This window comes from Gopherus flavomarginatus, chromosome 12, assembly GCF_025201925.1.
Source record: "Gopherus flavomarginatus isolate rGopFla2 chromosome 12, rGopFla2.mat.asm, whole genome shotgun sequence".
Lineage (NCBI taxonomy): Eukaryota > Metazoa > Chordata > Testudines > Testudinidae > Gopherus > Gopherus flavomarginatus.
The window spans coordinates 51,533,216-51,594,163 of NC_066628.1; the positions used below are offsets into that span (position 1 = coordinate 51,533,216).

At 59.9% G+C, this 60,948-nt stretch overlaps 4 protein-coding genes across 41 annotated transcripts in view; 2 read left to right on the top strand and 2 right to left on the bottom strand.

Annotated features, from left to right (window-relative positions):
- The window catches only part of RBFOX3 (RNA binding fox-1 homolog 3), a 433,745-nt gene extending 427,148 nt beyond the window's left edge, over nt 1-6,597 (top strand). For 25 of the 26 annotated variants that reach the window (XM_050920014.1, XM_050920020.1, XM_050920021.1 and 22 more), the window contains 4 exons: nt 770-828; nt 1,642-1,720; nt 2,988-3,578; nt 4,877-6,597. In XM_050920014.1, the coding sequence (XP_050775971.1) occupies nt 770-828; nt 1,642-1,720; nt 2,988-3,032 (183 nt within the window). In that variant the 3' untranslated portion in view covers nt 3,033-3,578; nt 4,877-6,597. The remainder of the gene's footprint in view (nt 1-769; nt 829-1,641; nt 1,721-2,987; nt 3,579-4,876) is intronic. The other variant, XM_050920008.1, reaches the window with a different exon arrangement.
- A 5,642-nt stretch (nt 6,598-12,239) lies between these two features.
- On the bottom strand, nt 12,240-23,716 carry ENGASE (endo-beta-N-acetylglucosaminidase). Of its 3 annotated transcripts, XM_050919952.1 has the most exons (14): nt 23,590-23,716; nt 21,120-21,196; nt 20,759-20,960; nt 18,239-18,387; nt 17,792-17,949; nt 17,514-17,662; nt 16,946-17,111; nt 16,496-16,599; nt 15,935-16,043; nt 15,586-15,776; nt 15,010-15,161; nt 14,725-14,830; nt 14,522-14,636; nt 12,240-14,228 (listed from the first exon to the last, which is right to left on the bottom strand). In XM_050919952.1, the coding sequence occupies exons 1-14, from the start codon at nt 23,667-23,669 to the stop codon at nt 13,836-13,838; spliced, it is 2,151 nt and encodes a 716-aa protein (XP_050775909.1). In that variant the 5' UTR covers nt 23,670-23,716; the 3' UTR covers nt 12,240-13,835. The 3 variants fall into 3 exon arrangements, with proteins under 3 accessions (XP_050775909.1, XP_050775910.1, XP_050775912.1); XM_050919953.1 differs by lacking the exon at nt 21,120-21,196; XM_050919955.1 differs by lacking the exon at nt 15,586-15,776 and having other exon boundaries at nt 15,010-15,145.
- A 7,427-nt stretch (nt 23,717-31,143) lies between these two features.
- C1QTNF1 (C1q and TNF related 1) lies at nt 31,144-42,500 on the bottom strand. 9 transcript variants are annotated; one of them, XM_050920050.1, is made up of 5 exons: nt 41,195-41,374; nt 36,696-36,835; nt 34,865-35,005; nt 34,263-34,411; nt 31,144-32,964 (listed from the first exon to the last, which is right to left on the bottom strand). In XM_050920050.1, exons 3-5 carry the CDS (start codon nt 34,999-35,001, stop codon nt 32,414-32,416), a joined length of 837 nt encoding a protein of 278 aa, XP_050776007.1. In that variant the 5' UTR covers nt 35,002-35,005; nt 36,696-36,835; nt 41,195-41,374; the 3' UTR covers nt 31,144-32,413. The 9 variants fall into 9 exon arrangements, with proteins under 9 accessions (XP_050776007.1, XP_050776005.1, XP_050776002.1 ...); XM_050920048.1 differs by having other exon boundaries at nt 34,865-35,002; nt 41,126-41,374; XM_050920045.1 differs by having other exon boundaries at nt 41,126-41,374.
- A 1,883-nt stretch (nt 42,501-44,383) lies between these two features.
- On the top strand, nt 44,384-60,644 carry CANT1 (calcium activated nucleotidase 1). Of its 3 annotated transcripts, none has more exons than XM_050919985.1 (4): nt 44,384-44,398; nt 56,088-56,748; nt 57,060-57,263; nt 57,907-60,644. In XM_050919985.1, exons 2-4 carry the CDS (start codon nt 56,115-56,117, stop codon nt 58,275-58,277), a joined length of 1,209 nt encoding a protein of 402 aa, XP_050775942.1. In that variant the 5' UTR covers nt 44,384-44,398; nt 56,088-56,114; the 3' UTR covers nt 58,278-60,644. The 3 variants fall into 3 exon arrangements, with proteins under 3 accessions (XP_050775942.1, XP_050775941.1, XP_050775943.1); XM_050919984.1 differs by lacking the exon at nt 44,384-44,398 and adding an exon at nt 48,394-49,272; XM_050919986.1 differs by lacking the exon at nt 44,384-44,398 and adding an exon at nt 49,907-49,914.
- The last annotated feature ends 304 nt before the right edge of the window (nt 60,645-60,948 follow it).

Sequence of the window (60,948 nt, forward strand, 5' to 3'; positions counted from 1 at the left end):
GGGCAGGGACTGCAGTAGGAGCAGTGCAGGGGGCAGGGGATGCAGTGTGCATGGGGCAGGGGCTGCAGGGGGCAGGAGCAGTGCAGGGGGCGGGGGCTGCAGTAGGAGCAGTGCAGGGGCAGGGGCTGCAGTAGGAGCAGTGCAGGGGGCAGGGGATGCAGTGTGCAGGGGATGCAGTGTGCATGGGGCAGGGGCTGCAGGGGGCAGGAGCAGTGCATAGGGCGGGGGCTGCAGTAGGAGCAGTGCAGGGGACGGGGGCTGTAGTGGGGCAGTGCAGGCGAAGAGGGCACAGTGCTGACTGCTGTGCCCTGAGCAAGGGCCCTCGCCAGGTAAGCGCTGTGCTGGATTCATGCTCTCAGACAGCATCAGCGCAGTGCATCACACCAGCATTTAACCTCTATATTTAAAAGCCTTGGCCCTGGCTTAGGCTGCAGCTGAAGGATTTCTCTAACGTGACACCTCATTGAAGCGATCAGGGAAGTGACGTTGAATTGTTTCCGGTTAACGTGTTTGCAAGCCCCCTGGGAACACTAATGGGCCTGGCATTTGCCTCATGGTGCAGACACCCGGCTCCTAGCAGGGTCACACAGCTCCCACCACTCACCAGCTGCTGGGCACAGCTGAGACGAGCTCTTTGTAGGGTGCCCAGCTGTGCAGGCTCCCTCCTCAGGGGTCTGCGGGGAGGCTGGGCTCCTTTCCAAGGGAGCTGCTCCACCTGACCTGCCCGGAGACTCCCTGCCTGATGACAGGTCTCTTCTTGCTGGCACAGGGGGGTTACGCAGCCTACAGATACGCCCAGCCAGCGGCGGCGGCAGCATACAGCGACAGGTAAGGCACTCCTCTGCCAGCCTTGCCCCAGTCAGAGGCACCTGTGGCCTGGCTCCCCACCAGCCCATTGAGCTCATGTCAGCAGCTTTCATGCCTGCCTGGAGAGAGAGCCCTGGGGACTCGTCACCTCTGTTCCCAGAGAGGGCACACGGCGAGGAAGGGGCATGTTCAGAACTGATCTCATTGCAGCCAGCACCCCCTCCACATCCAGCCAGTGGCTCCTGCTCACCCATTTTCCTGCTCCTGTTACCCACCTCCAGTGCCCGCGGCCCCCTCAGCTAGGAGCTGGGCATCCCCCAGGTGCCTGTGGCGGCCCCGAGACAGCACTCCAGCTGGTCCCCCCTCACTGCCCACGGCGTTTCCCCAGGAGGGTGCAGAGCTGGTCTAGGAACGGGCCACAGCCCCCTTCTGCCCCGCGTGCCGCCAGGGCCCAGGGCATTCTCCAACTGGGTCTCCATGTGCACGACACCAACCACCATACTAGGGACGGCTGGTGAAACGCCATGGGGCGGGGAGTGACGCACCGACAGACCTCTGATCAGCCCTAGAGGCCGCCCCCTGCAGCGTGGAGCACCTGCCTCCTGCTCCTGCATGGCTGGCAGAAGCATCAGAAAAATGCAGCACTCCTGCAGCCAAATCCCTGGGCCCAGAGAACCCCCTCCCCATGGGATAGGCCCCTCAGATGGCCCAGAGAAGGGCCAGCCTCCCCCAGCCCCCTGGGCAAAGCCTCCAGATGAGGTTCAGCAGGGCAGGTACCTGAATGGGTGGGAGGGGGGATCTCTGGTTTCTAACGCCTGCTGTGTTTGCTCCCAGCTACGGCAGAGTGTACGCAGCCGCAGACCCGTACCACCACACCATCGGCCCTGCTGCCACGTACAGCATTGGCACCATGGTAAGAGCCACCCCGACACTGGCTGCAGCTGGGGGAGGGGGCACCACACCCTGTGGGATGGCTTGACTGGAATGAGTTTGCATGGGGCAGGGGGCAGCAGGCAGCAGGACGTCCCTGCCATGGTCTGTCAGGAAGCAGCAGGGGAGCATTTCACTGCTGGGAAAGCCCAGGAGAAACTTGACTCCTGACCCCCCACAGCCTGCCCCCTCCAAGGGAGCCCCCAACACACACAGACCCATTACACACACACCCTCCCCGCAAGCCTGCGGGAGCCCCTGACCCACCTTACACTGGTACAGAGATCAGTAACTCCTTTCTACCTACGCTGTATGGGGGGGTGAAGCCCCCCCTCTAGCCCTGGTGCCCACTGCACATTCACATCCAGCATGCAGAGAGCCGACCTGCCACGGAGCCTGTGCACACGTGTGTCTGTGCAGCCTGGCACCTGCTGCGGCTCCCTGGCGCGACACACCGTCCCACACAGCGCAGTTCAGCGTGGTTTAGCTAGCTTTGCAACCAGCATCAAAGATGAAAAGACCCGTTTGTGGGCAGGATCTCCAAGCCAACCAGGCGTTTTCTTCCTTTTTTTAATCCTCCGTAATGCTCTGGCCAAGGCCTGAGCTGCCACGTGTCAGGGAGGGTCCTGCCAGTGCCCCTCTGCACACCCAAAGCATGGGGCTCGGCTGGGCAGGAGTGTGGAGCTCAGGCAGCCTCTGGGTCGAGAGCTGGGCATGCAGCCGCACTGTGGGCAGAGTGGGAGCAGCACTGCCGCAGTCCTGGGCAGGGAGCTAGGAGGAGAACAGAGGGGCCCTGGTAGGGCTGCAGGAAGTGTCCCCCAGCTCCGTGGAGCAGAGGGGAGGGAAGCCAGGCAGCACTTAGAGCAGGGGCCTGACGCCAGCCCCTTGGACGAACCAGGCAGCAGTGGGCACAGGAGGGATTGGCGGCCCTGGGGCTGCCTGCCCTGCTCCAGGAGTATGGGATGCTGCCAGGTTGAGAGGAAACCTCTCTCCCACTCAGGCCTTCTGACCCCAGCCAGGAGCCCTGCATGCTGGTACCCAAAGAGCGCATTGTCCCACACAGAGCTGATGGGAACGGCCAGAGCCCAGGCAGTGCTGGGAGCAGCGTGCGCAGCTCCTGGGACCCCTCAGCGCCTCCACCCCACCTGTCCTGGGACAGGACGATGTTATGTCATTAAAAAAGGGAAGAAAATGGGCCTTGCCTCTCTCTCAAATACTGATTGGCTTTTCTTTCATCTTTGATGTTGCAGGCTAGTCTATACCGAGGAGGGTACAGCCGCTTCACTCCCTACTAGCAAGACACCCAGCCCCTCCCAACACTAACACTGACTGCTCACTAGAAACCAAACAAACCAAACTAAGCCAAGGCAGAGCCTCCCGGAAGAACACAGTGCCCCTGCCAGGGGCCAGGGCTCCGCCCGGCTCAGCACGGCACCTAGAACCATAGGTCTTTACCTCAAGCTGCTCTCATCCCACGGCTCTTTGTTCACCCACCTGTCTGTCTGTGACCTGCCCTGGCTGAACTGACTGTGTTGCAAAGCAAGCAGCCTGGCCACTGCCCTGCTGCAGGGCTGGGGCGCGTCCTGCTCTCCCTAGACGTACAACCAGCAGCGAACCACGGGAGAGCGCCCAGGCTAAGCCCCCTTCTCTGCCCCCGCTGCCAGGAACACGTGAAGTCCAAAGGCCAGGGCGTTCCAAGAGAGCTGCCTTCCTGCACAGAGCCGCGCCTGGCTTGGCACAGTCCTCCATTCCTTGGTCCTCTTCACTGCCCCAGCTCCCTCCAGCATCTCTGTGGCAGGCAAGCCTGCTCCTGCTAGGCTGGGCTTGTTCTTCTCGTGCAGGTGCCTGATCACAGCCAGGGCCCCTGGGTGGGGCACTGCTCACACAAGGGAAAGGAGCGGAGGGTTTGTCCCTTAGGATAATGGGCTGCCTGGCAAAATGGGCTGGGAACCCATCTCAGGAGCTGTGGGCAAGGCGGAGGGTGCAGGGTATAGCACTAGCAGGGACAGCTGAGACAGGGGGGCAATGAGCATGGCCCCACCCCTAGACTACACTGGGGAGTAGCACCCACCATCCCTCTGCACAGCCTCTGGCCAAGTCTTGGAACCCCCCATGTGTGCCTGGCTCTGGGGTGCAGCAGCCCCTCTAGCTCAGGTGCACATCATCATAACATCCGGGAGGAGGGGTGGCCTGTGTTTCAGGCCAGGGGATGCCCTAGTGCCAGAGGCCAGCTGGGGTTAGCTTTTCATCCCAGGCCCAGCCACACCCACTCCTTTCAGTCACTACAGGGGAGAGAGAGACTGGAGTCAAGGGCCAGACTGCTCTGTGGGCCCGGTTTGGGAGAGAGGAGCCTTTGGGGTGCAGGCCCAACCGGGGGGGGGGGCCTTTCCATCTGCCTGGGCATTTCTGGGGGGACAACAGGACCCGCTACACAATCCTGGAGCTGCTTTGGAAGGAACCCCACTCCACCTCCCCCTGGTGTTTGCTGAGCTGGGCCCGGCGCTGGCAGTCCATGCACAGGAGACAGGGGACGCTGCGTGGCTGAGCTGGGCCCGGCGCTGGCAGTCCATGCTCAGGGGACAGGGGACGCTGCGTGGCTGAGCTGGGCCCGGCGCTGGCAGTCCATGCGCAGGGGACAGGGGACGCTGCGTGGCTGAGCTGGGCCCGGCGCTGGCAGTCCATGAGCAGGGGACCGGGGACGCTGCGTGGCTGAGCTGGGCCCGGCGCTGGCAGTCCATGCACAGGGGACAGGGGACGCTGCGTGGCTGAGCTGGGCCCGGTGCTGGCAGTCCATGAGCAGGGGACAGGGGACGCTGCGTGGCTGAGCTAGGCCTGGCGCTGGCAGTCCATGCACAGGGGACAGGGGACGCTGCGTGGCTGAGCTGGGCCCGGCGCTGGCAGTCCATGCACAGGGGACAGGGGACGCTGCGTGGCTGAACTGGGCCCGGCGCTGGCAGTCCATGCACAGGGGACAGGACGCTGCGTGGCTGAGTTGCCCCTGGCGCTGGCAGGGGATGGGATGCTGCGTGGCTGAGCTGGGCCAGTGTCCCTGCCTGCCTGCACCCCATGGGCACTGCTCTCTGCTCCTGGGTGGCTGCAGGTGGCTCCAGTGAAAGTTCTGCCTCTGTTTCTGTTGTAGTGACACCACAGCTGTTTCCTTCTGGGACCAGGAAGGGCAAAACAAATTAAAAACAAAGCAACAAAACACAAAACAAAGAGGCAACCAACCAACCGAGTCCCATACTGTCCACACACATGCACCAAGCAAGCAGGAGGCGCTGCACCCGCCTGACTCACGGAGAGTACACACCGAGCGACCGACCGGACAGCGCCACGGCCAGCTGGGCAGAGAGCCGCCCCTCTCCAGCTCCACCCCTGCCCTGGCCAGCAGCCATGTTGGGAGACTTGGGGCCCCCTCCCCTCCCCTGCCTGCTGGTGCTTCCAGCCCAGGGCAGGGAGGGTGAGAGTGAGCAGTGCGGAGTGCTGGGACAGCCTCGGAGCGAGGACTCTGCCAGCCCAAGGCACCCGGCCTGGGCACCGCGTCTTCCTTTCTGCCCTCCCACGCCTGTGCTGTGGGTGCCAGGGCCCTGGGCAGAGCACCGCAGCAGCCCGCATCCTCCCGCAGCTTTGGGGGACTTGGCCTCAGGGTAGGATTCTTGCTTTTTGTTTTCAGAGCTCCAATGCTTTTGCACTTGCTGGCCACTGGTGTGTTGAGTGTGTGAGGCCTCAGCTCTCTGAGCAGAGGTGGGATGGTTGATGCAGCAGCACCTTTGCCGGGGCTGCTGAGTGTTGCAGGGGAAGAGCGGCTGTGTTTAAGAGGGATATTAGCTACGTGGAGGTTGTAGCTCCCTTGCATTTTCATCGCCCCGGTGCCCTGAGCTCCTGGCTTCCCCCAGCCCCATGGGGCTAAAGCCAAACGGGAGCTGCTTCCTGCTCCACACCCACCCGGGGCAGATGGAGTCGAGAAGAGGCTGCATCTGTAGGCCACAACATGCCGCACCAGGGATCATAGCAGCCCCTGCCCCCCAGCATGGAGCCTGAGGAGGCCATGTGATCCTACAGTGGCTTTCTCAGCCACCCCATCACCACTGGGGGGCAGGGAGCCAAGCTACGTGTACCCCAGCCATCCCTGGGGCACACACACCTCTTAGTGGTGGCTGCAGGGTCCCTGCTCAGAGCCAGGCCTGCCCCAAGCCCCAGTCCCATGCCAGCTAGGCGCTGGAGAGGCCCACCAGGGTGAGGGTCACTATGGGCAGGGCATGGGAAGCAGTGGGCAGGATTGGGCAGTGAGGGGAGGACAGTGCTGGCTCTGAACCAGACAGGTGGGGGCAGCTGGGCTCTAAGGCTGGGTGCGCTGCTAGCCAGGGCACCAGATGCCCCAGGGCCTTGCCAGCTTCTTTCAGCTGCTCACCCACAGCTGGCACAGTCCAGTTGTGCCAAAGACCAGAGGCACTTCCCCCCCAGCAGCCTCGCGGGATTAGGGTGGGCCACGGAGCTGTTTGTGAGGCTGTTTGGGAAGGCAGGTGGCTGGCTGAGCCGGATGAATCCAGTAGGTCTCCCAACATGGCTCTGTCATCTCATGAAACTTCACTTTATATTCAGCATACGCTCCTGAGGCTCCAGCCATGAGCTCCTCCTTTTCTATTCCCGTTGTACATAGCCCCTTCCCAGCCAGCCCCCACTCCACTGTACAAAGCCCCTTCCATTTGCTGTGCGGCCACCGCCCTGGCAGTCCCCCGGCCCAGAGCGCAGGCTGGCACCCGCCCATTCTGTATGCTTCAAAGCTGTGATCATTCTACTAAACAGTATTATTGAGGATTATTATTATTAAGATTATTAATAAAGATTTCTTTCTTCAACCAGGACAACTCTGGTTTTGAATGGGGGCATAGATGGGGCACGGCTCAGAGTGAAGGCTGCTAGAAGTGGGAGGCAGGGCCCAACCATCTGTCCATCTCAGCAAGGGGAGCCCAGGTCTGCTCTGCAGATGTGTTGCTGCCTGGCATTGGCCTGGAGCTGGAGTACAGGACGAGCCTTGCAGGAAGGGGCGGAGTGGACAAACTATGCTCCTGCTGACGGGCACCCTGGCAGCCTGCTGGTATTTGCCCACAGCAGGCACTCGCTGCCAGCTCTACCCTGCATCTCCTCTTGGACTCTGGCATGGTGCTGTGCCCCAGACAGCACCCACACCTCATTCGCCCACCCTCTTGTCAGGAATTTCCCCAGCAGGCTTTTCGGGGGGCTGCCCCTTTAAATTTGCCAGAGCTAGGCACCTGCCCTCAATTTGTAGCTAGCTATCCTGGCATTCCTCCAGCCTTGCTCAGCCGGGCGTTGTTCTGAAGGAGCGTGGGTTTATACTGGACTTGCCTTGAACCAGAACCCCCTAGCCAACCAGCCCTGCTGCCACAGCCCCAGCAGTGCCCCCTCCCCAACCAGCATTTGTGTGACCCCTGCTTGGGGTATTAGGAAGGCTGCCCTCTCCGCTCAGGGCCAGGCTGACCTGTGACTGGCAAATGGGTGTTCCTGGAACGTCTAGCCCACAGCCTAAAGGCGCAGTGTGCTGGTGGCCAAGGGGATAGCTCTACCTGTGCCACACCATCCCAGCGACTCTGCACATGGGCACCTCCGTGCACCAGGCTCGAGATCCTGCAGCTGGGTAAGCACCATGGTCTGCTTCGTATCCCTGCCTGCTGGTGGGGCTGGGCTGGACTGTGATGCCCCCACCAGACAGGGCATCAAGCCATTGCCTCTCCCGGCCTCTTCCTAGCCACAGGGCTTCCTGCTTCAGCAAGAACGCGCTCAGGGCAGGCCTGTGGCGCGCAGGGCTCAGGCAGCAGGGGTGGGAGGCCCCTCAGCACAGCCCAGGCTGCACAGGTGGGTAACGCTGAGCTAAGCGCCATAAAGAACTAAAAGCGTCCCAGGCTAACAGCCGGCGAATTGCTCCCTTCCACTGAAACCCCCAGCATGGCAGGTGCGCGTCCCGCCACACCAAGCCCTGCGTTGTTCAACCCCTCAGCTGGTTTAGTTCAGGGCAATTCCACTGGGTGCAGCAGCAGCTTCAATGCTGCCATATTAATGTTCCTGGCGAGGCGTTGTTCTTGGACGTAAGCTGGGGGACACAGGGCTGCCAAGGCATCGCTCCTGGCCGTGAGCTGGGGGACACAGGGAGCTGGGGCTGGCGTTGGTCCTGGACGTAAGCTGGGGGACATGGGGCTGCCGAGGCATTGCTCCTGGCCGTAACCTGGGGCCGCAGACACAGGGAGCTGGGGCTGGTGAGGCGTCGCTCCTGGCCGTCAGCTGCGGGGCACAGGGAGCTGGGGCTGACGTCGCTCCTGGCCGTAAGCTGCGGGACACAGGGAGCTGGGGCTGGCGTTGGTCCTGGCCGTAAGCTGCGGGACACAGGGAGCTGGGGCTGACGTTGGTCCTGGCCGTAAGCTGCGGGACACAGGGAGCTGGGGCTGCAGCACTGTGATGGAGTAGGGGGTGTCTGTGTGGGGGATGGGAGAGCAGGGGAGGACTTTAGGGGATGGACCACACCGGAGCCTGTGACCTGAGCTAGGTAAGGGGGGTGGGAGGTCAACACTTTATCCCGGGAAGCTGGACAAAGGAAGGGGCTGGCAGGAGGGGGTTAGTTTCAGTTTGGTTTTGGGGCTGTGTGGGTGGAATTCAGGGTATCCTAAGCTGGGATCCAAGCACCCTGAACCCCCAGAAGGACTGGATTGAGGGGTCCTGGTTGTGCCTACAAGCTCTGCTGTAACCTGCATTCCTGTTGTCTAATAAACCTTCTGTTTTACTGGCTGGCTGAGAGTCTCTGCGGGTCCCAGGAAGAGGGGTGCAGGACCGGACTCCCCCACACTCCATGACAAGCACCACTACCCCCTTGCCTGCTAATTGCTTGATTCACCAGCCTGTGAGGGCATAGTCACCACTATAAATTTTTCTCCTCGAAGCATCTAGGGAGCCAGCATTGGAGAACTGCTGCCAGGCAATAAGCAGGGCCAGGCAGCCCTCGCTGCTGCAGCCACCTCTGCGCTCAGCTGTTCCACTGCGCTTGCACATGGACTGGACAGCCCAGGGCCACGGCTGGCTGACTCTGGGCTAGACTGCAGCAGGGGATGGGCGCTGGCTGGCTCCCCGCCCCGGCCCCAGCATGGGGTGTACAGTGGCTCAGGACCAGGTGCAGCCCTGCACTGCCCCCCCTTTCCCCCAGTGCTGCCCATGCAGCTGGCAGCCACAGCTCTCCCTGGCAGCAGGGCTGGCCTTACCCTGAGGCGAACGGAGGCAGCTGCCTTGGGTGCCAGACTGGGGGGGTGGGGGCCGCCAGTAGGACCCAGAGGGTAGAACATTGTGACTGCTGCTGGTGCATATGTATCCTCTCTGCTCGAGATGCACAGGGATGGTGGAGGGCTGTGCTGGAGGAAGGAGGGCACAAGAGTCACAACAGGCAGACAGGAGAAGAGGTGAGAGGGACTAACAGAAAGCAGCAGGAGCTGCAGGGAGCGAGAGGAAGAGGAGCCTCTTAGGTACCTCTCGAGCACCCATGGAGCCTGGACTGATTCACACCAGCTTCTCAGGGAGCTTCCTGGTTCCTGCTGCTTCCCTGAACCCACTTGAGAACAGGGAGTCAACTGAAGTAGTAGGAGCCAGTTAGGCCCTTAAGATGCTTAATCTTCCCTCACTCAGGCCTGCTACCAGCCTGCTTATTTGTCCCCTTCAACTGAGCGTTGAGAGCCATTATAGCTGGCACAGAACAGCAGTCATGAGTGAAAGAAGAAAACGCCCCTTGGGGCAGCATTCAGAAAAAACAAGCAGGCAAAGGAAGCTTTTCTAGCTAAGCAGGAAGGAGCTCTCCTGAGATACAGAGACACAAATGTTCACGCTGAGCCTTCCGGCCCCAGCGAGGATGCGAGTGGTGAGGAGATGCCTGATCTATGCCTGATCTTCCAGTTAGTCAAAGTGCAGGTGACCTGGCAGCTACTGCAGCATCCATATCTCCATCTCAAATGGATGGAACCATGCACATTCCTGAAGAAAAGTGTAGATCAGAGAAGAGTGCGGTGGAGGCACAAGAAACAGCTGCTGCCGAGTTTAGTTCCTTAAGTCTGGATGATCCAGGACTGTGGACTCACTTGAGCAGTAGCCTGAGGGACTTCCTTGTACTGCCTGGGCTGCACCAAGTGAAAAACTTCATGTTCCCCAAAGACAATGAAAATAGAAGTTTCCATCCAACACATTACTGGCGTGAAATCCCCAATGGTGACAAAGTGGAGAGGCCATGGCTTAGGTACTCAAAAACCCAGAATGCTGCATACTGTTTTTGTTGCAAACTCTTCCAGTCTAATGTTCCAGCCACATTGGGTTCTACAGGAACAAAGGACTGGGAAAATCTGGCCAGAAATCTGGCATGCCATGAGAAGGCAGCAAATCACCAGAGAGCATTCCACAGGTGGAAAGAGCTTGAGATGAGACTAAGGGTTAAAGGCCACCACAGATGATCAGCATCAAGAGACGATTGCATCAGAGTTTCTTTACTGGCAAAATGTTCTGAAAAGGCTCATTGCCATTGTGAGAATGCTTGCTATCCAAAATCGAGCACTGCGTGACACTTCAGATCAGCTGTATGTGCCAAACAATGGAAACTTTCTTGAAACCATGGAGTTGGTGGCTGAGTTTGATGCTGTACTCCAGTAGCATCTAAGAAGAGTTACCACCCAAAAAATGTACACACACCACTACCTTGGAAAAACAATTCAGAATAAGATCAAACAGTCACTGGCAACAAAAGTCAAACAGAAGACTGTGGCAGATCTGAAGTCAGCAAGATATTACTCTGTTATTCTGGAGTGCACATCTGACATCATCCATATGGAACAAATTACATTAATGGTGCATTTTGTAATAACAACAGAACCTAGTGAAAATGTCCTTGCAATGGCGACTGTCAGAGAGCATTTTCTAGAATTTATTGACATTGATGATACTACAGGAGCTGGTGTGACAAACGTGCTTCTTAAAAAGCTGGAAGATATGGGAACTGTGTTAGCTGACATGAGAGGTCAGGGCTACGATAATGGTGCCAACATGAGAGGAAAGAACAGAGGAGTGCAGACATGGATCCGAGAGTTAAACTCTCGAGCTCTTTTTGTCCCATGCAGTTCTCATCCATTGAACTTGGTGGTCAGTGATGCAGCATCAGCTTCTAGTGAGGCTGCTGAATTTTTAAAAGTAATTCAAAGCATCTATGTATTTTTCTCTGCATCAACTCATTGATGGCAAATTTTGAAGCAACATCTGAGACCATCCTGTCTGACACTGAAACCACTGAGTGCCACACGATGGGAAAGTCGAGTGGCAGCGATAAAGCCGATCAAACACCAAATTGGGGAGATAGATGATGCCACAGTTGGCATTATGGAGGATAATGCTATGACAGGAACTGTTAATGGGAGAACAGTGTGTGATGAACTGGGAATGTTTTTAATGTTTGCTCTGAATACTGTGTTGGTGCCTCAGTGTCCCCTATGCAGTTCTTAATATCTAGGTGGTGGAATAAGGGTGTGTGATTGCTGCAGAGGAAGGGGCCAGTGCACCTAAATGCCGGACGCTCTGTCTCCTAGCAACTGATGGCCTGGGCCTCTCGTCTGCAAAGGTGCCAGCTGAAGGTGTTGGAGATCAGGTGACCTCCTGGCCCGGGAAAGGGGCTGAGCAGAGAGGAGGGGCTGGAGGGGGTTGTTAGTCTGGAGCTGGCTGTGGACAAGGAGTGAGGGCAGACGTGGGGGTCTGGCTCACTGCCCCCCAGAATGGACCCGGCCGAGGGGTCCTGTTCGCTGTATCTACAAGCTCTGTTTTAGACCCTGTTCCTGTCATCGAATAAACCTCTGTTTTACTGGCTGGGTGAGAGTCACGTCTGACTGCAAAGTGGGGGTGCAGGACCCTGTGGCTTCCCCAGGACCCCGCCGCGGCGGGCTCGCTGTGGGAAGTGCACGGAGGGGCAGAGGATGCTGAATGCTCCAAGGAGAGACCCAGGAGGTGAAGATGTGTGAGCTTCTTGCCCTGAACAAGTCTGCTCCAAGGGAGAGGAGGCTCCCCAAAGTCCTGACTGGCTTGGTGGGGAGCAGTTCCAGAGCATCACCCTGTAACTCCGTGACACAGTGGCAGAGGGAAATGGAATCACCAGAAACATACATAATTTCAAATTTCTGTCTGGCTTAGTGTTGTGGCATGACACACTGTTTGAAATAAATGTTGTACGCAAGAGATTCCAAGGTGTTGACGTTGATATATCTGAAGCAATGGAACAACTGGACAAAGCAAAGTCATACCTACAGTCTTACCAGTCAGATGAGGGATTTCAAAACGTTCTGAAGAGTGCACAGAAGTTGGCAGAGGAACTTCACACTGAAGCTATTTTCCCACCCATTCAAGGATACAAGAGTCACCGAAAAAGACGACATTTTGGTTATGAGGCATGGAATAATCCCATGAGAGACCCCAAACAACAATTCAAAGTTGAATTCTTTAACCAGGTGCTAGAGTGTACAATACAGTCAGTTGAAGAACGTTTCATGCGGCTCAAGGAACACAGCAGTATATTTGAGATGTTGTATGATATTCCAAAACTCCTCTCTGTACCTGAAGAAGACCTACACCAGCAATGCAGGGCACTAGAGACAGTGTTGACACATGATGACATGCACGATATTGATGCGAGTGATTTACGTGGTGAACTGAAAGCCCTTTCAAGATACATTTCAGCAGGATCAACTCCAAAGGCTGTTCTGGAATATATGTGCACAAATAAGATGACCACCCTCTTTCCAAATGCTTTTGTTGCTCTGCACATACTTCTAACACTTCCTGGAACAGTTGCCAGTGGAGAACGCAGCTTCTCCAAGCTGAAGTTAATAAAAACACATCTACGCTCCACAATGACACGGGAGAAGCTGGTCGGCCTTGCAACCGTCTCAATACAGCATGAGCTGGCCCAGACTGTGGACCTTCAGTAGGAAGCAGTTCACATCTTTGCACCCAAGAAGGCATGGAAAGCAGCACTCTGATTACTCAAACAGATACAAATGCCAGTGTTTACTATGCAGACAAGAAAAGTTACATTTGCTGTTCAGGCGTTTGAAAGTTAAGTGTTACTTCAAATTTTGGAACAAGGCATTTTAAGTTGTGAGTTCTCCTTTATTGGGGTAGGTAGCAGAGCAGTACCATGAGAGGGGTAGAACAGGAAGAAGGCAGAATTGAGATCTTTCAAAGTTTTGGCCCAAGTGAGGGGGCATGAGCTCCCCACCTCAAGTGCCAAAATGTTGTGGGCGGGCCCTGCCCGGCAGGCTCGGCCCTGGCCTTCTTGGAGTCCAGCCGCCAGCAGCGCAGAGAACTGAAGAGTGGGGCTGCCTGGGCCTTTGGGGGCTGAGGGACCCAGAGCCACTTCTGGCTCTGAGCTCTTCCAGGACTCGCTGGACACGCACCAGGCCCGGGGGTGCAAAGGAGCAGGAAGGTGGGGCAGCAGCCCTGGCTGCTATGTGTTTTCTACATGCAGAGCCGTGCCCTAGTAGCCACCTGAGCAGCCGAGGGGCAGTCTCCCTCCTCCTCCCCCACACGGGACGAGCACCCGCTCTCCGCTGTGCAGCGAGAGCCCCAGGCCTGGTGTGAAAGGCTGCAGCACAGGGCCAGGCCACAGAGGGGTCTCTACAGTTGAGCAGCAGGTGCCAGGAGCAGTCAGTGTTAATGGAGCAGGAGGGGAGTGCAGCTGTGCAGGACAGTGCCCCGCCCAGCGCCCCACCCCGCTGCACAGCAGCTCGTTCCCTGGGCTCCCCAGCGGCTAGCGTGGGACTCTGCTGCCACCCCAGGCTATGCGGGGCAGAAGATGCCAGCAACTGGCCAGGAGCCATTCCAATGGGACAAGATTGGAGAGAAGCCAGGGTCCTGGCATGGTCGGGGCTACCCATGATCTCTGCTATTCCTGTCCAGAGCACTCCCCAGCTCTGCCGCTGCCCTTCCATCCTGCCCGCAGCCCCCCAGGCCAGCCCTGCACTCCCCCAAGAATGCCCAGCTAGACGGTGAAATCCCTGGCACTGTGCCAAAGGTCACATTTAATAGGTGCTGGTGCTGGCTGGGTCGGAATAGACCAGAACCAGCCGCCCCCACCTGGACCGATCCACGGCAACCCCTTCGTTCAGAACCGGCTCCACGAAGAACTCCACATGGCAGGACTCCTTGGGGGGTGGCTCTGGCACTGCCAAGCCCACCACCCGGTAGAGGGTGGCGTGTGCCACCCCGAGGAGCTGCAGCTGCGCTGACTGGGGCAGCTCCCGGCCCTGGCAGTGGATCCGGAAGCAGCGGGCTTGGCTGTGGGGGTAGGACCAGTGCAAGGTGAAGCTGAGGGAGAGCTGGTCTGTGCCAGGGCCCTTGTGCCACAGCACCTGGGAGGCCTGGAGGCTGGGCACTGGGGGCAGCGAAGAGTGCAGGCTGTCAGCATCCAGCACCTGCAGGGGAGACAGGTGCTTAGACACAGCCCAGGGCTCACCCGGGCAGAGACAGGTCCTCCAGGGCAGCACCCAGAAGGAGGGATCCATGCGGGGAGGGCACCTCATCTCAGTGCTGCCTCCACCCCCAGCCAGACCCCCCCAGGAGGGCAGCAGCTGCAACCATCTGCAGGGGGCAGGGCTCCCCAGAGACAATCCCCTCCCCCCCACCCCCACGCTCCATAGGCAGACGTTGCTACAAGGGATGGCAGATGGGCAGTGCCAGGGCACTGTGCCAAGTGTGGCCCTCTCACCTGGATCTCCCCAAGGCGGCAGGAGAAGCGCCTTTCTTGCAGGCCTGGCTGGTGGCGTGACAGGATCAGCGACAGCTCGTGCAGGGCGCAGTCCCGCAGCTCCAGTTTGTAGCACCTGAGCGAGGGCAGAGAGAGGAGAACTGGCAGGGCTGCGGGAGAGACCAGGCCTGAGGCAGGACGGCTCCCTGGCTGGGGACACTCACCGCCTCATCCAACCTGCCGTGCTCTGCCGTCCACAGCCGCTGAGCAGCCCAGAGAGGTGAGGGGGCAGGGTGTGGAGGGGCTGAGGCTGATGTCGGGTGACCAGCCCTGTGGGAGGGAACGGAGCAGTTAGGGCAGGGGAAGGGGGCACAGGACACATGGGGCTGGGGAGGAGCAGACGTGTCCCAGGCATCCCACCCTCCCCGTTCCCTTGCCAGCCGTGTGACGGACCGATTCCCAACCTGCCCGGCAGTGTGAGATCCCCAGGGAGGGGCCTGGCTCCTCACCCGGCAAGGCAGTGACATTGCCAACATGGCAGGAGCCAGAGTCCCGTGTGGTGAGTTCCAGCGCAACTGCCACCTCAGGCAGCTTCTCCTCCAGTTTGTACAGCAAAGACAGGAAGAGCTTGGGGGGCGCTGGCAGCTGGAAAGAGAAAAGGCTGGTGACCCCCAATCCACCCAGGGAGACAAGGGAGGGAGAGAGAGGGGGGGAGGGAGTTACATGGGGTACAAGGCAGGTCACAAACACACAGCATGTGGCATGCAGCTGGCATGCTGAGCACGCAGCATGCACGCCCCAGGCTGCAGGCAGCACCAGCCCGGCCCGTAGGCTGCATGCACACACCGTGAGTGCACACGCAGCACACACACAACATGCTGTGCGCAAGAACCACAAACTAGGTCTGTGGCTGCACACTCCTGGCCCCGTGCACAGCGGACGGTGCGCATGCCACACGCTCAGCTGCGCCCCTTCCCCCCCGTTCCCTTGGTGCAGCTCCCTGCCCTGGCTCCCCGGGAGGAAATGAGTCTTTGCCACACCCGCCGCCCAAGCGCCCCCAGCCTGGCGCCCCAGCCCGCACTCACCGAACAGCCACGTGGCCTGCCTCAGGGGGGATGATCCCCTCGATCAGCAGGCAGCTGCCCCCGTTCCAGGCATCCTGCAGGGAGCAGCGTGTGCGCAGCCAGCTGCCTGCCCCTCCCGGCGCTTGCTGGTCTGTGAAGAGGGGCTGGATCTCCTGGGCACTCAGATTGTACCAGGGCCTGGCTACTTCCTCCTGCAGGAGAGAGCAGCCCCGCTGAGCCAGGCCATGGGGCAGGCGCCTGCTGCAGGCGAGGGATGGGCGCTGCCGAGTCACTCTGGGGGTTGCTAATGCTCAGGCCCAGCTGAGCCCTTTTCCCCACACCAGGACCTCCCGTCCCGCCCTGCACTCACCTGCCCAGCCCAGAATCTCCCCGTCCCCATGCCCAGGCAGAAGCAGGTGCTGAAGGGCAGAGTGCTGATGCTGTGAGTGGGCAGCAGCTCCGCCAGCAAACCCCAGAACCTGCATGGAGAGGAGAGGAGAGGAGAGGCTGGTTACAGCAGTGCCCCCCACCCCCTGGGCACAGCTCAGCACGGGCACCAAGGACCTCACCCAGTCAGCAGCCCCTGGCACAGGGGACATGAAGCACAGCCCAAGATGCAGCCAACCAGGGGGCAGCATCCTCCCCCCAGAGCTCTCAACAAATCTGCACCCCACTGGGGTCCCTATGGCTCAGCCCTTTCAGGAGTCTGGCACCAGTGTTCCAGCACCATAGGGTAGCCACGATCCACGGCCTTCTCAGTGCTCCCACCCCCTTCGCCGCACCTCAGCATGGACACCCCCATCCCCCCAGCCCGGGCACCCCCGCTGCCCCGCACCCCCATCTCTCCCAGCATGGACACCCCCCTTCCCCGCACCCCCAGCCTGGGCACCCCACCCCCCCTTCCCCACATCCCCAGCCCGGTCACGCTCACCTGTTCTCATTGTGCAGGAAGTTCTCCTTGCCCAGGTGCTCATAGACCCAGCCGGGGGCGAAGATGGCAGCTGAAAAGCCGTGCTTGCGGATCAGGTGCAGAGCCTACGGAAATGCGGGGGTGAGATGCTCCCTCCCGCCCGCCCCGCTCAGAGCCCAGATGGGCTGAGCCATAAGCACCGGGGCTGCCAGCACCCCAGCCAGCCAGCCTAGGGGGTGCTCTCCCTGCCCCAGGGCACCGGGCAGCTCACAGGCACCGCGCTATCCCTGGGAGACAGGGATGGACCCCGGGGGGAGGGGGGAAGCCCCTGTTCCCCAGAGAAGAACTCAGGGTCCAGGCCTCACTCAGCCTCTGGCCACACTCCAGGGACACCTGCCCCAGAGCCCACCGGAGGATCCCGCCCGGGGCAAGGCCCTGCCCCCGAAACGCCCTTAGGCCAGACTCAGGCACCTTGTCTGTCTCAAAGCCACCGCCTACGACCTCCCCGCGGGCAAAGACGTCGATGCCCACGTAGACGTCAGCCAGGCGCTCCCCGGCCTGCGCCCCCATGCGCTCCAGGTGCTCCTCCTTCCAGTTGTAGTTCGTGAATAAGCCATCGCAGGCGTCAAAAAACACCCTAGGAAAGGGAGAGCCCCAGTGATGCCCACCCCCTTCTCCCTGAGAACAGGCCCTCAGGGGAGGGATCCCTCCCCACAAGATGGGTCCCCAGCTGCAGTCCCCAAGCCCAGCTCTGCCGGGGGCACTTGGGCGGGACAGGGTGAACATCAGAGCTGTCCGGGGTGGGACTGGGAGCCGTGCCCCTGCCAGGGAGCCAGAAGGGAAGGGTGCCTTGCTACAGCCCACGGGCCAGGCCAGGCCAGGCCAGGGGCACCCCCCACGGGGCAGTGATCCCAGGCTGCACAGCCGGTAGATTGCACTGTCTTTGCTGGCTGCGAAGGAGAAGGGGCGGGGGCTGGGCTGCCAGCTGCATGCCCGGGGCTGCTCCTCTGTCCAGCGGACGGGGGCACCTCCCCCTCACCTGTTCTTCTCATTCAGCTCGTTCTGCCACTGCAGCTCCCCGCTCTGCAAGACACTGTCGTACCAGAGCACCAGCCCGTCGGGCACGTCCCGACGCAGCTGCTCCCGCAGGTCACGCAGGAAGAGGGGCAGGTTCCGTGCGGCTGCCTCCTGCATGGGGGAGGGAGAGAGCCGGCATCACCCGGGGACACCATGTCAGGGATCCCTGCACCCCAGGGGCTGGGCGAGGCAGGACAAGCTGTGGGCGGAGGGGAGGGGCAGCAGGGCGGCTCTGCTCACGCTCAGGGTGTTCTCGATGTTGACCAGCCAGCCGTCAAAGCGGTAGAAATGGGCGATGCGGCCCAGTTGCACAGCCACAGCGTGGTACGCAGCTGCCTCCCCAACCAGGAACGCCTCACACAGCTGGCCCCCACTCGTCCACTCCGTGATGAACGTCCCTAGAGCCGGAGCACAGATGGCAGCATGAACCTCACCGCTGCACGCGCCAGGGCACTGGCAGGTCTCTGTACGGGGTCCCCAGAATACCTGCACGTATGTGGGCAAGAGGCGTGGGCCCTCGCCAACCCCAGCCTGTCCCAGCACACGCTGCCGGGGTGGAGGGCTGGCCGCAGCCCGCGTCCAGGTACTGCAGGCCCAGCGGGAGGTGCCAGCTGCAGAGGAGCTCCCAGCCTCTCTCTGCAGCAGCACTAAACCACGAGTGCTCCTGCCTGCCCCCCATCCCCTCACCCAGCACAGAGACGCCGTTCCTGTGGGCGGCGTTGGCCCAGGTGACGGGGGGGATGGTCACAAGGTGGTGGCTGAAGTACACGAAGATGTCGATGTGCTGCCAGTGGTAGAACACGTAGGGGTCCCGCGAAGCCGAGCCCTGGATGAACCTGCAGGCAGAGGACGGGGCAGCGGCTCAGGCTGGAACAGTGGCACTGCAGGAATGGTGCCCTGAACTGGGCTGGCCTGGCCCAGTGCTCCAGCCCCAACAGGCAGTGACGGAGCACTTGTGGAGCGATGCCCGCAGGGTGCACAGCCCCCACAAGCTATTCCCCAGGTGCCAGGCTGCTGCTCTTCCCCCAGGAGACTCTCCTAGGGCAGGGAGAGAGTTGGCTGGTGCTGTAGCAGAGAATCGTTCATCCTCCTCTTGCAGTGGAGGAGTTTGCCCTCCCCTCTGAGCTGGGGCGGGCAGCTCCAGGGATGAGCTGGAAATGGCCTTTCTTGGGGAGTTTTCAAGTGGGACATTATCAGTTATCTGGATTGCAGCGGTGCCAGGGCTCTGATCAGGGTCTGCCCTGGGCACGGCCCAGCCAGCCCCTGCCCCAAAGAGCTTCCCGGCCAAGCCGGAGGGTTTCTCCCCATCTCAGGCGCCACTCAGCAGCCTCACCCACCAAACCTGCAGGGGTGAAAATGTGCCTGGGGAAGCCTGCAAGATGGACACCAGGCTCCTATGCCCATGGCCAATCTCCAAGGGTCCCGGTTATACGGTGCTGGGTCACTCAGATACAGCAATCCAAATGGGGTGTACGGGGAGACTTTGGCAAACCAGTAAAGTGCCTGAAACCACTATGGCTTATTGCTAAAAGCAACCTAGTCAGCAGGCTGTAAAGTGGCCATGCAGCTTGACCAAGGCAGGAGGGGAGGGAGTTTTGGGTGCCACAGAAGGGGCAGCTTGACCCCCGTCCTTCCTGATAAGAATTGTGTTGAAGTTGCTGATATGCCCCAGGAATGTCTATTGGGGTCTCAAGGCTGCAGACTCTGGAAAACCCCACACCTGGTTAATCAGTAATCAGAAGGAGCCTCTTGCTTGCCCATTGGAACTGTTTGCTTGACAAGTTTTCTTTAAGGGACGTGTCACTGTATTACTAACGTATAAATAAAGGGAAAAAGCTTGAGGTGGGGGGACTCCTCAGGACTGGACTCTCCCTCTGGATGCATCTTGTGTCCCCCAGCGGCAGACGGGCTGCCGCTGTGCCACTCGAGAGCCACACTCCGCTCGGTAATTATCGGGGTTGGAGGTGTGTTACTAACTTGTTGCAGATGTGTGTAAGTGCTTGAGACTAAGTAAAGTTTAGCTTTAAGTGAAAGCACTCTCGTGTTGTCCTGTTTGTGCAGTCATCTATCGGTCGGACAGCCGTGTCTGCCCTGATTTATTTCCTGACACCGCCTCACGTAGCGTAAAAGTTACCGAGAGCTTTGGGTTGAAAGAGCCCTGGGTAACAAAGGGAGCACAAATGGTTTTCCAGTAGGCTGCCCCGTGGGTCTCTGGATGCGATGAGTTTACCCAGAGACACACCCCACTCTCCGGCTGATGGGAGGAACTGGCCAACTGCAGATTAACAGGGAGCAAACAAGCTCCCACCTGATCGGGAGACAGCCCTTCCTTCCTGGGGGCGAGGAGCATTCGGTCTCCCTGTGACTTGCTCCTGGGATTCCTCCTCCGCTTGGCTCTAGACAAATGTATTCCACTACCCCAGCACACTGAGAACGTCTCCTCAGTGCTGAGCTGTCTCCAGACAGGCAGCCTGGGGGAGGCTAAAGCTAGCCCCTAGCACGGCTCTGCCCTGATCCCACAGGCAGCTTGGATGGTCCCACACACCACCCGGGTGTGGTGTTGTCCCATCTCGCGGCACTGGGATGAGAGAAGGAGAAGGGTCTGTCGGCGTTACAGAAGCAGAGGACAGAAAGCAAACCCAAGATTCCCCTTGGCAGCTATAACCCATGTCACGCTGGCCTCCGTGCTCAGCTGAGTGCATCGCTACATGCTGCCCACCCAGCCAGCGGAATAGCCAGAGACCAGTGGCTGGAGGTCATTAACCCAGCCCAAGAGCCAAGCCAGTAAAAAGCCCCATCTCTGCAGCAGCAAACAGATGAACGCTTCTACCCGCCGCTTTAAAGGCAACAGGGTCTGGACGAACAAATGTGGGACAGCGAGCCAGGCCTCCTGGGTCCTCTTCTGGCTCTGCCGCATCTGGGGCAAGTCCTTTCCTCGCTCTGTGCTGTGGACAAGGGGAAGGATGTTCCTGATCCCCGCCCAGGGCCGCTGGAAGGATGGATTAAAGTTTGCACGGAGTTCTGGAAGCATGAAGCGCTGCGTAAATGCTGAGTCCCATCAGCAGAGGCCCACGCACCCAGCATGCAGCGCTCCATTCTGAGAGCCGTGAAGAGGAGGGGCAGCTGTGGACAAGTGCAGAGCCCTGTGGCCACCCCAGCCTTGCTCCTGCACTAGCATTGCTGGGGTCCCTCAGGCCCAGCCCCTACCTGTCCTCTAGGTACCCATTCTTCATGTCGTGGCACACCAGCGTGCGGGGTCTTTTGCTGTGGAGCGGAGGTTCCCGGTTAGCCAGTGGCATCGTGGCAACGTTGAAGTCATCATCGCTGGTGGGTTTCCATGCCAGCAGCTCCTCCAGGCTGGACAGGTAGAAGCTGACCGGCTCCGTGGTGTTCCGATCAAACTGCCTTGCTGGGAGGAGAGAAGCCAGAAGATTGCAGGTTGTTAACACTCAGCCGGGGGAGCAGAGCGCTCACTCGCAGCACCATGGCACCGCGACTGCCCCAATATCTGTGGCAGATGAGGCTGGGCCACACTCAGAGGACCTTGCACCTCTGGCTGGGCTCTTACCTGGCAGGGGGTGGGGGGCATAGCTGACTGTCTCGTGGAGGATGGTGGTTCCTTGGCTCTCCATGGCAGGCAGAAAACTGAAGAAGAGAATCAAGTAACCCCACAGAGACTAGGGGGCCTGGGGCAAGAAGCCTGGCAGGACCGGCGCTAGTGTTTTTAGCGCCTTAGGCACAGGGCCATTTCGCCGCCCCGTGCGCTGATCCCGTGGTTCTGGTGGACCTGCCGCAGGCATTCCTGCGGAGGGTCCACTGGTCCGTGGCTCCGGTAGAGCGGCCGCAGTCGTGCCTGCGGAGGGTCCACTGGTCTGCGGCTCTGGTGGAGCTGCCGCAGTCGTGCCTGCAGAGGGTCCGCTGGTCCGCGGCTCTGGTGGAGCTGCTGCAGGCGTGCCTGCGGCAGGTCCAATGGAGCCGCGGGACCAGGGGACCCTCTGCAGGCACGCCTGCGGCAGGTCCACCGGAGCCGCCTGCCGCGCCCCCCCCCCCGGCAAAATGCTGCCCCCCAATAATCCTGGCGCCCTAGGCGATTGCTGAGGACCACCACCAGCAGAAGCCCGTTACAGTGTGAGCTGGCCCTTTAGGAGGGAGTCGAGGCCCAGATTCAGCTCAGAAACAAAGCATTCTGGGACTGCTAGTTCCAGCAGGACCCTGGGAAATGCAGGCAAAGCAAAGCATGCAGGGAAGGTTACCAGGATGGTCATTCATACCTAACCTTCCCTCAGAACACACCGGCTCCCAGGGAGCCTACCTGGACGAGGTCTCTATGCAGAGGGACAGGCTGGTCTGGGGAGTGGGTTAGTGGGAGGGATGAGGTACCCTACTCGGGCAAGGGAAACTGAGGCAGTGGCTGCCCATGCAGCTGTGTTGCCCCTCGGGCAGCCTGGGCTGAGAGCAGACTGGGCAGAAGCCATTTCTGAGCAGGGAGGAGCCCTACCTGGTGCCCCGTGTTTGTTCCGGGCAGTGGAAAGTTCTTGCCTCAGCTGATGCACAGTCCTGCTGGGCTCTGCATCTAACATCACCTGCTCAGCTGGAAACAGGAGTGAGCACGCAGGGCTGCTACCTCCTCTGATCTCGCCAGCCAAGCAGCGTCAGGGCGAGGCAACTTGTGGATGGCTGGGAGACTGCAAAGGACCTCCCAGCGCCACAGGAGCTAGGGGTGGAGTCCTGCCCACCACATCCACACACAACCAGCCTCTCAACTAATGCCCCTTGCTCACAGGCCTGTCTGGACACGCGCTGTGAGCACGGGTACCTGTTCCCCTCTGCTGCGGAGTTTGCACCAGAGGCTCTCTGCTGCGGCAGGGTAGGAGTGACGAGAATGCAGTGGGAACACTAGGATGGGTAAGACGTGAGAGGAGGCTGCACACTGGGTGAGAGCTGGCACCAGCCAAACTCCTGCTTCCCAATTCAAACTGGGCACTAGCAGCGGGACCCAGCAGGAGAAGGGAGAGAAAGCTGCAGCAAATTCCTTGCACAGGAGTCCTGTGCCTGGAGATGTGCTCTGACTGGCCTGGCTGGATTATTTTATGGATTTGCCACGGAAATAATTTAATCTGCTGGGGGGAGGGGGTGTTATGTGGGACTAAAGATTTGCACTTTTTTCACAATACACTGGGCTAGCGAATGGTAAAAGATTCTGGATCCAGCTACAGATGCTGCAGAGTTCCCACTTCCGCAGCTCAAGCAATAACAGATCAAACTGTTAAAAACCCAACAGCTGCCCACTCACCACAGCGCGGGCGGGTTCGAGTCGCCCGGGCGGGTTCGAGTCGCCCAGACAGGTGATATTCGCAGTGTCTGACAGTTGCCAGGTGGGGGTGGAGCTGCCTTGTGGTTGGGGCTGTGGTGGGTTTGCCCTGTGGGGGAAGGGGACAGTCGCCCCAGCACTGAGCCAGGTAAAGGAAGGGGTGCTCTGGACAGCAGGCCCTGCAGTGAGGCTGCTGATGGGTCAGGGGCCCAGGGAGGTAGTTCAGGCTGGGGGGCAGTGGGGGACAAAAGCCAAACCAAGATGCCACTTAGCAGGCAGGAAATGGGGGGATAGCTCAGTGGTTTGAGCATTGGCCTGCTAAACCCAGGATTGTGAATTCAATCCTTGAGGGGACCATTTGGGGATATGGGGTAAAAATCTGTGTGGAGATTGGAACGGCTTTGAGCAGGGGGTTGGACTAGATACCTCCTGAGGTCCCTTCCAAGCCTGAGATTCCCTGATTCTAAGACAAAGAGAAAGTGAAACAAAGGTGAAAAGCAGCAGCAGGGTGCAGAGAAATGGGGGGGGACACAGTGCCAGAGAGCCCCTGGCACACGCATGCACCCCGCCGGGCACGCACCCCCCTTGCACCCCGCCGGGCACGCACCCCCCTTGCACCCCGCCATGCACACACACCGCCCGGACACGCTCCCCCGCCACAGATCCCGCCCCCCCCGCCGTGCCATGCGGCACATCAGCGCCACCGACCCCGGCCCGGCCCGCTCACCTCCTCTTCGCCGCCGCCGGCTCCAGCTCCGACCCCCTCTTCTCCCCGCTCCCGGCTCCATCCCGCCGCCCTCCGTCCATCTCCCGCGTCCTCCCGCCCCGTCACATGGGGCCAATCCCGGGCCGGGCCGCGCCGCGCGCTCACGCTCCGGGGGGGGCTCACGGGAGGGTCGCGAGGCGCTGAGCGGGGCGGGCCCAGCAGTCGCTGGTGCCGCCCGACGGGGGGGGGACAGACGAGGGGGCGGTGCCCGGGGACCGGGCGTGTCCAGCCGGGGGGGCGGGGACCGGGCGTGGCCAGCCGGGGAGGGGGGGGAGCGGTGCCCGGGCGCCGGGCGTGTCCAGCCGGGGGGGCGGGGACCGGGCGTGGCCAGCCGGGGAGGGGGGGGAGCGGTGCCCGGGCGCAGGGCGTGTCCAGCCGGGGGGGCGGTCCCGGGTCCCGGGCGTGGCCAGCCGGGGGGGCGGTCCCGGGTCCCGGGTCCCGGGGCGGCTGGCGCCCAGCGCGGGGTGCGCTCCTGGCACAGGCTGGCAGGAAGGGCCCAGCTCCCGTGTGCGGTGTGGGGAAGGGGACCCGGCGGGGCACAGAGCCCCGGGCCAGGGCAATGACCTTTGGCCATGAGCGCGCCAGGCGCCTCGCGGACAGAGGAGGGATGTGGCCCCGGAGGGCCCCCTTCTCCCCCTCCCATGGCGAGCAGGCTCATGGTCACGGCTTTGTTCTCCGGATAATCTTCTTTGAGGTCCCTGACAGGAGCCCTGCCCAAGCAGGGTGGGTGACTGCCCACGGCCGCCCTCGGCTGCAGGGAAGGAGGTTGGCCACGCGCCGTATTGGCGGGGCAAGGCCGGGGAAAGGCAGCCTTCCCTCTGAGCGCCCGGCCCTGCCATCAAGCCTGGGCACTGGCCAGCCCTGGCACGAGGGAAACTGCCAGCGCTGTGCCACAAACAGACTCCTGGCTCAGGACAGTGCCCCCTTTCCGCACCAGGGTCCCCACAGACAGTGAACCAGGAGCAGCCATTTCTCAGGGGTTGGCGAGTCTGTTTCTCAACCTTGCCCCTCCTGCCCTCTCTGGCTGCAGGCTTAGCAGAGTGGCCAGGGTCAGTATGACCCCTGCGGGAGCTAGCCAGCCTTCTGGGGTAGACAGTGCATGAGATTTTTAAAAAATCCCGCTGTCTTCTTGGGTAATTATCTCTCCCTCCCCCCCGCATCACCATTGAGTCTGGGCGCTTTGCAGTATTTAACATTCCCCTCCCCCCGTGCAGTAGGGCAGGGCTGTGATTTCTGGGGTCCAGGTGGCAACTGAGGACTTGTCCAGGATCACTCGGGGTGTCTGGAAGAGCAGGGTCTGGAGCTCGAGAGGCTCTCTCAGCTCGGCCAGTGGGCACCCCTGAAGTCAGCATTGCTTTCAAGTCCTCTGTGCAGCCAGCCTGGCTCATATGCTGCCAGGAAACGTGTTTGCTTTAAAACAAGTCTTCTTGGGGCTATTTTAGGTAACACTGGGGAGACATCTTGGTTTGGCAAAGCCAGTGTTTGCAGCCTGCAGCCTGGCTTTCACTGGCGATGGCCCTTTGAAGACAAAGCTTTGCCCACAGAAGTCATGTTCATTTCTTTTTTAACGTTCCTGGGAATGGGTCTGTGACGCCTGGCCAAAAAGGGTTAAACATCCTGCAAAATAAATAACCCTCAAAAGGCATGAGGAGATAACATTTGTGTTTTTGTGTATTTACATATGTATGAGTAGGGTCATATATATAATCAATGTACAATGTAAACCATACAATGTACGAATCATACAGTGTAATCAACAGTCACTGTCTGTGCTGTATTCCGATAGTTCAGAGATCAAAAGAACATCCTAGCATTTAAATGAATTGTAAACACAGGATATCGCAGTATTCATCTCTCTTTGAAATGTAGTGCGAATGGTGGAGCAACAAGCACATGGCTTTATGTTAATTGTATACCTAAGTACCTTATCTTGTGGGTAAGGGAGAAGCGGTGGATGTGGTATACCTAGACTTTAGTAAGGCATTTGATACGGTCTCGCATGATATCCTTATCGATAAACTAGGCAAATACAATTTAGATGGGACTACTATAAGATGGGTGCATAACTGGCTGGATAACCGTACTCAGAGAGTAGTTGTTAATGGCTCCCAATCCTGCTGGAAAGGTATAACAAGTGGGGTTCCGCAGGGGTCTGTTTTGGGACCGGCTCTGTTCAATATCTTCATCAACTATTTAGATGTTGGCATACAAAGTACGCTTATTAAGTTTGCAGACGATACCAAACTGGGAGGGATTGCAACTGCTTTGGAGGACAGGGTCAAAATTCAAGATGATCTGGACAAATTGGAGAAATAGTCTGAGGTAAACAGGATGAAGTTCAATAAAGATAAATGCAAAGTACTCCACCTAGGAAGGAACAATCAGTTTCACACATACACAATGGGAAGAGACTGTCTAGGAAGGAGTATGGCAGAAAGAGATCTAGGGGTCATAGTGGACCACAAGTTAAATATGAGTCAACAGTGTGATACTGTTGCAAAAAAAGCAAACGTGATTCTGGGATGCATTAACAGGTGTGTTGTAAACAAGACAAGAGAAGTCATTCTTCCGCTCTACTCTGCGCTGGTTAGGCCTCAACTGGAGTATTGTGTCCAGTTCTGGGCACCGCATTTCAAGAAAGATGTGGAGAAATTGGAGAGGGTCCAGAGAAGAGCAACAAGAATGATTAAAGGTCTTGAGAACATGACCTATGAAGGAAGGCTGAAAGAATTGGGTTTATTTAGTTTGGAAAAGAGAAGACTGAGAGGGGACATGATAGCAGTTTTCAGGTATCTAAAAGGGTATCATCAGGAGGAGGGAGAAAACTTGTTCACCTTAGCCTCTAATGATAGAACAAGAAGCAATGGGCTTAAACTGCAGCAAGGGAGATTTAGGTTGGACATTAGGAAAAAGTTCCTAACTGTCAGGGTAGTTAAACACTGGAATAGATTGCCTAGGGAGGTTGTGGAATCTCCATCTCTGGAGATATTTAAGAGTAGGTTAGATAAATGTCTATCAGGGATGGTCTAGACAGTATTTGGTCCTGCCATGTGGGCAGGGGACTGGACTCGATGACCTCTCGAGGTCCCTTCCAGTCCTAGAGTCTATGAATCTATATGAATAAACCAGTGATGGACCTCCTTCAAAGTCATCCTAATGACCTTTTGTTCCCTGAGGAACTCCAACTTGTCAAAAGACATGAGATTGTCTAAAAGATCCTTGGGTCCTGATTCTGTCAGCTCAGATCTGCTTAGGCTTCATCAGGGGAAGGTTGAGTCGCAAGACTGAGGTCCCAGTTAGGCTGGGGCGCCCTGATTATGAGATTTGGATGTTGGACTTTAACCTATAAACTATTTCTGAAAGAACTCTTTGCAGCTACAAAGCTCAGCATCTCTGCTGTGAATCTGCACCTCAGTGAACTCATGTCTGTATGTATATTGATCTTTTAATCATACTCTCTATTAAGAAACAAAATTTAGTTTAGTTAATAAGAATTGACTGTAGTGTGTATTTGGGTGAGAGCTGGAACATTCAGTAACCTGGGAGGTGATGTGTCCGATCCGTTGGGATTGGTAGAACCTTTTCTTTTATATGATGAACTAAGATTTACAGAAATTTTCATATTTGACATGGGTACCTGGATGGAGGCCTGGGCAGGGGCGGCCAACCTGTGGCTCTGGAGCCACGTGCGGCTCGTCAGAAGTTAATATGTGCTGGGGGCTCACTGCTTACCCCCTGGCTCTGCTACAGGCCCTGCCCCCTTCCCAGCCCTTCCCCTGAGCCTGCTCTGCCCTCGCTCCTCCCCTTCCCCAGCCTCCTGCACACCACAAAACAGCTGATCAGGAGGGAGGGGGAGGCACTGGGAGCGGGGGGGGGTGAGGGAGGGGGTGCTATATTACTGTGGCTCTTTGGCAATGTACATTGGTAAATTCTGGCTCCTTTACAGGCTCTGGTTGGCCAGCCCTGCTTTAAGGGAACTGTGTTGTTTGGACTTCTGAGTAACCAGTGAGGTAATCAAAGCTGTTTTATGCTGCTTGGTAAATCTAAATATTGGACTATCCACCAGCTTTTGGGGATTGTCTGCCCCGTTCTTTGCAGTTCATCCTAATTGACTGACCACAGCCAGTTCCCCAACAGGACCCTGGTCACGGTGGCGTAGTCGTGCTTGGAAACCCACTACCGCAGGTTAATTGGGTTTTTGGATCAGAACCACATGCTTATCAAATTTAATTTTGATATTGGAGAGTTTAAGGGTTAAAAATCAGTTACAGTGAGTGGCCCATGATCAAGATCCTGACAGAAAAAGCCTGGAAGAATTGTGCTCACAGGGGGGGGTGTTTTTTAAGAAAAAGGCCACAGAGCAGGAACTGAAAAATGTGTTAATTGCTAGTGATAAGGAAGCAGACCCACTGAAAATGCTTGCAGTGAGAAACCAGCAGCTAGAACTTGAACAAAAGCAAAAAATAGCTGATACGGAAGGAGAAGCTGCTTCAAGAGAACACCTGTGTTTTGAACATGAACGAAGAATGGCATATCTTCGACTGCAGGATGCAGAAGCTAAGGCAAAAGTGGACAGACTTAAGCTCCAACTCAAGAGAATAAAGGAACAACAGGAACTGTATCATCCTGAAAAGCCAGCTCCTCTCAACAGCAAAGATGGAGATTGAATCTATCCAGTTTGTAACAATGTTGGTAGGTTGTTTGACTCTAAGCAGTTGTCTGTTTGTAACCAAATTTACCCCAACACTGACACCTTTTCTGTAATGCTTCTCTTGTGAACTGAGGTGAAGGTAACCCCATAACTTGTGCAGAGAGTGTAAAAGTCAATGGTAAAAGCTGTTTAGGGCAAATTACAGCTGCTAACATCATTCTTGTTAAAGCAGATCTGGTCAAAAAGGAAGCAGCAAAGAATCCTGTGGCACCTTATAGACTAACAGACTTTTTGGAGCATGAGATTTTGTGGGTGAATACGAAGTGGGTATTCACCCGCGAAAGCTCATGCTCCAAAACGTGTTAGTCCATAAGGTGCCACAAGATTCTTTGCTGCTTTTACAGATCCAGGCTAACACGGCTAACCCTCTGATACTTGTCAAAAAGGAAGTTTATTTACCAAATCGGAGTGTGAATATTGTAATCCACTATGAATTTACTGTCCGTGTGCCTTTAGCCAGAATCCACCGTGAATGAAATGGTGCTAAGCATGAAGCTGTAACTGGTGCAAGGAAGTTCTTACCTAAGAATCTTTTGATTGGGGATTATATTAAAGCTTTGTTCAGTCAGGCTGATGTAAATCAGTCACAGGAAAGAAATAATCTTGAACCTGTGTCTACTTGGGGCAAGGATTTGCCTATGGAGGGTTTCTCCAAATCCTTGTCTGAGAAAGATAGCTGTTTATCTGTGCAAAAAGGCAATGCGTATGTGGAAGAAATTGCTGAGTATCTGTCTGGTATCTCAGAAGTGAATCTGGCATTCGATAGGGCTCAGGGAAATGTTTCTCTAGAGCAAATTAAAGTTGGTGATCAGGTTAAAGCCCTGACTGAGGAAGGAAGGGGGACAGTCTTGGTGAGTGATGAATTGTTAGCTAGTAAAGTTTGTGAAAGTAAGCCTGAAAAAGGTAGGAATGATTTGTTTAAAGCAGCTCAGTGTAGCTTGCAAACATGACACCATCACATTAGACCTGAATAAAGACTGGGAGTGGCTGGGTCACTATAAAAATAACTTTCCCTCTGTTGATACTCACACCTTGTCAACTGTTGGGAATAGGCCACATCCTAATTCAATTGGCCTCGTTAGCATTGACTCCCCAACTCAGCCAGGCAACTCCCATCTTTTCATACGCTGTGTATGTATACCTGCCTTTGTATTTTCCACTCTATGCATCTGATGAAGTGGGTTTTAGCCCACAAAAGCTTATGCCCAAATGAATTTATTAGTCTCTAAGGTGCCACAAGGAGTCCTCATTGTTTTTGCTGATACAGACTAACATGGCTACCACTCTGAAATCAGTGTAGTGAGGCACTCTTCGTGGAAAGCAAGAGTTTATCTGTTGAAGGAAAAACTGTTTCCAATTGTTTGTCTGTTGCAAATAGCAGTGTGCCTAATGAAGGAGAATGTACCTTCAGCCTTTTGTCTGTGGAGCAGACAGAAAGTGCTTTTCAGTTTATGCTACTTAAGAATTTATCCGTTGACCCAGAGTTGGTTCTGGGTACTACTAAGGCCCAAGAAGGGAATGTTCCTAAGTTTGTGTCTGCTGGGGAGAATGATATTGTGACCACACATGACTCCAGAGGCTTCTCCTGGAATGTTTCTCCTGGCCCCATGAGGCAGACTCTGGCATGGGTGACCTCATCCCTGCTCTGCTCCAGAACGCCTCTCCCAATATTATTCTTGGAAGGCCACCCCCGGCCAGTTGGCTGGCCCATCCCCCAGCTTCCAAGGACTCGCCCAGCCCAGGACAGCAGGGCTGGCCCCTGCACTCTGCTCAGCTGCCAAGGCCAAGCTTTGGCAGCTTTGAGTCCTGTGCTCAGCCCAGACACAGGCACCAGGACCTGGCTCTCAGATCGGCAAAGGAGCTCCACAAAGTGACTGCAGGACTTAGCCTGTCTGGGGTCCAGGCTGGGCACCCAGGGCTTAGCTGACACTCTTGATATTGTGGCTACAAACTTTCAACGCCAATGCACGCCCCCTCCCTCACTCTGTCCAGTGGGTGTGCTGTGTCCCTTGCCCTGCCACTGTGTGTGCCTGTCCCCCATCTCCTTGGCATCATCCTGTCCCTCCATGTGTCCAGGCCTCCCCCAGCACCATGTATCCTTACTCCCACGTGTATCTGGAGTGGCCCTGTGCCATTGCAGGGTTCACCTCCCTGGCCATCTGTCGCCCTGTGGGACTGCTGCTGGCTGAGCCCAGATCCTACCTGCTCCCTCATGCTGCCCTCTCCTCTGAGGACCAGCCATGCTCCCAAGCTGCCCTCTGCCACCCTGCACTTCCTCCCCCTGGCAGTCAGTGCATGGGGCAAAGCCTGCTGGTACCTGGCTTAGGTGTTACTGCGGGAGGGCTGCAAGCCTAGAGCCCCTTGGAGGGGGGGCCTTTATCCCTGTCTCCAGCCAGGTGGGAGGGAAGAGCATGTGCTTTGAGTCCCTGTCAGGTGATGCCCAGCTCTGAGCACTGGGTCCCTGCCCCCACACGGGATGCCAAGGGACATGCACCTAGGGTGGGAGGTGCACAAATCTAAGCAAAGGTGTGTAGTGGGAAGGCACAAGGGTGTGTGCTGCCCCCAGAGGAGAGAGGGTCCTGCGCTCCCAGCAGGGCTGTGGGGCCAGAGTCCTGCTGCTGCTTGCTGTGGCCAGTGAGAGCTCCAGAGAGCAATGGGCCCAGTTCAGGCAGTTTGCAGGGTTCCCATGGAGGAAAGGGCATCGTGGGGGGAGTCCCAGCTCAGCCAGCCAGGCCCAAGGGTCCCCTCACAGGGCCTCTGAGTGTCAGTGAAGTGGAGGAAGTAGCCCGAAGCCAAGGCCCAGCTAGCAATCCAGCCCTTTCAGCGTTTAATGTGATTACAGAGCAGTGCAGAGAGCGTGGGGGCGCAGCAGGTTGCCCCGGCCCCGCTCTGTGTTGTACCGACAGAGATAAAAAGTCTGACCAGCAGAACTAACCAAGGAAGGAGGGATGAAGCCCAAGCCCATTGCAACCAGTGCCACCAGCTGGAACCAGCTCCCCGGCTGCAGGGGAGCAGCTAGGGTGGTGACCATCAGCCATTGAGGAGTGCGGGGCTGGGGTGAGGGCTATTCAGCACTATGCCCTGAATGGGGGCAGGGTCTGGGGTCTCATGGCCTTGTTGGACTCCAATGCAGAGCACAGCTGGCAGGACACCCTGGCGTGGATCCCGAGAGCCTGCACAGAGGCATGCCCTGACCGGACCCCGTGAGGGTGGGTGCGGAGCAGAGCAGAGCAGGAAGGGGAAGCTGCAGCAGGTCAATCTGCCAGCTCCACGTTGAAGGAGGGTTTATTGGGAGCTGTGTGACGCTGCTCCCAGGCCCCACTCGCAGCCAGCAAGGCCAGTCCCTACAGCACCTGCTGCTGCTAGATGGCATCTCTGCACCCTGTAAATCCCAGGGTCCCTGTGGATGAAGCGGATGCCTCCAGGGAGCTGCCATTTCCCTGTCTCTTCCCAGCAGGGAGCCCTGCACCTGCTTGGTGCTGAGCAACTCCTGCTTCTGCCGTGAGGTCACCTCTGCACCCACGTAACTGTACCAGAACGGGACACCTTCAGCTGGTGCAAAAGTGTGTGCCAGGACTCGGATTTGTTAGCCACTAGGCAAACGTGTCCAAAGCACACACCTGTGGGAGGCTCCTTGCCACAGCACTGGCTTCTGCGGTGGCCATGCAGAGACCCCACCCATCCCAATGAATACCAGCCCGTGCCATCTGCTGCCCGAGGAAGGCCTGTTTCCCTCACTGGAATAGCTCTTCCTATCACAAATCACACCAGCAGGGAGGCTGGGGAAGTCCCCCCGCTCTCAATACATCTCATCCCAGTTATCTGAGCAAGGAATGGGGGGGAGAGGCATGTCCATATGTAAACAGCCACAGACGGCATGAGAGCACCGTTGTGCAATGACAGAGGACGACCCTGGAGAGGGTCATGCCCCAGCTGAGGAAGGGAAGCAGGGAGTGGGCACAGGCATGACAGGGCTTGGCGGTCTGCGATGGGGTCTGCCACCAGAAAGAGGAGCAGAGCAGGAGATGGGTGATGGTCTCGGGGGAGGACTAGCCAGACAGCCCAGGCCTGGGGTCACGGCTCCCCGCTGTGCTTGATCAGGTAGCCGCTGAAGGTGACGTAGGTGTCGTACTCGTCACTGAAGACTGCGTTCTCCCGCTCGCCCTTGAAGAGACGCACCCAGACCTCGTCCTGCTCCTGCAGCTCCAGCATGACGCTCTGGCTCTGCATGATGCTCCGGTCACTCTGCTGGGCATAGAGGATCACCACCTCGACCCCGTTCTTCACCATGTGCAGGTAGGTCTCCTTCTGGTTCCAGGTGTGCACGTTGAGTGCAAAGTAGTAGATGCCAGGCACATAGCAGTAGAACTTGCCCGTGAACATGTTGAAGTGGCCATAGAGGTTGACAAACTCGGTGTCGAAGAGCAGCGTCTGGTAGTAGTCATTGCTATGCAGAGGTTTCTTGCGGCCCACGGAGAACGCAGCGTAATGACTTTTGCATGGCTCCCCCGTGGCCCCGATGCTTCCCTTCTGGCCCTTGGGCCCCATGTGGCCCCTGCTGCCTGCCGATCCAGCTTTGCCAAACTTTCCCTGCAGGCCTCGCTCGCCCCTGTCTCCTTTCTCACCTGGGCAAGGCAAGACGGATGTTGTTTGCACTGGAGAGGCCAGCACCATCCTTGCCCACTCAGAACAGCCAGCCAGGGCTGGATGAAGCACACAGCTGTAGTGCCAGCCCCAGGGCGTGAGTCGGGCACAGCAAAATGGGTTCCCAAGCAGAGCCGAGTGCCTGCTCATCCTCACTGCAGCACCCCAAATGTTATAGCTCTCTCCCCGGAGGCCACTCACCTCCCAGGGCTTAGCTTGGGCTGCGTTCCCACCCACAAGCCTCAGTGCTCTCCCTCTGCGCCCTGCCAGCCCCACTCTGCAGGGACTCCGGCTTTCCCAGCCACCAACCTTCCCTAGCTCTCCCCCAGGCATTCCTGCAGCTCCATGCATGGGCTACCAGCTCTGGCTGCTCTGCAGGCCCAGCACGTCCCTGCAGCATTCCCAGGGTGCCCAAAGGTTGTAAGGCCTGGTACCTGTGCTCAGATTCTGGACTGATTCCCCCATGTACCCTCCAGGCTGTAGGGCAGTGCCAGTGCCACAGTCCCCTTCTCTTCTACCCAAGGCAGCCCTGGGGCTGAGGCTGAGTCCAGTTCTGCCCATTGATGATACTGAGAGGGCCCAGGCCTGAACAAAATGCTCCCTGAGCTGCTGCCATGTTTTCTATTACCCTGTGCTCCAAGGTCCGCTGCCCATGCCCAGACCCACGTCCTCTGCGACCCCGGTTCTCCCTGGTCGATGCCCATACCCCTCCCTCTGCTCTGTGCAGTGACTTGGATTGGGTGTTCTAGCCTCTGGCCCCTGGCTTCAGCACAAGGAGCGTTTCCAAATCTGACCCTAAAGAAACTGAACCATGAAGTTTGTCCAAGAGCAGCAGCGCCAGTGACCAGAGTGGTGCCCAGGGAGACAAGTGACGGGAGCAGCTGGAGCCCAGCCCCACACATGGGCCTGGGAAGACGCTCCAGGCGAAATGCTGCTCGGTGCCCTGGCAACATGGAGGCCAGGTGGCATTTCAGGCTTCAGGCCCTCCCGAAAAGCTGATTCCCACTGCCCAGCACTCGGGGGTGCCAGGGGCCCCCGGATGAGCTGAGAGCACCTGACACCCACTCTGCATCGCAGGGCAGCACTGGGGGCCTTGTGGATGAGGCTGTGAGCGGAGGTGGAGACACAGAGCTCCATTCTGCCCCAGCCTTTGGCCTCACACTGCCCTCCAGTCCAGACACTGCTGAGGAGAGCAGGATTCACCTGTCCCCGTGGATCCAGGATTCTGTCCCAGCCCCCTCTGCGCTGTCCAGCCAGTGAGGTGGCAAGGTCCTCTTACCTTTCAGGATGGTGATGTTGATGTGGGGCAGGGGCTGGTACATGGGGTAGACAGAGGAGTGAGTTGGGGGGTCGCAGCAGCGCACGCACTGGGAGCGGGGAGGCTGCTTGTCCGGGTTGCGATGATATTTCTCGTGGTCTCGTTCGGCCCTGGAAGGTATCAATCAAAGAGCAGCACTGAGACCTCAGGGTGGGAGCTGGGAAAGCAGCCTCAGCGACCACTGGGACGAGGGTGCTGCCTGGGATGCACTGAGGAGGTGAGGGGAGCCTGCTGCCCTAGGGACCTGCTGTGTGTTGGAGAAGCCGGCCACCCCAGTGACCTGACCAAGCCCACTCCACTGAGCAGTGGAGAGGTGAGCTGCTGCCCTCCCCATATGCGCCCCAGCTGGGGAGTACCCCACCACCCTTTCCCTGGCCCTCCCCCAGGAGCAGGCGTTTCCAAGCGACGTCTTCAACCTCCTCCCCTAGTGACTGCAGGCCTGGGGGATGCCTATTGCCCCACCTGGGGCAGGGCCTCTTTCAGCTCAGGCCCTGTGCTGGCTGTTCTGGGAGGCCAAAGAGCCCAGCTGAAGCCCCGCCCGCAGTGGCGCCCCTGCCCCTAACCTGGCAGCGTGGCGGTGGGATGGTGCCCGCGTTGCCTGTCCCTGCTCCTCCTCGGGGGGGCTGGGCTGGCTCAGCGTGGAGTCGGGCAGCAGCAGGCAGGCCAGCAGCAGGAAGCTCAGTGCCCAGGGCCCCTCCATCCTGCTGGGGGAAAGGCCAGTGGGGAGGTCAGGCCCCAGAACAGCGGTGGGTTTGTCGCAGAGATGGACGTGCAGTGCACCCCACGAGGCCCTGGGCTGGCTGTGGGGAGCGGCAGTCTGCAGAGCTGTGGGGAAGAGGCTGAGGGGGCTGCACTGCTTTGGCACCACCTTGGGTTGCCAATTCTGGTTGGACGTATTCCTGGAGACTTAATCCCATGACATTATCTTTAATTAAAGATTAATCTTTAATTCCTGGAGACTCCAGGCCAGTCCTGGAGGATTGGCAACCACAGCACCACCCCCACCCCTGCAGCACCAAGGAGCCACTGAGCAGTGGGTCACAAGGTCTGTGGCAGCCCCATCTTGGAGAGGCTGCAGGGCCCTTCCTGGACCCAGTTCCCCCCACCCTGCAGGCCTAAGGGATGCCCTAGGCTGGGCTGGGCAAGTGGCCAGGGCCTGCGAGGAGCAGTGCAGGTGTCACTGCTGGGCTCTTTGCTTGTCCTCCCTGCAGTGGGTTTGGGCTGGGCTAGAGCCCCGGAGGGGGGGGGGGTGGGGACGACAGCCTTCCTTCACCCCACCCTGTCACTGCACCAGGAGCAGTCAGCAGGCTCCACTGAGGCACAGCTCGGGGCATCCTGGCCTCTCCCTCCCCCTCCCCGTGAGAAAGCCGCTCCCAGGTGTGCATGGCCAAGGCCCAGCCCCAGCCCCAGAGCAAGGTGCAGGAGTGCATGGGGCCCTGGCTGGGCTGCAGGCATTGCTGCTGGTTGCAGTGGCTGGTTATGGGAACGCCACCAGGGCTGCACATGAGCCCGGCTCAGGAGGGGGCTGACAGCTGGTGCTGGATGGGGCACTAAGGGACTGGCAGCATGCCCGCTTGGAGGGAGAGGCACTGGGAAGCTTGCTACCTGGGGGCAATCCAGAGTCTAGGAGGGGAAGCAGCCTGGCAGTGAGCTAGCTGCACCAGGCAGGGGAGATGGTGGAAGCTCCATCACGTGGACCAGGCATTAAGGAGGCAGCACACCAGGCCATTGGGCAAGGGGTCCAGTAGGCCTCTTCCAGCTCTGGCTCCTCAGAACTTCTAGCAGGTCAGAGCCGGGCACCACATTCTGAGCTGCTGCCCACTGCATGGGGGGAGGAGGGAAGAGAGACCCTGCCAGCCCCACCCAGCAGCCCTAGCTCCTGTTTTGCCGATTATTTAAAATCCACATCATCCTTTCAGCAGCTCTAGGCTCTGTCTCCCCTTCCCCAGTGCTGGCCTGGGTCTCGGCAAGCCCAGGAATGACCACTGTGCCGGCCTTGCACAAAATGCTCCTGGCCACAGCAGGCCCTGAGCGGCTGCTCCAGCTGCATCCTTCCCTGCAGCCAGCCCTGCCCCACAGGTGCCAGAGGCCTGGCCACAAACCTTCCCTCCACCCTCAAACAGCCTCACCCCGCTCGCCCCCAGCCCCAACGGCGCTGGACTAGGAGGAATAGTGGCATCGGGCCCAGCACTCCAAGCCAAATGCGCTTGCTGACCTGGGTGGGCCTGGGCTAGGCAGGGGCTGCTCTGGCAGAGCCAGGCATGCGCCTCCCTGGGACAGCGCTGCTTGCCTGCAAGCCGAGGGCAAATCCGGGGCAGAGTGGGCAGATGCTGTGTCAGCTTATCCCCCGCCCCCACCCCGTGCCTTGGCATTCAGCGCTAGGCAAGGCGTTACCTGGGGTGGGAGAAGGTGGGGCTAACACTCGCGCCAGCTCCTGCAGTGCGTAGTCAAGCCTCCCTCGGGCTGCTGCCCATTGGCATCATGAGTGAGGACTGCGGAACCCCTGGCCACAGCACTCGAGCTTCGCCTGCTGACTGGAAAAATGATCAGCAGATAATGGCATCTCTGGGGATGAGGGTGAAGGTTTGTCGCCTGCAGAAGTAGCCAAACAGCTGGGCAGAGGTGCCGAGTCACTAGCCCTGGCTGTCCAGCAGAGCCAGGTGTCTGCAGAGTGCTCGGCAGGCTTCCCCCAGTGACAGCCTGGAACCTCTCTGGTATGGCCAGGATTTCCCTGTGTAATATGCGCCCGCCTGACTTCCCCAGGGACTCAGTAGCACCAGAGCCCGCCCCAGACACGGGTCCCACCAGCCGCCTGCTGAGCAGCTCCAAGGGCCCAGGAGAGGGCAGAGCTGGGGGGGGGGGGCATCTCTCATTGGGCACCTCCCCCCATGCCCCTCCCCTGGGTTGTGGCCATATGGGCAGCAGCACGATGGTGCCCTGGGGTTGGCTGGGCGCTCAGGAGCAGCCTCTCCCCAGCTCAGCCCCTTTTTTCTCCTCCCAGCCCCCCAGTACTGGGCTCAGAGAAGAGGTTTCTTGCTAGCACCTGCCTCTCTGCTGCCACCAAGCCCTGCAGAGGCACACGGGACTGCTTGTCCCCTTCCGGCCCCAGAGGACAGGCCCCCAGCAGGGAATCCCCTGCAAGGGAAGAAACCCCCCTCATGGGAAAGGGGAAAAGGGAGGGCCAATGGGGCTAGCAGGAGGGGAGTTCATTGGGAGAGTGTCTGGAGCAATGGGGGGGGGCAGAGCCTGGGGAGCATAAATGGATGGGGAGAGGGGCTCTCCCTCTCTGAGGGGTATGCCCCTCTGCCTGTTGAGGTGCACGTTCTGCAGAATGGCAGCCCTGTCCCCTAGCTGGGGGGCACATCATCCCTCCCCGCAGAGTGGGGTGGCCCCCTACGCAAGCAGTGCAGATCTCTGCACTCAGCCGAAGCTCTCCCCCCACTCTCTCCAATCTGTACCCAGTGTCGCACACACCTTGCAGCATGGGTGAGAAAGGGCACATTGCACAGTCAGTGCCCGGCAGGAAACAAAGCGCCTCTAGTGCCAGGGCACATGCAGACCACTCTCCCCACAGAGCACAAAAGGGGCAGTGGCAAAGGGGCCAGCTGCCACCCTGGGATCAGAAGCCGGTGGCCCAGCTGGCAGCCAGAACTCAGCAGGAGCCTGCCCAGTGCCTCTTTTCAGGAAGAGTTTTAAGGAAACAAAGCCTATTTTTCCAGAGACATTGAAGTCTTCTGGCAACCAGGAGCCCAGCTGGGAGCCAGCAGCCAAAGGAGAGGGCTCTTGGAGCGTGAGACCGTGTGCTCAGCGTGAGGCCAAGGATAATATTTGCATTTGCCCATGGCCCCACACTCCTCACCGGGCAGCCGCTCTCCCTCGCGCTGATCCCGCTCAGCCCCTTTTGAGTCACGGCAGAGTCCAGCCGACGCCAAGGAGAGGGGCGGAGCCCTCGGCATCTCCTGGCCTGCAGCAGCCCTGCTGGTACGCAGGGACCTCCAGGGCCCTCTGCAGTGGGTGACGTGGTGCACGGAGAGGGCCCTCTGCAGACATGCAGGTGCAGATGGAGTAGCAGGAGCCAATGCTTTTCAGGGGGCCGTGCGTGAGAAGCCAGACAGCTGTCATGGAGAGCACTGCTGCAGCTAGAGGCCTCGTGCCGACCCGGGGACCGCGGGGGAGGAGGTGGCGCGGGGCATTGCTAGCTAAAGCTGCTCCAATCCAGGGTGCTGCAGCACCTCCCCACCCAGGGCCTGATCCAGAGAGGTGCTGAGTGCCCACAGTGCCCCTTGGCCTGGTGCCACTGGAACCCAGGCTCTGCTGGGACAGGTTAAGGCACAGGCATGACAGGCCTGGGCACCTGAAGTCAAGGGGTTACAGCAGAATTTGCTTTTGCTTTTACAGCCAGGCTCGGAATAGGGACACTTGGGTGCACGGGACACATGGGCAGCGGGAGCACTCGGCCACATCAGGGCAGCTGCAAATTCCTCGGCTCTCTGGTTTGTGGAGGGAGTTCAAGGGAAGAATATTTGGTTTATGAGTCATATTAATTCAGCTGAGAGCAGCCCAGAGGGGAGGAGGACCAGAGGTGGGGAGGGGTGGGCTGGGGACGGAAACACCAGTCCATGTGTACTCTTGGCAAAGGGTTCCAGCCCCTCACTCATCCTCCCCCGGGGCGCCTGCCCCATGGGGGAGGCTGGGGGGTGTCCCCTGCCAGTGGCACAGCAGGGACACGGTGCCCTCTCCAGTGCCCTCAGCTGCTGAGCAAGGGCCGAGGGCACAGACTGAGAATCTGAGGGAAGCCCCATGATCTGAGCTCAGCCAGGCACCAATCCTCCTCGCCCTGCCTAGGAGCCTTACACACTGCAGACAGTGACCTGAGTGCACACACTCCGTGGGCAAAGCCTGTGCCTTCCCATCATCCTCGCAGGCTGCACAGGGAGCTTGGAGCTCATGTTCTCTTCCCTGCTCCCCAGCCTCTCCCCACCGTGACTGGCCATCACTCCCCCGCTGGCCTGCCCCTTCCTTCCCTTCTCTCAGGGATAGAGACACAGAGCAAATCAGCTGGAGAATTCCAGAGGAGACCCTGCCACCCCCCTGGGAAGCAGTGATGCCCTGACAGGCCTGGTTTCCTTAGCTCTATTCTGCCCTTTGACTGTGTGCTTGGGTGTGTGAGCATGTGCCAGTGCACTCGTGCATGCATGAGAGTTGTGTAAGTGTGCATGCACATGGATGAGTGTGTGAGGGTGCCTGAGTGCATGCAGAGATGCAGGAGCGGCTCTAGGCATTTTGCCGCCCCAAGCACAGCAGGCAGGCTGCCTTTGGCTGCTTGCCTGCAGAGGGTCCGCTGGTCCCGCGGCTTCGGCAGACCTTCCGCAGGCAAGCCGCCGAAGGGAGCCTGCCTGCTGCCCTAGTGTCGACCGGCAGAGCGCCCCCGGTGGCTTGCCGCCCCAAGCACGCGCTTGGCGTGCTGATGCCTGGAGCCACCCCTGCAGAGACGCACACACTGGGACTGTGGAAGTCTAGCTCTTTCTCTGCTGTATCATAAGCCAGGGAAAAGAGGCTTCCAGTTGTTAGGCGTTTCCCGCTGGAACCCAAAGCAGCCCCAGTCTTTGAGAAAATCCAGCTCCTGGGGTCTGCTCAGCTGGGCTGACAAACCTTAACCAGGAAATTCCCACTGAGACAAAGCAATTCGTTTCTCAGGCCATCCTGGGGCAGGAAAAGGAGGCAAGCACCTGCTCACACAGCTCACATGCTGTGCACAGAGCTGGCCGAGCTCACACTCGCCACCTCACACAGCTACACGCATGCACAGACAGACAGACACGCTTGCACTCTTACTACCCAGACTTTGTTTTTTCCTGTCCAGGCTGGAAGCTCTCCAGGAGAGGCCTGGGATATGTAAATTCACTTCCTGAGAAAGCCTCAAGCCTGTAAGGCAAAACAGCCTGAAATAAATCCTAGGTAGCATTAAGGACCGGGCTGAACTGAGCACAAATCCCAGCAGTGAGAGGAGGAGGGGCCCAGGCAAGGCCTGGTAGGCATGGGGAAGGGGAGCTGGAGATGGGCAGCTGGACTGTGTGCCCACCCCGCTTCCCCATCCTTGGGGTTTCCAGGGTGCAATGACATGATGCAGACACAGGCTTTCCCTGGCTTCTTGTGACAACGCCAGGAAACGAGCCCCTCTTACCCAGCAAACACTGCAATGGACATGGGACCAAGCAAGCACGTCACTCCCCTGCTCCCTACGGACATGCCAGGCTGTGCCAGGGCAGTGGCACATCACTGGAGCTGTTGGCACTGCCTGTCCCTAAGGGCCTTTGCCTCAGATGCCTGGTGTAAGGACCGAGTAGGCTGGGGCACCTTTGTTGTTGATGCCAGCCCTGCCCCGGGGAAGGGTGCAGCCGGGCAGCGCCAGCGACTGCTATGGGAGCACAGAGCTGCTCCGAGCCGTACTAGGGAACGCGGAGGTGTGTGCTCAGCGCTAGGGCCTCCGGCTCTGTCAGCCCAGATGGAGCGGCAGGGGACAGCAGGAGATCTGAACAAGCACTGTCATATCCCAGTCTAGGCTCCATGGCCCTGGAGCTCCCCGGGAAGTGCGGGCGTAGGCCCAAGCCGAGGGCTGCATGTGCTCCCTGCTGCTGGCGAGCTCATGTAGTGGGGGATCCGTGTGCCATGATCCCAGGGGAGCTCCAGCTGAAGCCCCGGGTGCGGCCTTTGCTTGGCCATTTGAACAGGGGCAGCCCCTGGCATTGGGCAAGCTGCTAACCCCGATGCCCCTGCACAAACACCCAGGGCCTTGCCAGCCCGCCCACCGCCCTCACACGTACTTGTGGCAGGTTTGACGCCTCGGTGGCTGGAGCCCAAGGTGCTGGCCGTGCTGGAACTGTTTCTCTCACCCTCTCTCGGTGCGTTTCGTCTCCCTACAGCATCTCCCTTGAGCTGCCACTTCCAACTCCTACTGGGGTGCAGGGAGGAGGGAAGTGGGGGGCCTGGCCCAAGGCAGCTCTGCTCCCTGCCCCTCTAGCACAGCCTCTGCTCCTCCTACGCCCGGGCGGAAACGCAGTCTCTCCAGCGTGAAGGAGGAGAGGGAAGAAAAGAGACAAACCCGGCAAAGCAGCCCTCCCCCTGCCAGATGTGAGCTGCAGCAGAGAGCAGGGCCTGTGTTAACCATGTGTGCGCCCAGCCCCTGCCAGGCCCAGCACTGCTGCCCGCTGTGCCCAGGACAATGATGGTAGGTTTAACGTGCCAGGACAGACCTCCAGATGTCTGAGGCTGGAGCCAAGGGGGAGAGACCCCAGCGGCAGTGGCTCAGCTCAGCAGAATGACAAGCCCAAATCCCCTGCAGTGCCACAAGGCTCTCGGCCAAGCCCCCAGGCATGTCTGAGATTGGAACGGTGCTGGGCAGCCCAGGGGTGGGGAGGCTATTTTCACAGGTACAGCCAGAGCCTGTGCAGCTGGACACAGAAATCCAGGGCCAGCTCCTGGGTGCTGCGCCAGAGCCCGTGTTGGACTGGCTGCAGCCTGCAGCCTGGCCTGGGGCTGCTGGAGGATGCTGAGGCTGCAGGGAGGCCTGCTGGGGCACAGCTGAGACAGCTGTGCTGGTGTGGGCAGGAGGGGAGGTTGCAGGCTGCTCATCCTACAGGGAGCACAGCCTGTGCCCTGGGGATGTGAGGAGAGGGCTGGGCTTTTCCAGGGCACTTGGCAGTAGGGTTCCCCAGTCCTCATGGATGCGTGGCATTTTAGGGAGCAGCCACCACAGCTCTCGGCTCCCTATGGGGAGCGAGTGTCAGGGCAGGGGGCCCAGGCTTTACTGATCTAACCCCAGAGCCATCCCAGCCTGATGGCTCCTCCCCCCTCCGGGGTTAGATCAGTAAAGCCTGGGCCCCCTGCCCTGACACTTGCTCCCCACCAGCTGGGACTCTGGGTTCTCCCCAGGAGAGGAAGGCTCCAGCCCCAGAAGCAGTGTTGGCCCATGTCCTCCAGTCCTTTCCAGCCCATCCCTGGGCCCAGGGCAGGCCCATCCCCTAGCGTCTGTTCTCTAGGGTTGGTTTAACGAGAGCAGCAGCTGCTTGGGCCCAAGCCCTGGCCTAGGAGCAGCGTCTGTTCCTCATTGTCTCTGTACCTGGTTGCACTCTTCGATCCTCCCTGGCCTCCAGCTGCTGGGCGAGTGCAGGGGGAGCAGCTGGGAATGCTAGCGCTGGGCTGTGCTCACACCCTTGCCTGGGTAATTCCTTAACCCCATGTGAATGCCAAGAAAAAGCAGCTGGGAGCAGGGGGAGGGGGAGGAGCCAGCAGACTGGGATTCTGTCCCACACGTGTGGTCTTGTCCTGTTGGTCCCATGTGCAAGCTGGAGTGCTGGCAGGGGCCTGCCTGGGAGCTGCCAGGGTCTGAGCAGCCAGCTGCATCCCAGGCACTCAGCAGGATCAGTGCTGCCCGGGGCAGGGGCTGCTCCGCTGCTGAGTGGGAGAAGGATCCCAGCTAGCCAGTGCAGAAGGCAAACCGGCTTCTCTTGCTTGCTCATCCCTGTGCTGGCAGAGCAGGCTGTGCAGGAGGGAATGAGCCCCCCTCAGAAAGCAGCAGGAATCCCAGCATGCCTCTGCTGGGGGGGCTGCAGGGCCAAGACCTCTCCCGTCTGCAAAAGCTTGAGAGCGAAATGTCTGCGGGGAGAAGTGTAGCCAGCACACTCCTACAAGAGGCTACCTGGCACACTAAAGCTCACCTCCCGCCCCATCTCTGCTCATACCAGCCCAGCAAGCTTGGCTTGTTCCTCTCCTTGCCCTCTGCCGAGCTAAGGGCCCTGGCTTGCTGGGCTTCATGGGATCAGAACATCACATGGGAGACTTGAGGCTCTGCCAAAGGAGAGGCTCCTCCAGGGCAGGATCCTGGACCCCCTTCCTTCCCAAATGGTTTTTGGGTTTCATTCCCACATGATTTGCCTTGTGCAGAAGAGAAGTGGGGCCTGGAGCCCATCCCTGGTAAGGGTGAGTTCCCTACCTGCCCCAGTCCCGCCCCTTTCCCCACTCACATCCCCAACGCTACCTCCCCCTCCCCGTGCTGGCATTTCACCATGTTTAAAGCTGTGTCTAACACAGTGCCCTGCACAGTCTGCCTTTTGTAGGTGGTGCCAGCCTGGCCTGCTACACCGGGCCCTCAACAGATTTTCTTAACCTTCCTCTGAAGCACTGGGTGCCAGCTGCTGCCAGAGACAGAACATAGGACTGGATGGGACCTTGGTGTGTTCTGGCCATTCCTGTGTTCCCGGCACTCTCTCCACATTCTTGGCTACCGAGTGAGAGCCCAGTGCGATGTGCAAGGTAGATGATGCTCAGGCACTGTGCCCCTGAGGCTGGGCTGGAGCAGGCTGACACAGCAGGGTGCTGAGTGGAACTGCCACCTCAGCACTGCTCACTCCTAGACTCCAATCAGTGTGACCACCTCTGAGGGCCAAGCAAGTGAGCGGATCCTGAGCCCATCACACCGCACGGCAGAGCCTGTGGGCTGAGAGCCCTGCAGTCCTCCTGGGACAGAACCCCATGATCTTGGGGCAGCTGACGACCCTACGCAGGGCTCGGGCCTGGGTGATTATTGTGTGCTGAGGCCTGCAGCGCCCGATGTCCGCACAGCGTGTGACACCCATCACCGTGGCATTGGGCGCCAGGTTCACACTCGGGAGGGGATTCCCCTGCGGTGCTGATGGGGCCGGGGGCAATGGGGATGTCTGGGCACAGCAGGGGCACCCGAGGGGGCCATGCCCTGGGGAAGGCCGGGGTCCTGGGTGCTGCGCCGCACAGTGGGACTGTCACGGGGCGGGGGGGGGTAGACAGTGACCCCCCGCAAACCGCCCCACGGGTGGGGCCTGCAGGGGGCGGAGCCTGAACCGCCCGGACTACATCCCCCAGTGGCCTCCGGGGTGCCTGCGCAGGGGGTGCTGGGAGCTGTAGTGCGGCGCGCGGAGCATGTCGGGAGCTGGAGTACCCGGGCACGCGCCTGCGCGCTGCGACGTGGTTATCTCCACCTTCCCTCTCCCCCTCCCGGCAGGAACGTCGCGTCGCGAGAGGCCCCGAGCAGCCGGCGGCCGGCGCTGCGGGGAGGAGCCCGGGTGAGCGGGGCCTGCGGGGCTGTGACCGCCGGGGGGGGTCTTCGCCCCGCCCCCGTGCGATGGGGGGGTGGGCTCCCCCTCCCGCAGAGCTCGGGGTGGAACCCAGGCGTCCTGGGCCCCCTCCCCCTCCCGCAGAGCTGGGATGGAACCCAGGCGTCCTGGGCCCCCTCCCCCTCCCGCAGAGCTGGGGTGGAACCCAGGCGTCCTGGGCCCCCTCCCCCTCCCGCAGAGCTCGGGATGGAACCCAGGCGTCCTGGGCCCCCGCCCCTCCCGCAGAGCTGGGATGGAACCCAGGCGTCCTGGCCCGGTCCTGGCCCTGTGCCCTCCCGTGTCTCGCGCTTGCTCCGGTTTCTTTCGTGGGGTGTTTGGTGCTGGGAGACTCGGGGGGCCCCACTGCAGCTGGTCCCTGGGGGCTGTCGGGCCCGGACCATGCGCGGGAGGGGGAGGGGAGAGCGCCCCCGGGGTCTCCGTGGCCTGTGCAGGGTCGTTGCCCCCGGGATGTCCGTTCTCCCCCGCTGGCCTGGCTATCAAATGCCCAGACCCGCTGGCTGCTGGAGTCGGGGTCTGTCCGCGGGGTCCTGCCCTGGGCCTGAGTCTCCCTTCCGTGTCCTCTGCACCTGCTTGCAGCGGCTGTAGCGGGAGTGAGGGGCAGAACTGGGGGGTCAGGGGCTGTGGGTTGGGACTGGGGGGCACTGGCAGAGCTGGGGGAACGGGAGTCAGGGCTGGAGTAGCAGGGGCTGTGGGTTGGGACTGGGGGGCACTGGCAGAGCTGGGGGAACGGGAGTCAGGGCTGGAGTAACAGGGGCTGTGGGTTGGGACTGGGGGGCACTGGCAGAGCTGGGGGAACGGGAGTCAGGGCTGGAGTAACAGGGGCTGTGGGTTGGGACTGGGGGGCACTGGCAGAGCTGGGGGAGGAGCAGGGCTGGGATATCAGGGGCTGTGGGTTGGGACTGGGGGGCACTGGCAGAGCTGGGGGAACGGGAGTCAGGGCTGGAGTAACAGGGGCTGTAGGTTGGGACTGGGGGGCACTGGCAGAGCTGGGGGAACAGGGGAGTCAGGGCTGGAGTAACGGGGGCTGTGGGTTGGGACTGGGGGGCACTGGCAGAGCTGGGGGAACAGGGGAGTCAGGGCTGGAGTAACAGGGGCTGTGGGTTGGGACTGGGGGGCACTGGCAGAGCTGGGGGAGGAGCAGGGCTGGGATATCAGGGGCTGTGGGTTGGGACTGGGGGGCACTAGCTGAGCTGTGCACATGTGGGGAGAAGCTGGGGGCAGGTTGGAGGTGTAACGGAGTCACCGGGCGATGCTCTGGAACAGCTCCCCACCAAGCCAGTCAGGACTTTGGGGAGCCTCCTCTCCCTTGGAGCAGACTTGTTCAGGGAAAGAAGTTCACACGTCTTCATCTCCTGGGTCTCTCCTTGGAGCATTCAGCATCCTCTGCCCCTCTGTGCGCTTCCCACAGCGAGCCCACCCCAGCGGGGTCCTGGGGAAGCCAGTGGGTCCTGCGCCCCCACTTTGCAGTCAGATGTGGCTCTCAGCCAGCCAGTAAAACAGAGGTTTATTCGATGACAGGAACAGGGTCTAAAACAGAGCTTGTAGATACAGCGAACTGGACCCCTCGGCCGGTCCATTCTGGGGGGCAGTGAGCCAGACCCCCCCCGTCTGCACTTCACTCCTCGTCCCCAGCCAGCTCCAGACTAACAACCTCCCCCCACCCCTCCTCTCTGCTCAGCCCCTTTCCCGGGCCAGGAGGTCACCTGATCCCTTTGTCTCCAACACCTTCAGCTGGCACCTTTGCAGGGGAGGGGCCCAGGCCGTCACTTGCTAGGAGACAGAGGGTCAGGCATTTAGGTGCACTGGCCCTTTGCTCTGCCAGATACTTAAGAACTGCCATGGGGACACTGAGGCACCAACACAGTATTCAGAGAAAACATTAAGAACATTCCTAGTTCATCACAGGAGGTGCTTGGGCAGAGTTGTGGAGGAGGTGGTACTGTACCTCTCTGCGGCTTATGATCTCGCTGGCTTTGGTTCTGTCCCTGGCTTTCATGGGTGTTATAATCTCGTCCTCTTCCTCCCGCTGGGTGCTCCCTAATCCCTGGCCAGCCCCACACGATCTACAGCGGGAGTCTCATGGGGGGCTGCAGTGTCTGTGCTTGTGCCCCTGCTCTGTGCCCTGAGGCCCGCAGCTCCAGTGCAGTGCTGTGCTCCAGAGCGAGCAGACAGTGCCTCCCCCAGTCCTCCAGCCGGCAGGCTCAACAAGGCCTCTCCTCATGCCCTGGGCAGGCTGCTGAAGGCACACAGGAGTTGTGGCTGCTCTGGGGACTTGGCCAGCATCCCTTCCCCAGGCAGCCGGGCTGTCTGGGGAGCTTCCCAGGAGAGCAGCTAGCGGCTGTTAACCCAGGGGAGCTGGTGAATTGGGGGATGACACTGGATCCACCCCTTCCCTGGAGAGCTTCTTGATTGCCAGGTTCTCATGCCAGCCTGCTAGAGATTTGCCCCTTACAGGGCATCACTGGCCTGGGGTCTGCAGAGGCATGTGCTGGACACAGGCTCTCAGCCTTCGCTCCCAGCCATGAGGTGCCCTGGCTGCAGTTGCTGTTACTATGCGTGGAGTCAGTGTGCTGCTCAGTTACAAGAGTGTCTCCCTGTTTCCGGGCAAGCCGAACTCAGGCCCTGGGTGACTGGAGCCTGGTTCTCCGAGCAGGCCCGGCTGAAGGAGCAGCCTCCTCGGCAGGACAGCCCCTCCCTGGGGCACGGCTGGTTAGGGAAGGCGGCTGGCTGCACCCCATCCCCCCCATTGGTCCCTGTGAGAGCTGCAGCCCCCCACTAAAGGCTGTTTCTGCCTCTGAAGTCCTAGAGCAGCTAAGAAAGGGCTGGGAGGTGAAGGCACCAATGCACCAGAGCAGGTTTGGCAGGTCTGGCTTGTCAAGCTGGGGCTCTCCTGGCCTAGGTCTGCCCTTGTCATTAACTGGTGAGTTCCTTTCCCCCCTTCTCCCCCGCTGGTAGGCAGACACAGTGACTTCCCCAAGGCCTCCCGGACCCAGAGCACGCTGCAGGCACAGGGCTGAGCAGCTTGGCTAGGCCAGGCCGGGGAGAGGAGGAAGAGGGCTGCTGTGTCTTTAAGAAGACGTGGTTGGCTAGGGCTAGATCCTTTGAGCTGGCTGCGTTTCCTGGATCCTGCTCAGGGTGGGGCTGAGCACCGGTAGCCCTGTGTTCCGGCACCTGTTGCACAGCTCAGCAGTGGGGCCGTGGCAGAGCACAGGGGCTGGGCCTGCTCCCTTACCCAGCCCAGCCGGCTGCTCCCCCCAGGAGGGCAGGTGGCTCCTGAGACAAAGGCCATTCCTGCTGGCTGTGGGGCAGGATCCCCTGGGCTGTCAGAGCGGCCTGGGAATCTTCGTCCTCATCTGGGGTATGTGTGATCTGACGGCTCGGAGCAGGTGACTTGGAGTCAGGGCTCCCGGGGCCCGTCCCCAGCTCTGGAAGTGGGGGGGGGCAGGGGTGACCGGGGCTCCCGGGGCCCGTCCCCAGCTCTAGAAGTTGGGGGGAGGGGTGATCAGGGCTCCCAGGGCCTGTCCCCATCTCTGGAAGTGGGGGAGGAGGGTGATCAGGGCTCCCGGGGCCCGTCCCCAGCTCTAGAAGTTGAGGGGAGGGGTGACCAGGGTTCCTGGGGCCCTTCCCCAGCTCTGGAAGGGGGGGGGTGACCAGGGCTCCTGGGGCCCATCCCCAGCTCTGGAAGTGGGGGGAGGTGACCAGGGCTCCCGGGGCCCGTCCTCAGCTCTGGAAGTGGGGGGGAGGTGACCAGGGCTCCCGGGGCCTGTCCCCAGCTCTGGAAGGTGGGGGTGACCAGGGCTCCCGGGGCCCTTCCCCAGCTCTGGAAGGGCAGGGTGACCAGGGCTTCAGGGGCCTATCCCCAGCTCTGGAAGTGGGGTGAGGGGTGACCAGGGCTCCAGGGGCCCCTCCCTGGCTCTGGAAGGGGGTGGGGAAGGGGTGACCAGAGCTCCTGGGGCCCGTCCCTGGCTGTTACAAATTTGCTTTATGCTCTTAACCAGAGAACTTGGCCTTTCTCCACACTGTTAGGCCAGGGCTTGTTCTCCCCTCCTGCCGGGCTGGCCCCCGGAGTCTGGTTCAGGGGAAGGGCTGAGCCTGCAGCTGGGTGCTTCCCACACCCCTTGGGGGGGCTCTCCTGTGCTGCTGCTGCTGCTGTTTCCCTGCTTCCTGCCCCACATCCCTGTAACTCCTGGGGCAGTGGGGCCCCCTTCCCCAGCTGTGCTGTGCCTGGGGGAGGAGCTGGGATTTCTGGGCATGGCGTGTGGAGCTCTGTGGTTGCTGGCATTCACCCTTCAGACCCTCTCGTCCAAGGCAGCATCACGGCTCGGGGCGCCAGGACGCAGCTGCCTGCCTCACTGCCAACGCGGGAGTCAGAGCTAAGCCAGCAGCTGTGGGGCCCCTCGCTCTTTGGGAGCCGATAGAGGGGCCCTTTCGGGACCCTAGAGAGAGCCAGGGGGCTGGGCCCAGCCCTCACCACAGCCCTGCTGGGCTTTGCTAAACTGCTGTGGGGCTTGTGCAGGATTGGGCCGGGGGACAGCGGCTGGTGCCTGGGCTCTGCCATGTGGTGAGCTGCGGAGGCTGCAAGGGGAGTGGGGCCTGGGGGTCTAGTCTTTCTTCTGCTTCCCTCGTCTGGTGCAGATGCCATGGGCAGGGGACGTCAGGCCCTCTCCTGCCACCCCTCCCTTCCCCGGGAACCCTGCTCTCTGTACCTGCAGTGTTGCCAGAACAGAATTGGTGACGCTGCGGCTGCTTCCTGCTGTGCCGCTGGACCCTGGGATTCGACTGCAGGGCAGTGTGTGATGGGTGTGAGGATGGCATGGTGCCAGGTATGGGTTATGGGGCTCCTAATGCCTGACCGGGATGCTGCCAGGGCTGGTCACCCCCAGCTCTTGCTCGCGATGGGTTGGCACTGGTAGCTGGCTGGGTGTGCGCCAGGTGGCGGATAAATCCGGTGGGGATGTTATGGAGTGGCTGTGACTGGGACTCAGGACTCCTGAGTTCCGGCTCTGCTGCGGGCTGGCTGTGTGCACTTCCTTGATGCAGTGGGGACTGTCTAGAGGATGGGAGAGCCGGGGATGTCTTTAGGTGGGGGATAGGATCTAAGCCTGTAACCTGAGCCAGGCAGGGGGGAGGGGGTCAGCACCTTTGCCCGGGAAGCTGGACAAAGGAAGGGGTTGGGAGTTAGTTCAGTTCCAGTTTTGGGCTGGGTGGTTGGAATTCAGGGAACCCCAAGCTGGGGACTAAGCTTCCTGAACACCCAGAAGGACTTGATTGAGGGGTCCTGGCTGTGCCTCCAGGTTCTGCTGTAACCTGCGTTCCTGTTGTCCAATAAACCTTCTGTTTTACTGGCTGGCTAAGAGTCACTGTGGGTCCCAGGAAGAGGGGTGCAGGACCGGACTCCCCCACACTCCGTGACGACTGGGGGCAGCGGCAGGATATACTGCACCCCGTGTACGGCGCTTCCTGCAGTAAGTGACTGGGGAGCAGTAAAACGAAGGGGTGGTTAACCCCTGGGAGTGTGTGCCCAGTGAGAAGGACTTTGCAGTAACAGGGTCCCCCGGGGGATTGCAGCGAGCGGTCACAGGGGTGGAGGAGTCTGCAGCTCGACCCTGCCAGAGAGATGGTGACCTCAAGAAGGGCTGGTGCACTAGGGGTCCCCCTGGAAACCGTGGGGAGCGACGAGCACCCCGGCCTGTGAGTGGCCAGCAGGAAGATGTATGCCAAGCTGCCCAAGTGCGACCTGGTGGAGCTGTGCAAGCAGAGGGGTCTGCACAGTGGGAGGCTCACCAGAGACCAACTGATTGCCCAACTGGAGGAGGGAGATCGCTTGAATGAACTGATCCCTGTGTCTGAGGGAAGCAGCCTGGCAGATGCAGCACAGGCACCAGTGTCTGTCACTGCTGGGAGTGGTCAGCCGGCAGCTAACAGCTTCCCGAGACACCCCCCCCGTAAATGCCGAGGGCACCATGATGCCCCCGGCCAGCAGGGGATCCTCCCAGCTACGCTCGGCATCTGTGGAGCGGAAGCGGCTGGAATGGGGGAGAGAGCTAAAACTGAGAGAGCTGGAGGGTCGTGAGAGACAGAGGGAACATGACTGGGAGGAGAAAGAGAGACGGCGTCATCATGAGCTGGAACTGGCGAGGCTGAGGGGCAGCGGGCACCCGGTTGTGGTGAGCGAAGGGGGGCCCAGGACTGCACGGAGCTTTGATAAGTGCATCCTGGCCCAGCGTAAGGAGGGGGAGGACATGGATGACTTCCTGGATGCCTTTGAGAGGGCCTGCGAGCTGCACCAAGTAGATCCTGCAGACAGGCTCCGGGTTCTCACCCCCTTACTGGAGCCCAAGGCCGTGGTATTGTACCGCCAGCTGGGAGAGGAGGAGAAAGGGAACTACAAACTATTCGAGCAGGCCCTGCTGCGCGAGTTTGGGCTGACTCCTGAGATGTACCGGGAGAGGTTCCGGAGTCAGGATAAAACCCCTGAGGTCTCATATCTGCAGCTAGCCGTCCGCACGGAGGGATAGGCCAGCAAGTGGGCAGATGGGCCCCAGACGAAGGGGGACGTGGTTAAACTGCTGGTACTGGAGCAACTGTATGAGCGGTGCCCATCCGACCTGAGGCTGTGGTTGAGGGACCAAAAGCCAGAGAACCCGCGACATGCAGGGCGGCTGGCTGATGAGTTTGTGAAGAACCGGTTGGGGGTGGCAAGGAGGAGTCTCAAAAAAACAGGCCCACCGCGATGCAGAGAGAGAGTCATCCTGGGACCTCCCAAAGGGGGAATAGGGAGAACCCCCTCCCAAGGGGAACGCCCAGCGTCAGGGACAACTGACCACTTTGAGGGGACCAACGGGACATGAGCTGCTATCAGTGTGGCCAGAGGGGCCACATATGGTCCCAGTGCCCCAGGCTCAAGGACAGACTGAGCAGACCTACCCCACACCGGGTTAACTTGGTAGAGACCCAGCCAGATGAGGGGCAGCATTTGCAGGAGAGGGGGGCTGACCACGTACCACCTGTGAAGGAGGGAGGAGGGCCCCACGTCAGCTCCTCTGGGGGGCTGGATGCTCTAGGCTCCGAGTTTTTGGTTTACCAGGTGGGCGCAGGGCTGCACCTCCGGAAAGAGTGCATTGTTTCCATGGAGGTAGATGGGAGGGAGGTCAGTGGGTACTGGGACACGGGCGCAGAGGTGACGCTGGCCCAGCCTGAGGTGGTGGCCTCAGATTGGATGGTGCCCGACACCTACCTGACCCTGATGGGCGTGGGCGGGACCCCATTCAAGGTGCCCGTGGGGAGGGTACACCTGAAGTGGGGGGGCCAAGGAGGGCCCCAAGGTTGTGGGGGTACACCCACATTTTCTCACGAAGGTGTTAATGGGGGGAGACCTCAAGGACTGGACAAGCAACGCCCGGGCTGCCCTTGTTATGACTCGTAGTCAGAGTCAGCGCAGGGCACTGCGCCCCCACAGCGGGGAAGGGACTCTGCCCGAGGTGCAGGACCCTAACCTGGTGGGGAGGGAATGCCCAGGGACACAGCTCAGAGAGGCTGTGGCCTCAGACCCAGCCAGCGAGAGAGAGCATGTCCCCATCCCTGTCCCAGCTGCTGAGTTCCAGGCTGAGTTGCAGAAAGTTCCCTCTTTGCAGAAGCCCAGGGTCCGGGCTGACCTCAGTGCGGTACAGACCATGAGGAGAGGTTGCAAGGAGAGGTTCCTGTGGGAGAAGGGGTTCCTGTACTGAGAATGGGCTCCCCCCAGGGAAGTAGAGGCATGGGGGATCAGGAGGCAGCTGGTGGTTCCCCAGACATTTTGCCACAAGTTACTGTACCTGGCCCATGACATCCCTCTCGCAGGGCACCAGGGAATCCGGCGCACCAGGCAGAGGCTGCTACAGAACTTTTGCTGGCCTGGGGTCTTTACCCATGTCCGACAGTACTGCCAATCCTGTGACCCCTGCCAGAGGGCGGGGAAGGCCCGGGACAAGGGGAAAGCGGCTTTGAGGCCTTTACCCATCATAGAAGAACCTTTCCAGAAGGTGGCCATGGGCATAGTGGGACCTCTCAGCAGGGCGACCCGGTCGGGGAAGAAATACATTCTGTTGGTGGTAGATTTCGCCACTCGCTACCCTGAGGCGGTGGCCTTGTCCTCTGTCGAAGTAGACACTGTGGCAGATGCGCTGCTGACCATTTTCAGCCGGGTGAGGTTCCCCAAGGAAGTCTTAACGGACCAGGGGTCCAACTTCATGTCGACCCTCCTCTGGTGCTTGTGGACAAATGTGGGGTCTGGCACAACTGGGCCTCAGCATATCACCCCCAGTCCAACGGGCTGGTGGAAAGGTTCAACGGGATGCTGAAGATGATGCTAAAAACATTTATGAACCAGCACCCGCAGGACTGGGACAAGTACTTACCTCACCTGCTGTTCACGTACAGGGAGGTACCCCAGGAATCTACGGGTTTTCGCCTTTCGAACTGTTATATGGAAGGCGGGTAAGGGGGCCCCTAGACCTGATGAGGGACGAATGGGAGGGGAAGGCCACTCCCGATGGAGAGTTGGTGGTGGAGTATGTCCTGACCTTCCAGGAAAGACTTGCCGAGCTCATGGGCCTGGCCAGGGAGAATCTGGCCCGAGCCCAGAGGAAGCAGGTCTGGTATGACCGCACGGCGCGGGCCTGCGCCTTCGCCACCGAGGATCAGGTGACGGTTCTCATCCCTGTGAGGAAAAGCAAACTCTAGGCTGCCTGGGAAAGGCCCTTCAAGGTTATCAAGCAACTAAATGAGGTAAACTATGTGGTGGAGCTGTCTAACCGGGCACATCACCGTCATGTGTACCATGTGAATATGATGAAGCCATACTATGACAGGGGGAATGTGGTGTTGGCCATGTGTGGACATTGGGAAGAGCAGGGAGATGACCCTTTCGTGGATCTATTCCCTGGGACAAAAGCGGGTTCCCCTCAGAGGGAATTCCCCTCTCTGATCAGCTGACCCTGGCCCAGCAAGCTGAGATCAGAGAGGTGCTGCATCTGTACCGACAGCTGTTTTCCAACCAGCCTGGACGCACTAATTTGACTGTCCACCGGGTGGAGACCGGGTCACATCCCCCTATAAGATGCTCCCCTTTTCGGGTCACTGGTAAAACTGCCCAGGACCTCGAAAGAGAGGTCAGGGACATGCTGGCTTTGGGGGTGATCCAGCTGTCTTCCAGCCCTTGGGCCTCACCAGTGGTGCTGGTCCCCAAAAGGGATGGGTCGATCTGGTTCTGTGTGGACTATTGAAAGCTCAGTGCCATCACCGTATCTGATGCCTACCCCATGCCCAGGCCTGACGAGCTCCTAGACAAGCTGGGAGGTGCTCGGTACCTCACCACCATGGATCTTACCAAGGGCTACTGGCAAGTGCCGCTGGACGCAGAGGCCAGGCTGAAATTGGCCTTTATCACCCCTTTGGGGCTCTATGAGTTTCTGACCCTGCCCTTTGGCCTCAAGGGAGAGCTGGCCACCTTCCAGCGCCTGGTGGATCAGCTACTGAGGGGGATGGAGAGTTTTGCCGTGGCGTATATTGACAACATCTGCGTCTTTAGCTGGACCTGGGAGGTCCATGTGTCCCAGGTTAAACAAGTGCTGGACCGACTCCAAGAGGCTGGGTTAACCGTAAAGGCTGAGAAGTGCAAGGTGGGGATGGCTGAAGTATCTTACCTGGGCCATCGGGTGGGGAGCGGCTGCCTGAAGCCGGAACCAGCCAAGGTGGAGGTGATCAGAGACTGGCCCACCCCCCAAACCAAAAAGCAGGTCCAGGCCTTTATTGGGATGGCGGGGTACTATCGAAGGTTCGTGCCCCACTTTAGCGCCATAGCCGCCCTCATCACTGAGCTGTGCAAGAAGGGGAAGCCACATAAGGTGGTGTGGACCGAGCAGTGCCAGCAGGCTCTCTGGGCGCTGAAGGAGGCTCTGGTCAGTGGCCCAGTTCTGGCAAACCCAGACTTTGACAAGCCCTTTATGGTGTCCACTGATGCCTCAGACACGGGACTAGGGGCGGTGTTAATGCAGGAGGATGAAAAGGGGGAGAGACACCCCATCGTGTACCTGAGTAAGAAGTTGCTACCCCGGGAGCAGAACTATGCACCCATCGAGAAGGAATGCCTGGCCATGGTGTGGGCCCTTAAGAAGCTGGAGCCATATCTCTTTGGGCGACACTTCACCATGTACACCGACCACTCTCCCCTGACCTGGCTGCACCAGATGAAAGGAGCCAACGCCAAGCTCCTGAGGTGGAGCCTGCTCCTGCAGGACTATGACATGGACGTGGTCCATGTGAAGGGAAGTGCCAACCTGAGAGCGGACGAGTTGTCCCGGAGAGGGGGCCCTGAACTTCCCCAGGTCACTGGGCAGAGTGACCCCGCTCAGTTCAGTCTCGAAGGGGGGAGAGATGTGATGGAGTAGGGACTGTCTGTGTCGGGGATGGGAGAGCCGGGGATGTCTTTAGGTGAGGGACAGGATCTGTAACCTGAGCCAGATGGGGGGAGGGGCGTCAGCACCTTTGCCTGGGAAGCTGGACAAAGGGAGGGGGAGGGACAGCTCAGTGGTTTGAGCACTGGCCTGCTAAACCCACGGTTGTGAGTTCAGTCCTTGAGGGGGCCACTTAGGGATCTGGGGCAAAAATTGGTCCTGCTAGTGAAGGCAGAGGACTGGACTCAATGACCTTTCAAGGTCCCTTCCAGTTCTAGGAGACTGGTATATCTCCAGTTATTACCTTAGTTCAGTTTCAGTTTTGGGCTGGGTGGTTGGAATTCAGGGAATCCCAAGCTGGGGACTAAGCTTCCTGAACCCCTAGAAGGACTTGATTGAGGGGTCCTGGTTGTGCCTCCAGGCTCTGCTGTAACCTGCATTCCTGTTGTCCAATAAACTTCCTGTTTTACTGGCTGGCTGAGAGTGACTGTGAGTGCCAGGAAGAGGGGTGCAGGACCAGACTCCCCCACACTCCGTGACAGCTTCACTGGCCATCTCCCCGTCATGGGCCGTGGTGCACTGGGGATCTCGCCTCTCCGGGGGTCATGCTTTCCTGCAGAGCTCCTGGGCTTGGTGTTTACAATCCGCAGGGCAGTGCCCATGGCCACGGAGGCCATGCCTGTTTAAGTTGGGGGGGATCCCTTGGCAGGGGCACTGAGAGCCTGGTAGGGCCCTGGCCGTCCCGCTCAGAGGCGCAGGGTCGATTCTTCTTTGTTCCGGATGCTCCCGTGCTTTCCATCCCTCCCAGCCTGAGGAAGGGAGCTGCTGGGCAGGGTGTGGGGGGGTGGATGCTCGTTCCCAGCCAGTCTTGGCCCCGCCTCCCCCTCAGCGAGCTACAGGAATTCCCCAGATGGGGCACCCCATCTTCTGGGCCCTCTTGGGGGCTTCCCACTTACCTGTTGGTTGAACCCAGATCTGCCTGCAGAGAAGGGCGCACCAGCGGCTCCCATTGTCCTGAGGCTGTGATGAGCGCGTGCCGGGGGCAGGGATGTCAGCAGACAGGCCCACCCCCTGGGTGCTGTCGGTGACAGGGCGGAGCCTGGGGTCTTGCTAGCTACCCTGGGACAGGAGCACAGCCCCACCCAAGGGCTTGCTGCGAGAGCCCAGCTCTGGCCTTGTCTCACCCTGTCGCTTCTCTTGTTCAGTGCCAGGTTCTGCTGTCCCCCAGGCTGATGCCCGTCCCGCCCAGCCAGCGCCTGGAATGGAGTGAGTCTATGACCCCCCTCCGGATCAGCGTCGGTGGCCTTCCTGTCCTAGCTTCCATGACTAAGGCTGCTGACCCCCGCTTCCGACTGCGCTGGAAGGCCATCCTGGTGTCCTCGCTCAGCGTCGCCTTGGTGCTGCTCCTGGTCTGCTTTCACCGCTCGGCCACGGGGAGGCCGGCCCCAGCCAACGCCCACAACTGGCGGCTCAGCCTGCTGCCCGGGGACAGGTACAATGACACCTACCCGCTGTCCCCGCCCCAGAGGAACTCAGAAGGGGTGCGCTACAGGATTGGGGTCATTGCCGACCTGGACACTGGCTCCAAGGGCCCACAGGAGCACACCTGGTTCAGTTACCTGAAGAAGGGCTACCTGACCCTGTCAGCCAGCGGGGACAGAGTGACAGTGGAGTGGGACCGGGCCGACAATCTGCTGGAGTCGCATTTGGCCGAAAAGGGGAGAGGCATGGAGCTCTCGGAGCTGGTCGTCTTCAACGGGAAGCTGTATGCAGTGGACGACCGGACGGGAGTGGTCTACCTGATCGAGGGTACCACGGTGGTGCCCTGGGTGATCTTATCGGATGGGGATGGCACCGTGGGTAAAGGTAAGCTCTGCCTCTCCCCTCATCTTCCCTGTCGCAGCCCTGATCCAGGGCAGACTGCAGCCAGAGCAAAGCTGTAGGGTGACCAGTAGCCCATCCCATCCCTTCATGCCCTGCTCAGCATCTGGATCATGGCCATGGGAATCCCCCCAAGGAGCGGCTGGGAGAGGCCTTCCTGACTGCTGGGGAACCGACCCTGCTGCCCCAGTCTGCCTCTGCTTGAGGCCCTGTCCTCTGTGGGTGCATCCCCCCCTTCCCCCTCACTGCAGGGCTGAGGCCCCCTGTACAGGCTAACACTGGGGCTTTCTGCCTAGGCTTTAAAGCAGAGTGGCTGGCGGTGAAGGACGAACACCTGTACGTGGGCGGCCTGGGGAAGGAGTGGACCACGACCACTGGAGAGGTGATGAATGAGAACCCCGAGTGGGTGAAGGTGGTCGGCTCCAAGGGGAACGTGGGCCATGAGAACTGGATTTCCAACTACAAGGCCCTGAGGGCAGCGGCTGGCATCAGCCCCCCAGGTAAGAGTGGGGGCTCGCCTGCCAGCTGCCTGCAGCCCTGGGCAGTCCCATCTGCGCTTGCAGAGAGGACCTGGAAGGAATTCCTGATTCTGTACCCTCCAGGCTGCGAGCGGGCAATGCAAGTGCTAAAGGAACTGGAGGTTTGAACCTCCCCTTCTCCCCCCCCCCCCACGGGGAGCGGATGTGGGTGGGGCTGGGTGCCAGGGGATGGGCTTCTCCTGCCCATTGTGCTGTGACCAGTCTTGTGCCCGCAGTGGTGCAGAGCCGTGTCCAGCAGGGTGCCGTTCCTGGGCGCGCTGGCAGTCTGTACCCCACGGAACTGTTGAAGGTAGGGCTGTGGTGTGTGCTGCCCTCTGTGTTAGGGGGGCTGGAAGCAGGAATCTGCTCCTCGGGGGCAGGCAACTTCAGCCTGGCTGGCCTCCCACTCTGTCCAGATTTGCTGGCTGCCAGCTCTGCACCATCCATGCAGCATAGCAGAAATCCCAGCGAGGAGGGGGTCTGCTGGCACCCACTCCCCTGCCCCAGGAGAGGTGGGCGTGGCCCAGGGTATTTGTCACATCCAGATAGCAGTGGCAGCTCCTGGCTCCCAGCCCTGTGCTCTGCCTGCCCAGGAGTCACTCTCACTCAGCCCTGCCCTCCCCAGGTTACCTGATCCACGAGTCCGCCGCCTGGAGCGAGACGCTGCAGCGCTGGTTCTTCCTGCCGCGCCGAGCTAGCCAGGAGCGCTACGATGAGAAGGCCGACGAGCACCGGGGCACCAACCTGCTGCTGCGGGCCACGCAGGACTTCGGCGACATCGCTGTCAGCCACGTGGGGGCTGCGGTCCCGACCCACGGCTTCTCATCCTTCAAATTCATCCCCGACACTGATGACCAGCTCATCGTGGCCCTGAAATCAGAGGAGGACAATGGCAAGATCGCCACCTACATCATGGCCTTCACGCTGGACGGGCGCTTCCTGCTGCCGGAGACCAGGATCGGGGCTGTGAAATACGAAGGAATTGAGTTTATTTAACAAGGACTCTGTCCTGGTGGGGATGCCCCAGGGTTGGGCGCGCGGGGGTGCGCCGCTCCTGAGCTGGGCAGGGCAGCTGGCCTGGATCCCCGTGGGAGGTAGCTCCAGGGCTGGTTCCCAGGCTTCTGCAGTTACCATGTTGGTGAGTTGCTGCAGCGCATGCGGCTTGAATGTCTGGGCCCTGGCACCTGGTGGTGAAAGGCCATCACTGCTCCTCTGCAGGGCTGCAAGCCCTTGTCCTGCACCCCATGGCCCTTCCCAGGCTGCCCTGCAGACCACTGGGTGCTGACAGAGGAGGTCTCCAGGGGCCTTAGCGAAGCTGTGAGGCAGTGGCTCAGAGAGTGTTTCCTTCCTGCCCAGCCAGGGCAATGGAATTGCTCAGCATCTCTGAGACTGGCCTGTGATTTCCCCTCCCACAGGCAGGGCCCTGCACTGCAGCCTGGTGCTCCCGCTGCTGCATTACCCTGGAGTTTCCCCTCCGCACAAAGAGCCTTTGCGGTGCACAGCAGAGTTGGAGCAGCTCATGCCAACAGGGCCGTGCCCAGTAGGTTGGTGTGTAGCAACCAGCCCCCAGGTGCTGCTCCTTTGCCTGTGTGGCTGGAGCAGCCGGAGTGGATGCGCAGGGCCTGGCTGGGTTACAAGGGAGCCATGCTACAGCCCAGGCCGTTTAACAGATTAAATTAACCAAAGTGAAACTCCCCCAAACTCCGTGCTAGGGTTTCACTCTGCTCTGTGCCACAGGGCCTCCTGCTGGGAACCGCCATGCTGGAGAAGTGGGGATCTCTGCTGGGGAGTCCAGTTCCTTCCCTTACAGCCAGTGGCCAGGCATCCCCTCTGAATCCGCCTGCCCAGCCTGGCCATTGTTCCCGGCTTACCTGGCATCTCCCTCCCCGCTGGCTGAGGCAGGCACCAAGCTCGGCGGGTTAGGGCTCCGACTTGCAGCTCTCCAGGGGATGGGAGCAGGCCAGCACCTGGCCCTGCCCTTGGCCTGCTGCCACTCTCATCTCCCTGCTTCTTTGCCCTGGGAAGGGGCTGGGACAGTGGCCTGGTCCTCCTGACACAAGCTGCTTCCCGCCCATGCCTTCCCTCTGGCCCAAGGGGCCGTCGCTAGGTACTCCAGCCTTGCAGGGCCTGTGCAAAGGCCCTTTTCTCTTCAGATTTCTTTGGGGTCCTGGCCTCTATTGTGCCCCTGGGGAGGGCCTAGCCCCACTCTCTGCCTGGGTAGGGTAGAGAAATGGCTAAGTGTCTCTGAATGGAGCCTTGTCCCTGCATCTGCCCCACAGGTCAGGAGTCCCTCTGCCCTGGCCCCTTATGCCTGTGGCAGGGGTCCCTCACCAAGGCCTGCCTGCGCTGCACACACACAGAACAGGCCAAGTCAGGCAGGAATCTACACAAGCTCTGTCCCAGGCCCCTGCCTGGTCTGTGCTCTGCTGGCTGACAGATGCAGCATTTGCACCTGGTTAGTGACTTAGATGTGCTGCTTGGCTGCTGCATCCGTCTAATAAACCAGACTGTTCTGGGGTGAGCGTGTCGCCCTCCAGCTCTGTGTTCAGAGTGTCCTCCAGCGCTGGATAGGGGGGGCAGTGAACGGGACATCCCAACCACCAGGGCATGCAGCTTTCCAGCCAGCAGTGCAATGCGACCTGGCCCCTGGAACGCCTGGCAGAATGGGATTGGCCTCTTCCTGAGTCCTCCCCTGTCCTGGTGAGGCCCTGGCTGGGCGGCAGGTGGGCCGATGTTGCTTTATGAATCGGTCCTGGCAGTATTGCTGGAATGGGCTCGCTGGCATGTCTCCAGCAGGGTTCCTTCACCTGGACAGCAGGTCCGTTCTGTAGGCAGGCTTCCCCTGGCTGGAGCCCCGATAGCCTGTTCTGGGGGCTAGGGCCTGGCGAGCCCCTTCACACACCTCAGGGGTACAGTGCAGGGAAAGGGGAACCTTTCAGCCCAGCACACACAGGGTTCCCACTGGCACCAGGTGAGCGTCCCACACCCCTGTGAGCAGTCCCAGAGACAGGCAGGGTGACACTCGGTCAGGAGACCTAGCAGCAGCTGTGGGTGCTCTGTCCTGGGGGCGGGAGAGCTGCTGCCCCTTCCCTTATCTTGTCCTGTGCCCAGGGTTGCTCAGGTCCTGACTGGGGGGGGTGGGGAAAGCGCCTGTCCTGTTCTAGCAGACACTGGCTTCCCTTCCGTGTGGCAGGCTGGGCTGACCTGACTCAGGCCTTGGCTCTGTTCCCTGGGGAGGGCCACAGAGGCTCTAGGTCATAGTAGTCAATTATTTTTTGTCAAGGTCCAGATGTGGGAGAGACTTCTCGCGCCACACTAGCGCTAACAAGGGAATAAACAGAGTTTTGCCATCCGTTCAAAAGCCTCAGGTGGTCCAGCTGTGGCCTGTGCTCTGCCTGTTGACTGCTCCTGCTCTAGGTCCTGGAGCTTCTCTCCTCTCCGTGGGGCTCTACTGCAGGGGTGGTGGGCCGGCCCTCTGCTCTCCTGAGGCCCCATTCCCAGCAAGCTTGGGGCAGGACAGATGGTCGAGTCCCTGCCTTGGGGCACCAGTGGGGGCTGGTTTGACAGTGGGGTGCCAGCTCTGAACCCAGAGCGGGTTCCCGGGGGTCTCTGGGGCTGACATCCTGCAGTGCTGGAAAACCAGCTTGCGTCAGTAGGTGGCAGCATC

Excerpts from the sequence above, each read along its gene's own strand:
- ENGASE (XM_050919952.1), bottom strand. The coding sequence starts at position 23,669 with ATGGACGGAGGGCGGCGGGATGGAGCCGGGAGCGGGGAGAAGAGGGGG. Across the intron at positions 20,961-21,119 it reads TGCCCCCCACCCCCTGCCAG|CAAGGCAGTTTGATCGGAAC; the intron begins GTAAGAGCCCAG and ends CTCTCCTCCCAG. Across the intron at positions 14,831-15,009 it reads CAATGTCACTGCCTTGCCGG|GGCTGGTCACCCGACATCAG; the intron begins GTGAGGAGCCAG and ends TCCCTCCCACAG.
- C1QTNF1 (XM_050920053.1), bottom strand. The coding sequence starts at position 35,001 with ATGGAGGGGCCCTGGGCACTGAGCTTCCTGCTGCTGGCCTGCCTGCTG. Across the intron at positions 34,412-34,864 it reads TCCCACCGCCACGCTGCCAG|GGCCGAACGAGACCACGAGA; the intron begins GTTAGGGGCAGG and ends GATACCTTCCAG. Across the intron at positions 32,965-34,262 it reads CAACATCACCATCCTGAAAG|GTGAGAAAGGAGACAGGGGC; the intron begins GTAAGAGGACCT and ends TGCCTTGCCCAG.
- CANT1 (XM_050919984.1), top strand. The coding sequence starts at position 49,090 with ATGGGCAGGGGACGTCAGGCCCTCTCCTGCCACCCCTCCCTTCCCCGG. Across the intron at positions 56,749-57,059 it reads GGATGGCACCGTGGGTAAAG|GCTTTAAAGCAGAGTGGCTG; the intron begins GTAAGCTCTGCC and ends CTTTCTGCCTAG. Across the intron at positions 57,264-57,906 it reads GGCTGGCATCAGCCCCCCAG|GTTACCTGATCCACGAGTCC; the intron begins GTAAGAGTGGGG and ends TGCCCTCCCCAG.